The following is a 72089-nucleotide window of genomic DNA, read 5'->3' as shown; positions in this document are numbered from 1 at the left end:
ACTAATCATTTTTTTTCTTTTAATTCCTGTAGGAAAAAAATCATACTGTGGAACTGAGTTCCGGTTAATTGGGTACCAGAATTGAGTGAATTTCACCATCATGAATTATCAGAAACCTCAATTCTAAAGATTCAATCAGTCTAAGGTATAGTTTATATAGGTTATCGGTAGTACTGTACTGTAATTTCTGCACCCCTAACAACAAAGAATGAAGATATGGCTATGAAAATTACAATTTTATTTATCCTAAGTTACCTAACCTACCCTCACCTTACATACTCTTACCTTAACCACTCTCACCCTACCCTTACCTTAACCACTCTTACCCTACCCTTACCTTAACCACTCTTACCCTACCCTTACCTTAACCACTCTTACCCTACCCTTACCTTACCTATCCTCACCTGACCAACTCTTTATCTTACCTATCCTCAGCTGACCAACTCTTATCTTACCTATCCTCACCTAAACAACTCTTATCTTACCTATCCCCACCTGACCAACTCATACCTCACCTACGCTTACTTAACCTACCCTTACCTAACCTACCCTTACCTGAAGCAAACTCTCACCTAACCTACTCTCACGTAAACTGCTCTCACCGATACTACCTTTAACTAGCATAACCTAACCTAACCTTACCTACTCTTACCTTGTCTACTCTTAACTTACCAGCCATAACCTTACCTGCTCTTACCTTGCCTACCCTTACCTCCCTTACCTTGCCTACCCATATCATACCTACACTTACCCTACCTGCTTTTATATTACTCTTGCACTAACTACCTTTACCTTATCTGCCTTTATCTTACCTACCCTTTCCTTGTATACTTTACCTTACATACCCTTACCTTAGCAAGGATAACGATGCCGTTGTACCACCCGTGTGTCACACGATCGTACATAGTAACGATATTTCTCTTTTTTTGTATATATTATCCTTTGTATCTTCACTCTCCCCTCGCACTGACGGCAACTTGCATGAACCTGCCTGCCTATTTCTCATTGTTAAGTGTTAACAGAACCGGTTGCTGGGTGCACAAGAAATAGTATGTTGTATTTTGCGACCTTCTTGGCGGGAGCTAGTGTGTATATATACTCGATGTGTGTATAACAAAGTACTCGGATGCTTTCATCTCGCTTTTGTGTCACAACCTACTCTTGGCCCGTCACACCATATTTGGCTTTTAACTGAGTGCAGTGACTATAAAATGAATGTCAGGGAGCCACCCTATTTCTCTTCTCCTGAACCTGACCTACAAGCTCCACTAATTCATACCTGGCTAAGGGTTAACATCTGGAAAAGATTTAAAGGGCTTGCTTTGAAAAGGAAGGCCAACTGTTGCTCTCGAGGAAACAGTATAGACTTCAACCTTCTTTACTTGTACCAAAGTTTGATTAAGACCATAGCTCTTCCTCACACCTCCCACTGATGAGTCCAAATAGGAAAGGTACGAGGACAAGATACCAGAAGTAGGAGGGAGAGGTTGGGATAACTAATTATACTATGAGGAAGACCATAAAGAAGACTAGTCGTGTTTAGACTTACCTTAGTTCTCCTGCCCCTGAGAGGACAATCAATCCCTATATTCCTCGCAGGGAGAAGCTTGTGAGCAATTATGCACTTTGTATGTTAGACACATTGGAGTGCACTGCTGGTCAGGTTTAAAGGGCACTGCACTCATTTCCTCTCTCTCTCTCTCTCTCTCTCTCTCTCTCTCTCTCTCTCTCTCAATAATCACCTAAGATGCATCCCAGACCATCCAAGACTGGCAGATGCAAAATACAATGGAAGATGCATAAGCAACTCTCTGGTGGATATACGAGGTGCCACACACACTGAGGGACCTGGGGGAACCCAAACATAGAATAAGGCAATAGGGTAAGGCTCTTTCTCTCTCTCAGAAAAGACTATGCGGTGTGTGCCAAGAGTTGACCCTTGAGAAGAAACATCGGTACATGCTGCTCCTTTTGCTTTGTTCCAAATGCAGCGAGGGAAAACCAGAAGTCCTCATCTCATTAGGTCCTCTGGCTTATGGGACACTGAACCTTCAGGCTCTTGGTTACAGTGAACCTTTGGCTTCTCGCAACCTGGCACCTCCCAGTGATCGTCACATTGAGCCTTTGTGCTTTCGAAACACAGAACCTTATGTTTCAGGTTACGTGGAGCCTTCCAGCTCTCCTAACCCAGGACCTTTGGGTTCCAGTTGCTTGAGCTCTTGGGTTCTCGCAACTCCGGTTACGTTGAATGGGCTCTCATGACCCCCGTTATGCAGAATTTGTCGACTTCCATAACAGAGAATCTTCGGATTCTCGCCTCATGAACCCTCTGGGTTGACACGACACCTTGCCTGAGGGAATCCATCTCTCCCTTCAGGTAACGATGAAGTAGTTCCTTTGGGTTCTTGTCATCCTTCGTTGAGAGAACCCTGTAGGTTCACACTACATGTTGCCTTAGGAATTTTATCGCCCTCCAGGTAACGATGACATAGTTTCTTCGGGTTCTCCTCATCCTTCTCGTCACGTGAACCCTGTGGGTTCACACGACACGTTGCCTGAGGAATTCCATCTTCCTCCAGGCAGCGATGACGTAGTTCCTTCGGGTTCTCATCATGTTTCTCGTTGCGTGAACCTTGTGAGTTCACACGATACGATGCCTGATGGATTCCATCTCCCATCAGGTGTCGATGACCTAGTTCCTCCGGGTTCTTGTGCCACCCATTACGCTGAACCTTCATGGTCTCGTAACCTGGAGAGACTGGTATCCTGTTGCATGGAGCCTTTGGGCTCTCGCAACCCCGGTTTGGCTCTCGTGACTGGGTTAACGCTGAACCTTCTGACTCTCGTCAGTTACGCTGAGCCCCAAGACTCTCGTAACCCTCATGGACCTTCAGGTCCTCCTCGCGTAGACCCTATGGGCTCAGGCGACAAGGCCCTCGGCCAATTTTCGAGTTCCAATTTCATAGAGCCCATAGATCCTCGTCACATCGAATCTCACAGTTGGTACGACCCAGAGTTTACTCTGAAAGCTCTATGGATGACCCCCACCTGGGTTTGGTCATCCAATCTATGCTCGTTCTTAAGCTGCATCATGAGGCAGAACACAGCCATGTGATGAGCTAGCATCGCGTGACTGAGCAGCGTCACGTGACGGAGCTGCGTCGCGTGACGGAGTAGCCTAGCGTGACGGAGTAGCCTAGCGTGACGGAGTAGCCTAGCGTGACGGAGTAGCCTCACGTGACGGAGTAGCCTCACGTGACGAAGTAGCCTCACGTGACGTAGCAGCCTCACGTGACGTAGCAGCCTCACGTGACGTAGCAGCCTCACGTGACAGAGCATCCTCGCATGACGGAGCAGCCTCGCGTGACGGAGCAGCTTCGCGTGATGGAGCAGCCTCACGTGACGAAGTAGCATCGAGTGACTTATAACGCCACTCTACACTCCCAGCTGATCGCTATAGGTCAGCTAGGCTGGTCTCGCCAGCTCCATTCCTTTGGTTTTCGGGCTAACCACCGCCGATCTCACTACCGCCTGGACGGAAGCACAGCTGAAATAATTATTACATCCCAGTTCAATTCCTTCTGGCAGGTTTTGCCTGAATTAGACAGTAGTTTTCTGTCGCTCACTGGAAAGCGGTTGATGGCAACCCCATACGAGAAAGCGGTCAATGGAAATCCCATACGAACTTGCCGAGTTGAGCAAACCCTCACATAAGAGGCTAAACCCATTTTGGTAAATTCGTTCTTGAGAAGTTGACATAACTTCGACAGGCGTTAGTTAAAACTCCATATAAGGCCGTAAGATCTCCTGGGGCGCATGCGTTCTCTCCAAGACAAAACCTCAAGGTTATTGCCACAAACATGATTTCTACCAAGTGTTCGGGTCAGTGTCATGCCACAATTGTGCTCCAGGGCATAACAAATTCTCGTTTTACACAATAGGCTTCTGAGACATTTTAGTTATTTTACCCTTACAGGGTTATTGTCTCAAAGCTTTTAGTCCCAAGGGAGCAGTGTTAGCTTACATTTACGAACAATAGCAACAAACGTTGTCATCTTTTTAATACATTTACCAACATTAGAAACCCCACCCACAAAGGGGCCAGACAACTTTTTTTAGTGTATGAACGTTGCCTAGCCCCTCCCACAGGGAAGGGTTGGCAAATCAACGGAGGAATGATCGCTACAATAACCGTACTTTTTTTTTTGTGTGCATATGTGCTCACATCTTAAAAAATTACTACAACTAGTCAACGATGAAAAATTTCTTGGGCAATAATGTTGTGATTCGTCGTACATACATTATTCCCTCAACTGGGCTCAGTCGTTTTTAAATGTTTACCCAGAGACAAAGATTAGGAATGCGCTACCGCAGATGGGCAGGTACATATGCGTGTAAGCAATCTTTTTGTGTACAAGGGCTATAGACTATCTTACAATATAACTCTGTTCTAATAAGTTGTAATGGCTACACCTCTTATGGAAAACCAGGTTATACGTTACTAGTCTACCGTCCTGTAACCCGACATACTGCATATGTGATTTGCCTTCATAGGCACTTCCTTCCTTTCTTTCCAATTGAAGGTCTTTGTTTTTTTCAGAAATACCTGGACTGGAAACTTCTCATAAATGCATTCATTCCCTAGAAGAGAACATTCAATGCTTATGCTCATTTGTACCAATCGGAGATGGAGAAATACAGACGTTTTTTGTCTTATAAGAAAGAGGAAATTTCAAGTACGATTGTTTTCAACATTCTCCAACTTGGTTCCAGACACGACTATAATTCAGGCTACGTCTGTATGTTCGTCCTGCTCTACGGTCTGTGTTACTGGTCCATAGATAGACTCATGCACATATTACCCGTCCAACAATAGATTGAAGATACGTCTCAGTCTTATCCTTTGGGAGTAGTTGGGTGCATTCAGTAGTTACCGACCGGCATCTTGTCTGAAAAGCAATCCCTAAGGAGATTCGTTATTGTGACATAAGCAGTACTGGCTACCTGGTTTACCAATTTGTATCATTCTTACTCGGCCAACCCCACAAGATTAGTGGCAGTTGCAGGGAGGATGGGATCCCTCACCCCCTTCATAGCAGAAGCATGCAATCAGTTACACATCTTGACACCACTTGATGTTTTCTTGCTGCGCTATTGCTTGACTTCTCGGGACGAACCAAGGGGCATTGACTTTCACTTGAGAGCCAAGGCTGCTTGTTCCACTCAAGGAAACTTGCTAGCACTTAGGGGAGGTGAACAGTCATAATCCCAGGGTGTTGTTGACCACCCTGCGGGGTAATTGGTTTACCAGGTAGTCCAGTGACCTTCCCATTTTCCGATGATCAGAAGGGGCAAATCTTTCCTTATGGGTCCAAGATTGCCTGAAATCCAAGTGGAATCGAGCAAGCGATTCCTTGGACACCCTGGTTCAACTAAGGTCAGAAAAACTGACAGACCTCAGTTGGGGGGTCAATCTTCTCATCCCCCCCACCCCCACTGGAACTGATGTTCTTTTCGGATGCATCAAAAGAAGGTGGGGGCCCCATATACCGCACCAATCCATCTATGCCCTTTGGTCCAAATCAGAAAGGTACCAGTATATAGATCCATTAGAGAACCATCTAGCTGTAGAAATACTCAGATGGACAGAAGACAGTTAGGTGTCCCTATCCACTCACATCATTCATGCTTGCAAGCAATCTACCGCAGAGCGACTCAGATAGCGGGCTCTGGGTGTCTTTGAATCCTCTAGTAGCCAACAAAGTCTTAACTTTGTGTGGCATCCACGACCGTGAACCTGTTCGCAACGGCCCTGAACTTCAGGCTCCCACTCTACTGTTCCCCAGTCCTGGACCCCCAGGCTCTCAGGCAAGATGTATCCCAACAACGGTGGGACAGCATAGATGTGTTCGCATTTCCCCCATTCTTTCTGATAAAAAAGTTCTCAGCCAAGTCAGGTTAAGCAAAAACTTATCAATGACTGCAATAGCTCTGCTATGACATCCCGCAGAATGGTTCCCGGACCTTTTGCAGCTCCCGACGGAGCTTCCGAGGGAACTTTCTCCACAAAATGATCTACTCAGACAGCCACATGCCAACATCTTCCACAAAGCTGTAGCCTTGGTTCGACTTCATGCCTAGAAACTGTCCAGCACCTCCTCTCTCAGAGGGACTTTTCACAACGAGATGCGGAAAGGATGCCTAGACTCCTTAGATGCTTTTTGGCAGCAGTCATCCAGGTGAAGTGGTCCTTTTTTTGTGACTAGTGTCGTGGAAGTGGTATCATTCCCCTCGATGCTTCTATTCTAACAATAGCAGAGTTCCTCGTATACCTTCGGGAAGAAATGCTTCTCTCGGTTTTGGCAGTCAAAGGCTAACTCCTTGTCGGAACTTTGTCTATTCATACGAAGTTATGAGATGACTTTTCCCCAGTCGGAACTTAGACCTCCTCCTTGGAACGTGGTTCAGGTCCTTTAGTCTCTGAAGGGTCCTCCTTACAAACTGTTGCACCAGGTAACAGATCTGATCTTCACCTTACATGGAAGACGGTGTTCCTACTCGCTTTGGCTTCTGTCAAAAGAGTTAGTGAGCTGCATGGTCTATCTTCTACGTTTCCCACTCAAGTAGATGGGGAGCAGTAGTACTCGGCTTCGTCCCTGCGCTTACTGCTAAGACTCAAAATCCAGGTGTGGTGGACCCATTCCGTATAGAGAATCTTCGTTCTTTAACCAAAGATCCAGACCAACTGTTACTTTGCCCAGTCAGGAGTCTGAGGTGTTACCTTAAAAGAACAGCAGTAACTCTCCTGTATCCTAAGTATAGAATTAATACTTTGTGCGTCCCCAATACTTCTACGATGAAGGGTATTGGGTAAAGTCAAACGAATATTGTGTCTTTATGACTCGAGTTCCTATGTTAAAGACCAGCCGCATTGCTAGTATCACAAACACACAGATTCTGCAAGCCGCTAATAGTGCATACACTAATTGCAGTACTTTATTTTAGCGAAGGTAGGGTTCCTACTACACTCGACCATACATCAAGGAAGAGAGAACCCTTGATCAAATGAAGGCCAGTTGGTGAGGACTTCCTCCTTTCTAAGAGTGAGTCATCCCTATAGAAATAATTAGTATTTTTCTTAGCATACAAACCTGGAGCTATTTATACAAATTGTCCTGCCACCCTGTCCCTAAAGAAGTCCTGCCAGGAAGCAAAAGTGGTTGCTCAGCCTAGGTGTGTGAGTGAGCTTTTTTTATTCATTAATATTATTAGAAATTTAATTGGCTTTACATTGATGTCTTTTCCTAATCTTCCTGTGTTACGTCGTATGAAAAACGTCAACACAAGTACATAGGAAAATCGGAAATTTTTGCTACGAAGTAAAGCTATTTTTTATTCATCTGCAACTCACTTACTAATACATTTATTGGAAAGAGGTTGCATCCACGTGAAAGATCTACAATTTTACATAATTTTTGTAATAGAAAAATATCCTCAAACATAATTATTGTATTTTTCATGAATTTCCCTCCAAAAAATATTTACAATTTTCTTCAAAAATTTCACGTTCAACACGCATTTGTTCCGTAACCGAAATACAAACCACGCTATTTACATAGGGTTTACCTTTTAGCGCAGCTGAAATGACGAGACAATAGTTTTAACGAGGGTTAATTACCCCTGCGCTAGTTAGCGGGGGATGGGGAAGGGTAGCTTGCTACCCCTCCCCCCTCCACACACCGGTGACTTGCTTCACTTCACTTTTGGCTCGGCGGTGATCAGACGTGTCTGCTCATCGTCCTCGTGACAGCCTTTAATTGTCTGCTTTTTCTTTACAGCGTGTGTGTTGGTTGGAAGTTGACCTTCATTATTATTTCTTTACAATGCGTACATGCCCTGGAGTTGCCGGTCGTCCTTGTGGGACTTTCATGTCGGACGTAACTACGGATCCGCACACCCTTTGCCCTCAATGTCGGGGCCGACGGTGTGACCAGGAGAACATGTGCCGTGAGTGCAGGGAGTGGTCTGCCTCCCAGTGGGAGAGGTTTGGCCGTTGGCTTAAGAAGAAGTCCAAGAGAGACCGTTCTCCTTCGGGGTTAGCCTTGAAGGAGGAAGGTTCTCGGGACTCTTCTTCCGCCGCCCAAACCTCCTCCGAAGCTCCCTCTCGTCTGCCTCCTAAGGAGAGTCGGCCGAGTGGTATCGCAGGCCCTAGTTCTGTTTCCCGACCTTGGGTGGGGGGGAGAGGGCGTCGCCTCCCATAGCGAGGCGGTTCCCCCTCCTCGTCTGGGGGAGGTTATTGATAATGCCTTAACCAATGATGATCTTTTACAGATTTGGTCGTCCCTGGGGCTTAAGGGCTTGCCCTCCAGGGTCGCTTTTATTGACCTTGTCTCGTTGGGGGCCGCTGTTAAGCAGTCGCCGGCGGTAGCAGAGGTAGACCCTCTGTCTATTGTCGACGTCGTGGTGACAGAGACCTCCGACGTGGCTGGGCAATCCGCCGCAGGTGCTGTTGCGGTTGATGGTGCTAAAGGCTCTCCTCCCCCTTCCGTACATCCTTCGAAGGGGGAAGTGAGTCCTTTGGTCTCTGCTGCTGCTCAGCTTCCTTCTGAGGGAAGTGCTTTGACGGAGACTCCCCTTCGGAGGACTGATGGTCCCGACGATCTCCCCCGAGGTCGCCTCCGCCGTAGGGCTCACTGTCCGCTACGCTGCAAGGGCCTCCCTTCCCCTTACAAGGGGGTTAAGAGGCGCCTTTTTGGGTCTTCTTCCTCCGAGGGGGACTCTCCTTGTCAGCCTCAACCTACAGCTCCGTCTTCCTTGGACCTCTCTGCAGACCGTTCACCAACTCCTGCCAGATCTTCGCCTTCTGGAGAACTCGTCACCCGACGGGCAACGGTCCCTTCGGGGCTAAGGGATCCTTCCCTTCCACGAGCAGTGCTAGCGCACAGGCGCTCTCCTGCTCGCCAGCGCTCTCCTGCTCACCAGCGCTCTCCTGATCGTCAGCGCTCTCCTGCTCGTCGGCGATCTCCTGCTCGTCAAGACTCTCCTGCTCGCCGACTCTCACCTGCTCGTCGGCGCTCTCCTGATGTTCGCCCTCCTCGCCAGCGCTCTCCTGCTCGTCAGCTCTCTTCTGAGCGTCAGCGCTCATTTGAGGACCATCGCCCTGCGGTCTCTGACCATCCTACAGTTCCTGCTGAGCTCCCTGCTCACCATCTGCCTGATCCTGTGGCTACGCAACATCGTGCTGCGCGTGTCTCAAAAGCACATGTTCGCCAACGCGCCAGCGATCTTCCAGTTCCTGCTCGTGAAAGCGCCGCGCCGCGCCACCTGCCCTCGCCGCACCACCTGTCCTTTCACAGGACACGCGTTGACCTTCTGCTCGCCAGCGATCCCCGGCTCGCCAGCGATCACCTGCTCGCCAGCGTTCACCTGCTCGCCAGCGCGCACAGGCGATTTTAGTATCGCCTATTCAACAGCGTTCTACGCGTCAGCGATCACCTGTCTCTCGGCGATCTCCGGATCGTCCGCGTGTGTTACAACTGGCGCGCCAACGTTCTCCAACGCTTCTGAAGGAACATGGTTCGCCAGCTACTAGCTCGCCATCGTGCGATCGCCCACCTGCGCATGCTGCTCGCCATCGCTCGCCACCGCGCGATCGCCCACCTGCGCATGCTGCTCGCCATCGCTCACCATCACGCGATCGCTCACCTGCGCATGCTGCTCGCCATCGCGCGATCGCTCACCTGCGCATGCTGCTCGCCATCGCGCGATCGCTCACCTGCGCATGCTGCTCGCCATCGCTCACCAATGCGTCGACATGCCACAACGTGCCATCGCCAACCTGCGCGTCAGCGCTCACTAGCTCATCATCGATCGCCTGTGGATCTACATCGTCATCGGTCTTCTTCACTCACGCGGCAGCGCATTTCCTCGCCGTCGCGCCAACGCTTGCGTTCGCCGCCTTGGACACGCGTTCATTCACCTGCCCACCCTCGCGCCCACTCGCCTGCGCGCCCACGCGATCATTCGCCTGCGCGCCCGCGCGATCATTCGCCTGCGCGCCCGCGCGATCATTCGCCTGCGCGCCCGCGCGATCATTCGCCTGCGCGCCCGCGCGATCATTCGCCTGCGCGCCCGCGCGATCATTCGCCTGCGCGATCATCCACCTGCGCGCCTGCGCAATCGCTCGCCCGCACTCCCGCGCGACCATTCGGGATCACCTCCACCCAAACACAGGTTGGTAGTGCAGGACGAGAGGAGAGGTTAGTACATCATTCTTCCCCACCTTCTTTTCAGGCAGGTACCGTGGTGTCCACTCCAAAGGATCGCCCGATCCCTTTCCCTTTAGCGAGGATTTCGGACTCTGTGTCCTTGGAGCAACAGACTTGGTTTGGTCCTCTGGCACGGGCGTTAGTGAGGGTTATGAAACCAGCACTCGCCGACCAGGGTAACAAACCAACGGCTGTCTCTCCTACGCTGAAGAGAAAGAGAGGAGTGGACTTCGTGGTGACTTCCCCCAGGGCGAAGTTGGTTCCCAAGAGGTCGGTCGCGAAGGTCCCTTCTCCTGCACGAGTGCTTTCTCCTTCTCCCGTGGACGAGGCCTTTCCGTCCTCAGGTGAGTCCAGTGGGGCGGTAGTCTTCCCCTCGTCACCAGGGGAGGAGACTTCGCTTCATGCAGGAGAATCATCTCGTGAGGAAGGGGCCCCTCGAACCTCGTTGTTGGGATCCTGTATCCCTCCCAGGAGGGAATCCAAGGACTCCAAGACCGTCCCTAAATCCTCTGCAAGGATTCGCCAGAAACCCACGACTACCCGGGGGAATGCCCACGTGTCACCCCAGGAAGAGATCCGATCCCTGGGACAGGAGACTTAGCTGCCAGCCCGCAGGGAGGAGAACCTTCTGGCAGGTCCTAAGCCTGATAAGGCAACTTAACGGGCTTATGGATCCAGTCATCGCCCCCCGTAAAGGCAAAGACACGATTTTGGATGAAGTGTTTGACGTTCGGAAGGCCCCTAAGACCAGTGCGGCTCTACCCTGGTCTCGGGGGCTAAAGAGTGCCAGGGCTAGGGCCAACGCTCAGCTCGCACTTCTTGCCTCCTCCAGTTGTTCCACTGCCGGGAACAAGCTCATCCCTCCTCCTCGTCTTCAGCAGAGGAGGTATTTCGAGATCCTGGGTGAGCACAACCTCGCTCTTCCTCTCCATCACTCTGTGGAGGAGCTGGCGAAGGGAGTTCCCCTTGAGAAGCTCTCTGCCCGGCAGGTGTCGTTCTCGGCGGCAGAGATCCTTAGCCACGAGAAGGTCGCTAAGTGTGCCATGCAGGCCACTTCGTGGCTGGACTTTTGGCTAGGATCTCTGGGCATCCTATTGCGATCGGAGTACTTGTCCAAGGAGACCAATAGGAAGGCCCTAGAGACCTTCTTGCTCTTGGGCACCCGCTCCATCGAGTTTTTGGCGCTCCAGGTTACCACCCTGTGGGCCAACTCGGTGTAGAAGCGTCGCGATGCTGTGTCCGAGAGATTCCATCCGAAGGTCCCCGCCGTGGATGTGTGTAGGCTCCGACATGCTTCCCTTCTGGGGGAGAACCTGTTTGAGCCTCAAGACATGGAGCAAACGGCTGAGAGGTGGAGGAAATCCAGCACGGACTCCCTCCTCCATAGGGCCCTTACAACTCGGCCCTATAAGCCTCCAGCTCCGCCACAACAGCAGCAACAGCCTCGTAAGGCTCCCAAACAGGCACCGGCAGTTAAGAAGGTGGTGTCTAAGCCCCATTCCTTTCCAGCCAAGGTCAAGAGGGGCGGTAAGTCCTCCAGGGGAGGCAAGACTCCTAGGGGTGGCGGCCGCGGCCGCAAGCCCTAGGGGTGGCAGTCCCCCTGCGTGTCCACCTGTGGGGGGATGCCTTCAGCGTTGCGTCCGCAGGTGGCAGCAACACGAGGCCGATGCTTGGACGGTCTCAGCGATCGGCCAAGGCTATCGCGTCCCGTTCACAACATCTCAACCTCCCCTGACAGCGAATCCAGTGTCGTTGAGCTCCTATGCCACGGGATCGGCAAAGTCGAGACCATGCTCGAGAAGGGTGCTCTCCAGGAGGTCGTGGACGGCTCCCCAGGCTTCTTCAGTCGACTCTTTCTTGTAGAGAAGGCTACTGGAGGCTGGAGACCCGTCATCGATCTCTCAGCTCTGAACAGGTTTGTCAAGCAAACCCGGTTCAGCATGGAGACAGCAGACACGATCAGACTTGCGGTGAGACCCCAAGACTTCATGTGCACACTGGATCTAAAGGACGCGTACTTCCAGATCCCAATCCATCCGTCTTCCAGGAAGTACCTGAGATTTTGCCTAGACAACAAGATCTACCAGTTCAAGGTGCTGTGTTTCGGTCTCTCCACAGCTCCTCAGGTGTTCACCAGAGTGTTCACCCTGATTTCATCTTGGGCGCACAGGAACGGCATTCGTCTCCTTCGTTATCTGGACGATTGGCTGATCCTAGCAGACTCGGAGTCGACCCTTCTTCGGCACCGAGACAGGCTTCTGGATCTTTGCCAGGATCTGGGGATCGTGGTAAACCTCGAGAAGTCCTCTCTGCAGCCGTCCCAACGACTGGTTTATCTAGGCATGCTAATAGACACCAATCTCTACAAAGCCTTTCCATCAGACGACCGGATAGCAAGACTGAGGAGGGTGGCGGAACCTTTCCTCAGGCGAAAAGAACTCCCCGCCCAATCATGGTTGCGTCTCTTAGGTCACCTATCCTCCCTGGCCCGTCTGGTTCCAAACAGCCGCCTCAGGATGAGATCCCTTCAATGGCGGCTCAAGTCCCGTTGGAATCAAGGATCCGATTCCCCGGACATTCTGATCCCGATGGGGTCTCTGGAACAGACGGACTTGCGGTGGTGGCTGGTCGACGAGAACCTGCGGAAGGGAGTGAGTCTTCTCGTCCTCCCCCCGGAATTGACTCTGTTTTTGGACGCGTCAAAAGAAGGGTGGGGGGCGCACGTTCTGAACCAGAGGGCCTCAGGCCTTTGGTCAGAATCAGAAAAGTGCCTACACATCAACCTGCTAGAATTGAAGGCCGTCTTTCTGGCTCTTCAGCAGTTCCAGCGGTCCCTGGCGGGTCACTCCGTGGTGGTGATGAGCGACAACACCACGGTAGTGGCTTATATCAACAAGCAGGGAGGCACTTTTTCGCAACAGCTATCCCATCTTGCAGTAGAGAGACAGAGGTGGACCGAAACCCACTCGATAACACTATCAGCTCGCTTCATTCCTATCTGAAGGTCTCAAGGTCAACTTCATAGGACGAGTCACATTCTCCTCCTCACACTGCTTATGTAGGCCACTCGTTCCTAGCGATGCTAGGAACTTGTGAGGTACGGGGGCTCCCTCTCTCTAGTGCTGCTCACTGAGGGATCGAGCCCCCGGGCAAGCCGAAGTCAGTAAGGCTAGGTACTTTCCACCCTTCCTAAGGGTTAAGTCCCCCTATGTAAATAGCGTGGTTTGTATTTCGGTTACGGAACAAATGACAAATTCGAAGATAATTTGTATTTTTCCTTAGCCATACAAACCTTAGCTATTTACACACATGTGCCCACCATCCCTGACCCCCAAGTCAAGTCCTACCTCTAAGTGAAGTGAAGCAAGTCACCGGTGTGTGGAGGGGGGAGGGGTAGCAAGCTACCCTTCCCCACCCCCCCGCTAACTAGCGCGGGAGTAATTAACCCTCGTTAAAACTATTGGCTCGTCATTTCAGCTGCGCTAAAAGGTAAACCCTATGTAAATAGCTAAGGTTTGTATGGTTAGGAAAAATGCAAATTATCTTCGAATTTGTCATTTATTATTATTTTTTAGCATTCCAGTAATTTTTTGGCATTAGCACAAGTTCAATCTTTTGCCAATATAATGCGACAAATCAGAAGCCTTAATCTGTTATAGTTTGGACATACCGATTTTTAAAGACAATTTTGTTCGCGAACGTAATGTTTCGGCAAACACCATTTGCGCTGTACCTTACCCAAACTTTTGTAAGGGCATAAGCGCTAATGGGTTAAAGAAAGGCGAGAGAATCACAAGTATGCACTAAAAGCTTATCTAAATAGAAAGTCTATCATAGTATATTCTTGCCTTGTACGCTGGGCTCGAGGTTTCAGGTTGGGAATAATTCCTTCACGAAGAATATGTTTCGGTAACTGGTTCTGGTGTTCACTTCCCTGCTGGCTCTGCACGGTCAAATTAATTGACACTGCCCTCATCTCCTTCCATTTTTGGAGAGTTCCAGAGATGACAACCCAATAGAAGGAGCACAGTAGAGAGTACAATCAATTAGCAGCATGAATGTAATGACATTAGCAGATGGTCTCGTCCAAGCTGACCACTTGCATGACAGAATCCCCTAGTGCACGATTACCATGTAGCTTACATGATCATCATGCTCCAGGTGTTCATGTGCTGTCACTGCTTAAGCAGTTTTGATATGACTAGTCACTATAGGATCAGTCTTCTATGCACTTGTCAGACACCACAAATTGACCTCTTGTGCCTGTTATTCGGTACTTTTCTTGCTACCGAACTTCTGGCAGTCCGCTTCCTTCCAGTTTTTGCAGTCTACAGTAGCCGAGGAAAAGAAACCTAAGATCGTTCTCATCACTTATATGAGCTGTGAGATCCTTTCATGAGTGCCGAGGTTTCCTTGTCTTTCCTTTGAGTTTCATCTTTACTGGGAAATTCTTATTGCGTTTTCTTCTCTCCTAACTGGTCTCTTCGTGATTATTCTCCATCCGCTAAACACAGCAACTGGAAAACACATGATCAGGGACCTTATGATCAGCAACTCTGTGATCAGAAACCATATCATTGAAAACTATGCTATCAAAAAATCATACACTTGGGAACCATGCAGTCGAGGACCTTGTGATTGGGAAATATGCAATCCAGAACCACATGATTGGGCGCCTTGCAATAGGGAACCATGTTGTTGGTAACCACATAATCGGAAATGATGGTCGTTCTTCAAGCGATTATTACTTTCAAATCGCCTTGGAACTAGTGCACCTTTCGCCTGTTATCTGTTCCTTACTAGCACTTGCTGCCCAGAGAGCTACAAACACGTTAGATTTTTTCAATGCTTGAGATGATCTAACGTGCTGAGACCATTCCACAACCTAAATCTTCCCTCGCTGAGAGACCAGTCCAAGACATGTGATCTGACAAATTTTAAAAGTACAATAATTCGTAATTTTTCTGAATATGCAAATCTAAATCATTCAAGTTACATTTGCCACCTCGACCACCAAGAAAGTCCTAGGGTTAAGGTTAATGGGGAAGTTCAGTGCCCGTCGGGTGGGTGATGCTTACCTGCCACCTTCTTACTAACTACCACCACCTCGTTAAGTTTTAACAACCGTTTCCAGATTTGTTAAAAGCATACCCCTATTAAAGGACTCGGGTTTGTATAGTCAAGAAAATTACGAATTCAAAAGTTTCTCAATCTTTATTTGGCAAACCTATAAATCTTCATATATATCCTATTTTTTTTTTTTTCAAGTTGAATAAAAGCTGTTAAATACTTTTTAGAAGTTCTTTAGAAAAATCTTGAGACTGTAACAGAAAAATATAGTCATACTTAATTATCTTCATTTATATCTAATTCATATTAATATGAAATTTATCTTATTCACTTCTTGATATTTCAAATCGGGTATTACCAATGCAATAGCATCACTGTTAACGTTATCAAGAATCATAGCAATAAAACTATTGATTAAAGACTATTGTTGATGTGAAAGAACGAATATCATCTTATGAATGGCTGCTGATATAGTTTGGAATAATCATACAAGCTAAACTCTATTTTTCTGTTTCTTTTTTGTTGAATAACATCACAGCATGTTAAATTTTAAGGTTCAAAATTGTCTGTTATATTCATTTCTTAAATTATGAAGTTGAATATGCTTGTTATTCTAATAGATAATCCTAAAAAGTGACTCTATGTATCAAATTGATTATCATGAGTGCCAAGTAAAGATGTAAAGGTAAAGAACCTTGTGAGTGAAGATATTTTATTTTTCTTTCAGGTGTGTTTATTCACCTGCATATTTGAAATCCCAGAGGAAGCCAGTAAACAAAATTACTTCCATTTGGCCTATTAGATTCCTTAATAATATCACAAGAAGATAGAAGCTACAGGCACGTTGATGGGACAAGATTAGATTAATCACATCGCTAATAAAGCTGAAAACAAGGATGAAAGCCGTAAGATTCAACTGGCAGTTTAAAGATGAGTATATATTCTCTTGAAATTTTTTTTTCAGAAATTCACATTTAAATTACAGAGTAAGTAATGAATATTTATGCAAGGTAGCTTATGTACAATATATACTATCTAAAAAAGTTCATTATTTTAGAAATTCTCTTGAAAATGTGTTGTTCCTACATGAATACAAACCTATCGCTCTTTACTATGGATATGTGTTTTCAGAGTAGCTGGAATCTAGCCATAAACTTTTATGTGAGGTGTCAAGAATCCTCCGCAAGTTAGCAGGGGTAGCGGCGAGTAGACTGGCCACTAAGTGAGATCCCTAACTCTCATCAACCCTACCAATTCCTAGCCATAAAACTAGAGATTTATCTTTCTCTTTTGAGATTTCTATTTCTCTCTTAAGGATTTGCGACTACGCGGGATGCCCTAACATAGCGGGTCGCTCTTGAGGAACTTTTATATCAAGTTTGGAGACAGATCCGCACCACCTTTGTTCTGCATCCAGACGAGACACTTACACACAGGCTTCTCCATGCAACTATTGTCAGGAATGACCATCCTCCCAGTGACATCAGTACAGTAGCTAAAGGAAAAAGTCTAAAAGAGATTCTTCTTCCTCGAGCTCAAAGAAGCCCAGACTTCTTTCTCCAGTGCCTTATACCCTCCCCGCTGACTATTCCCGTTCGGCCTTCTCCGAAGGGCGATCAGGTAGGAGTGATAATTATTTGACACCCGGACAACCTTTGAGCCAGGAAAACCCTGTTGCTTCCCCTAGTGAAGCAGCAGCGCCCGCCACCCTTGGGGAGTCTACTTCTTTTGATGCCTTACATCACGTGTGGCATTCCTTGGGGATCCCACATTCTGCCACAAAGGAATGGCTCTTTGAGGTGCTGAAGCTTGAGGCACAGCGAGACCACACACATGCCTCTTTGGGGGTTGGTCCTGACCTTGAAATTAGTCTCATGTCCCCGGGTGATGCGTCTTCTGCAGCTCCTCGCCTACCTGACGAGTTGCAGGCTGGTACTTCTCGGAGTACTAAGCTTGCTCAGCAGAAGCCTTGTGCTCCTTCACTGTACGAGGTGTGCTTGCCCTTCTCACCTTCGTGAGAGGGCTTCCTCACATGAGTGGTCCCCCCTCTTGCACTTCATAAGCAAAAGCGTGACTCTTCACTTTCTCTCACTAGCTCTCCTGAGCTAGACTCCTTGGAGCAGTCCGGTGACCTTAGTTGCTGACTTCCTTGAGTCTCGGCCCCATGCCATGGTGCCTTACAACGTGTCTCCATGAGTCTTTTGAGTGATTTACCACCGAGGTGTGGACTTGGGCATCTTCCCCTTTGAAGAAAGTGGAAACTTGGCCTGATGTTCGTGCATGATGGAAGCTTTCGTTCTCAGCCAAGCCAACCTTACCTTGCTTGCCTCCATTAGAGCATGCACGTCCTGTTTTTGGTGCTCACAAGGCAACTTATGAACTATCTGCAGGTTCACTTGCCTGTTTACAATGCTTCACCTCGCAAACAAACAGTCCCTGGTCTCGTAGCAGAAGGTCGCGCTGCTGCACACACGAGATGGGTGTGTGTGGTTCTGTCCTAGACGAGGGTTTGTTAACTTCGTTGTTGCACTCTACTGCGGTGATGTGCACAAATTTTTCGGTTCACTGCTCTCCAGGATAAGTGTTTCGTGATTGTCATGCATACGAACATTTCTCCCCAAGAATGCTTTCAGCTGCTCCCATGTTTGCAAGGGAGGCTCTGTGGTATATGGAGCTCATTAAAGCTGACAAACAGGCTGCCATCAACCCTACTCCAGTCCGGTCATCGGACAGTAGGCACCCCTTGACCATTACCCTTTGGGTGTCAGAATCTCCTAGGAGTTACCGTCCACCCTTAGATTCTAGGCATAAGAGTACTGCTGCTCGGCATGGTCCTCCTTATCCTCTGGTCGCGAATTGCCTTTCTACCCAAGATCACTCTTTCCCTTTCTTTACTTTGACGGCTGCTTTTCCGATCCCATACAGCAGGGAAACCCCAATCTCTACAGGACCTCCACTGTCGTTTTACCTTGTTCGTTCAGAGCATTTAACGGTTCATATCACATATTGTTCATTTACTGTTAAATCGTCACTGTTATACGACTCATGAAATAAGAAAGTCTTCAGTTTTCTCTTGAAAGCCTTGATGTCTTCAATCATTCGGATATCTCACCGGAGCTTATTATATAGTCTCGAGGGTGCATATTTAAAGGCTCTGGAGCCTACAGTAGACATATATCTAGGTTCCAATAGTTTGAAACCATCTGTAACTATTCTCGTGTCGACATAATTTGTTGTCTGTGTAATATGTAGCAATTCTCTTGAGTATTTTGGATGACCGGTTCTGATAACTTGGCGGGTTATTGTACATATTTTAAATTAAATTATTGCTTTAATCGGAAGCGAGTGTAAATCAATTAGTATATGGGTGATCCTTTCTCTAGGTGGGACACCTTTTATCAGTCGTGCTCCCCTGTTTATTATGTTTTGTAATTTCCTAAGTTGCACTTTTTGTAAATTGTAATAGATGGAGTTGCAGCAGTCAATCCTAATAATAACACAGTTTATCACAAGTTTCTTTACAGAATTTTCATCCAGATATATTTTATAAATGCAATATTTCTCAGATGATAACCAGCACATTTTACTACATTATTTATTTGGGCATCGAGAGACAGGTTACAGTCAATAAATATACCTAGATCACGAACTTTACTAGATATCGGCACTTAGTTATTATTTATGTTAATTTGAATATCACCCAAGCTTCTCACGCTGTTTCTCTTACCCACCACCATGAACTCAGTTTTGTTCTCATTTAATTTTAGTTGTTTAAATGTCATCCATTCTCTAACACTATCAAGGATTTGGTTTATGCCATTTATGGAGAAGGGAAATTGTGTGTCATCTGCAAATAGTTTGAACTTCACAACATACCTTTGTAGTATTTTCGATAGACCAATAGTATAGATGCAGAATAAGATTGGACAAAGTACACTCCCTTCGGGTACCCCTCAGTATAAAATCGTTCATATGATGAATAAGATTTTTCAATTTGTACACAGTAATTTCTACCAACTAAGTAGTCTTTTAGGTATTCGAAAGCTTGATCTTCAACACCGAAGGACCGTAGATCATTTAGTAGTAGTTCATAGAGAAATATTAAAATACCACATTCTAAAATACCACATTCATTTTCATCCATCATTTCCAGCATATCATTTACAACAGAGCAGATGGCTGTCTGCGTAGAGTATAGTTTTCTGTAAGCAGATTGGTTGTCAAGCAAAGCTTATATTACTTCTAAGTGACTGACTAGTTGTTCAAGAATTACGTATTCTAGCACTTTTGAAACAAAAGATAGATTCGAAATAGGTCTATATGAGCTTAATTCCTGGTAGTCCAGAGCATTTTTTAGAACTGGTGTATCTATAGCCATTTTCTCAGATTTGGGAAACTTACATTCATCAATGCTTGCATTTGCTATTCTCATTATTATTTCGGCTAGACTGGAAAAGTTTCCCTCTCCAATTACTTCAGATATTGGCATAGGAGCGATCGCACAGGTGGTTTTCTTTGCTCTCTTGATAATCCTGGTGATGTCATCTTGTGTTATGTTATTAAATCTTATTAATTTTGTCTGTGTGCCTGGTGCATCATTAGTCTGATATCGAGTACTTACAAATGGCCTGGTTATATATTCAATTTTGTTGTTAAAGAATACTAGAAAACCATTTGCTAGTTCCTGGTCACTGTATCCATCAGGTAGCTTCTTTTCTTTTACATTTCCCATTATACCATTTAGGAGACGATACAACTGATCTATGTCCGTTGCTGCTTCGATGATCTTTCTCTTATAGTATTCACTATTTTTCCCTCTTAGTAGGTAGTTATATTGACACGTAGCAGTTTTGTATTCTACCCATGTACTTTCAGTTCTTAACCTATTCCACTTTCTTTCTTTTTGTCTTTTTTACCTCTTTTTCACTAGTCTCTCCATCAAACCAAGGAGATTGGTCTTTTACAGTTATAGTCTTTTCCATCGGTGGGCACATGGTATCATATTCACTTTTACTCACTTCATTATAAGTGGTCATAAGACAGTTAGCACACTTAGCTCTTAACAGACATTGGTCATCATGATCACAGGGAATGTTAATAGCATCATTCATTTTCTTTGCAATTTCATTAATAACTACGGTAGAAGAAAAGTTTGATTTTTGTCTAAAGTTTATTTCTTTTACTATTGCATGTTTATGTAGGGGTAGACTAAACGTAATAAGTTTGTGCACTGGGGAGATAGTACATTTCTCTTCAACATTTCTATCAGATACAATATTATTCAGGTTATCACTCAAAACTAGGTCCAACGTATGCCCAATTAAAGTAATTGTACAGTCGACATTATTCACTAGTCGATATGATTCTAATAACTCACTAAATGCCAAAGCATCGAGATTTGATGCATCATCCATCCAAAAACTGAAGTCTCCACAGATAACCAATTCGTTTTTCTCCATGATAAACATCTCAATTATTATTGTTTAGACACCTAAGACATCTGGATCTAAGACTGCCCATGACATGTCTAATCCCCTGTGGGAGAAGCTGGGTATCATCCCAGTCAAAGTGACCAAGAAGCAGAGGAAGCTGCAACAGGAAACCCCACACTCTGGAGACACCTTTCATCCAAATTCTCCTTGGGAGGTCTCATTCATGGACAATTACCGACTCTTACCTGTCAAGATTATCCATACTGCACCTGCTGTTCTGCCGCTGGAGTCTGTTACTGTTCCTGTTGAGCCGCCTCAGGTTTCACAACCAGCTTTAGCTCATGGCAAGGAGACTGCCAGTCTTCTAGCCTCTTTTTCAGCTAATTCTTGCGAGTGGAAGGATACGAAAACTCTCCCGAAGAAGTGGGCTTTGAAAGTTCTCGAGGACCCATCACATCGGAATGGCGCTTGTGATGAAGTACCTTCCTTATCTGTGTCCATGATGGGAAACTTCCCCTCTGTGACTCATTTCCCTTTTGGGATACCTGTTGACGACCCAATCCAAACCCAGGTTCATATAAGTGTGAGTTTGGGGTTGGAGGAATCTAACAAAGATTAGGACCATTGTGGTGGTGTGCTGCCTTGGCCGGCTAGCCTGAAAGCTCCTGCCACCGACCAAGAGAGACAGATAATTCCTTTATTCAAGTTTTAGCCTGCATAAGGAAGATTAGTGGACTGGGAGATCCATCGTACTCCCCTCCTGATGAGAGAGACAGTCCTAAACTAATTTTGTCAAGCCCCGTGACCTGGAAAGATCAGGATGGAGTTGGCCTGGGCCAAGATGTTGTCGGGGTTGATAAACGAGGTCGTTTCCCAAATTGCTGGAAAAACAGACTGCAGGTCAGCGATTCATCTTGTTTACTTGCTGTGCCTTTTGTCAGGCAAAGTAAGCAATTCAACTATTATTATTATTATTATTATTATCATTATTATTATTATTATTATCATCATTATTATTATTACTATCATAATAATAATAATAATTATTATCATTATTATCATTATTATTAGCTAAGCTACAACCCTAATTGGAAAAGCAAGATGCTATAAGCCCAAGGACTCCAACAGGGAAAAAGAGCCCAGAGAGGAAAGGAAATAAGGAAGTAAACAATATGAGAAATAATGAACAATTGAAATAAAATATTTTAAAAACAGTAACACCATCAAAACAGATATTTCATGTATAAACTATAAAAGGACTTATGTCAGCCTGTTCAACATTATAACATTTTCTACAACTTGGAACTCTTGAGATTCTAACATTTCAACTACCCTATTATGAAGATCATAACCCAACTAGGTCACAGCTGGAATAAAACTTTTAGAATACTATGTAGTATTGAGCTTCATGATGGGGAAGGCATGTCTATTAGAATTAACTGCATGCCTAGTATTACAAACAGTATGGAACTGTCCGGGAAAATCTGAATGTAAAGAATGATCAGAATTAGGAAAACTGTTGTGTAATAGGCATAATGAACTAATTGAACGACGGTGCTAGAGATTACTACCTAGATCAGCCATAGGAAATCTGATAGACTGTAAGTTCCTTTCCAGCAAATTAAAATGAGAATCAGCAGCCGAAGACCAGACAGGAGAACAATACTCGAAGCAAGTTAGAATGAAAGAGTTAAGACACTTTTTTTCAGAATAGATTGATCATTGAAAATCTTAAAAGACTTTCTCAATAAGCCAATTTTCTGTGCAACTGAAGAAAACACAGATCTAATGTGTTTCTCAAAAATGAATTTGCTGTAGAAAATCACACCTAAAATTTTAAAAGTTATAGAGTTAAAGAAACATTATCAATGCTGAGATCCAGGTGTTAAGGAACCACTTACAATCATACTGTGAGTTTTGTTAGGATGACCATTGTACTTGCCATTAGACCCCACAGTGTGGTCTTTAGTTTAAGGCATCCCGATGGATAAATTAGCAGCACAGCAGGTGACATTCTCGGCGGCAAAAACTGTGAACATGGAGCAGATTATCAAGGCTACTTTGCCAGTTGCTTCGTGAATCGAATATTGGTCTGACTCAGTTGGTTATCTGACCACCAATGAAGATTTAGAAAACCCAGATAAGAAGGCAATAAATGCCTTTTTGTTTTCAGGGGTAAGGGCTTTAAAGTTCCTAGCTCACAATGCTATCAACCAGTGGACGAACTAGATCTTGAAGTTCCAGACGCAGGTACCAGAAAGGGAAGCCCTTAGGCTTTGTAACTCATCATTGGAGGCTTATACCTTGTTCTGCCCAGAAGACAGTTATGCAGTTGCAGAGTGCTGGAGGAAGGCAAGTTAAGACTTCCTTGTCCATAGTACAGTGACATCTCGCCGCCACTCTTTGGCCCCATCTGCAACCAGGGCGTCTCTCATGCATAGGCAGGCACACAGAATGACAGCAGGAACTTCAAAGCAGGCTAATGTTAAGAAGTCAAAGCCCAGCCAGTCATTTCTTAGCAAGGGTGCAAGAGGAAAACTAGGTAGAGGTGGGAAAGTTCCTTTGCGAAGGGATCAGCGAAGGATCTCAACCTTCTGGTTGAAGTCCAGACCATGTTGGAGAAGAGTGTTCTTTAAGAGGTCCTCAATCGGTTCCCAAGCGTTTACAGTCGACTCTTTCTTGTATAAAAGGCATCTGGAAGCTAGAGATCAGTCATAGATTTCTTGGCTCTGAACAAGTTTGTTCAACAGACTCCATTCAATATGGAGACCGCAGTTACGGTCAGGCATGCTGTCAGACCATGGGACTTCAATATCACACTAAATTTAAGAGAAGTGTTCTTCTAGATCCTGATCCATCCAGCATCAAGAAAAGATATACCAGTTTCAGGTCCTATGTTTCGGCTTGTCCACAGTCCCTCAAGTGTACAAAAGTATGTTCACTATAGTCACAACCTTAGCCCATGTCAGCGGCTACTGTCTCCTTCATTATCTAGACAATTGGTTGATTCTTGCAGACTCAGTGGAGACCCTTTTCCTACTCTGAGACAAGCTTCGAGCTCTGTGCCTTTTTTCTCAATCTTGGTTTCATGATAAACTTTGAGAAGTCTCTCCTCCAGCCCTGTCAAACACTGGTATATCTCGGGAAGCAAATAGACATCCTACAAGGCAAAGTGTTTCCATTTCAGAGCAGGATTGAGAGACTCTGGGAAGTAGCTCGTCCCTTCCTATTGTAAAGCTTGCTACAAGTTTATAAGTTTATCTGTGGTTTGCTTGCTGGGGTGCTTGACCTCCCTGAAGTGTCTGGTCCCCAACAGCTGCCCTTGCATTTGGCCTGTTCAGTATCAACTGAAGATCTTTTGGTATCAGTGCAGGGACCCTCTGGAATTCTGGGTACTAGTAGGGCCAGAGCAAAATAGAACCATTAGCTAGTAGGTACTCGATACAAACCTTATCTCTCTTTCCCCGAATTTGATGCACTTCACATATGTATCAAAAGAAGGCTGGGGGACTTACCTGTTGCAGTACATGGCCTACAGGCTATGGTCCGATTCCGATCGGCAGTGCCACATAAACCTCCTAGAGATGAGAGAGAGCAGCTTTTCTAGCTCTCAAACTCTTCCCTCAGCTCCTTTCAGGTCACTCCGTAATGCTGATGAGTGACAACATGAGGGTATTAGTGTACATAAACGAACAGGGAGGTACTTCATGGCAGCTTTGCCATCTAGTCGCAGAGGTTCTGCGATGGACTGAAGCAAATTAGATCTCTCTGTCAGCCTGGTTCATACCTGGCAAGAACATTCTGGCAAACAATATGAGCAGGAAAACTCAGATAGTGAGTTCTGAATGGTCTTTGAATCCCTGTGATCTTTGAGGGGTTCACAATGATAGACCTTTTCACGATGACCCTTAATTGAAAGCCTCTGGTGTACTGTTCACTAGTACCAGACCCACAAGCAACCCTTCAGGATGCCTTTCAATATTAACAGGACAACCTGGATGTTTACTCATTCACCCCCCTCCTTTCTGCCTAATGAGGAGGCCCATCAACAAGGTAAGGGCATCTCAAGACCTGTTGATGAGCCTGATACCACCACTGTGGCAGCAAGTACAATAGTATTTATACGTTCTACTTTTGCTAAAAGATATACCAAGGACCTGCCAACCCTCCGCATTCTCCTTCAGCAACCGCAAGCTGAGATTTTCCACAAAGCTGCCGTTTCCCTCCGATTTCACGCCTAGAGGTAATCTGGCATCTAACATCTTTCTGGGTACCTCAGGAAGTTGTGCAGTCGTCTACCAGGCAAAAAGGGCTATCTTCTGTGGTTGGTGTCAAGGAAAGTTTCTCCTCTCCATGCCACTTTCCCCTTGGTTGCAGAATTTTTTTTTGTACCTCAAAGAGGAAAAACTTTGTTCAGTCTTGAACCTTGTCTATAGACTGAATGGAGTTGACATGCCCCCAGCCAGAAGTTATACCACCTTCCTTGTACGTAGTGAAAAAGAAATGCTCCCTGAAAGGTGGCCCTAATGAACTGTTGTGTCAAGCCTCAGATCCAGACTTTACTCTTAAGACGGTTTTCTTTCTCACCCTTGCTTCGGCCAGGAGAGTCAGTGAGTGCTATGGTTTATCATACGGCAATACCTATTCAAGGGAACATAAGTAACTTCATTCCTGACTTTGTGACTAAGACTCAGAATCCGACTGTAGCAAAGTCTAGGTTCGGGACCTTACAGATTTTGAGACTTGGAAATGTAACTGGTGATCCTGATAAGTTGTTACTGCCCTGTGAGAGCGCTGAGGCACTATGAAAATTGCACATCCAGAGCTCGCTTGTAGATCAAGTGCTTGTTTGTAAGTACAGTTTTTGGAAAGAGGAGGATTACAAAGAACATTGTCTTCTCATCAGGCAGGTCATTGACCATGCCTTGAATCCCCTTTCCTCAACAAAGGAGGAAACCCAGAGCTTAAGACATTAGAGGTGTTAACACGTCTCTCTGTGATGCAGGTATTTAAAATGGGCATATGGGGAAGAGAGACTACCTTCCCCGACTATTACCTACTGGATGCAACCAACAGGAACCTGGATATGTTAACTCTGAGACCTGCAGTGGCCGATCAAAAAGGGATTTAGCTACCTCAACTCCCTTAGAGAACTAGCAGCAGTTGGTCGAGAGCAGATGTCACTCTTTATTAGTCTAGGATGAATGAATAAAATGACTGGCCTTTTCTTCCTTTGTCTTCCCTTCTCTTGGGACACAGAGTCTGGAGGACTCTGCCAGCTGCCCTACCTCCGACTGCAAAAAAAATTTTTTTTTCTTGTGGTCTGAAATATTGCATATATTCTATGTCCTCAATTTCCCTGCAGGGGGAAGTTGGGCAATATCTTCAAGTTTAAAGTTTATCATTATCATTTTTCTTACTCTTATCTGGTCAAGTCACAGTGCTTGTTTCCACTCATTCACCATAATAGGCCAGACGAAGAAACGGTTCAGTTTCTCTAACACAGAGAGTTTATAAAGTGTTGGGGTACCTTTCTCACACACTCTTGAGCTCAGAGCTGTACTTCAGGTCAAGTTTTCCAGCCACTTGGAATTTTGACTCCCACGACACTAAGGGTGACTCTCCATGATAAAGAGTGAAGGGTTGGTTTTCGTGTAGGAACAAATGACAAATTCGAATATAATTTGTATTTCTCCTAACTATACAAACCATATTCCACAAAGTAGTGCTGCTGGTAATCAAAAGTGGGAGATATCACTGTGTGTGTGAGCTTGGTGGCCAGTCTAGCCACACCCCCCCCCCCGGCCCCCCTCGCATAAAAGCTTATGGCTATATTCCAGCTATGCTGAAAACATATATCCATAGTAAAGAGCTCAGGTTTGTATAGTTAGAAAAATACAAATGACCTCCAAATTTCTCATATTGTTCTTAGATTTTCTATGATATGGTTATAGAGTTTGTCATTACTTTACGTCATTAGTTTTATGTATATAGACTATCAGGTCATTCTAGATATACAAATATTTATCAAAAGGTAAATTTGCAGTTCTAATGTAAGATTACATAATATACTTTCATTGATAATAGATTTTAAACACTCGGTGTTAGGGCCATTGATTGCCATATTTCTTAAATCTGTAGTATGGTACCTGTTGAATAATTATAATGTCTTTAAAGTCATAAGATTTTTAGCCAAACAGATTAGTGTATATCATTTGTAAGTCCAAAGTTCAATTCCAATAAGCCCAAACCTAAAGTTATTCATAAACTGATTTGACCTGACAACAGTTGTTTGATGTTTAAGGCGAATCCAGCTGCTTGATATATTTGTTTAATTTTACAGATCTCTTTTCAAATCTGAAGTATAACCATTTCTGTCAATAGACTTATAGTTTCAATGGGAAATAACACAAGCCAGTCAATTTATCAAATAATTTTCCAGTGCCTTTTTCCTAAATGTTATTACTTTACCCAACACCGAATGTTGACAAGTTGTATTACATAGAAAAAGTTTAAACAGAAATAATTTAATCTCCAGTGAAATCATATATATATATATATATATATATATATATATATATATATATATATATATATATATATATATATATATATATATATATATATATATATATATACATATATATGTGTGCATATATATATATATATATATATATATATATATATATATATATATATATATGTATATATATATATATATATATATATATATATATATATATTTATATATATATATATATATATATATATATATATATATATATATATATATATATATATATATAATGACACATTTGTGTATATATATATATATATACATATGTGTATGTATATATATATATATATATATGTATATATATATATATATATATATATATATATATATATATATATATATATATATATATATATATATATATATAAATTATATATGTGTGTGCGTGTGCGTATGTGTGTGTATGGATATGGGTGATCATTGAAAATCTCTATTAAAGGTTATTTGATAAAGGTGCCGTATTTCATATTTTAGTCATTTTAATATCAACTGTATATACGAAAAAGGGACTGTATACGGGTTGTAGACGAGTTCTTTTTATATTTTGATGATATAAGGTCTGCTTAGAAATTGAAATGGGCATAAATGGAATCTACCTTAACGAAGACCTTTCAAGTAACTATGAATTTCGAAAGTTTTTATTAGGCACATAAACAGATAATTTGAAACTTGAAATTTAACATTTGGACAGTATTACTTAGATATTTTTTTTTTTAAAATGAAACATTTTACTAGTTCATGTTAATCTATTCTAAGAAATAGTGATTATAATTCTTTATTGAGACTAATAACTCAATTATTTCCATGGTGAGAAGTTTTGAATTTTCTAATATTCTAAATAGTACTCCTCCTTCAGCTACTTGAAGCGTTCCTTATAGTTTCTACAGATGACAATGATGATGATGATGATGATGATGATACCAACAGATGCCATACATTCTATTTGTTAAAGTTAGATTCCATTTAAGACCGCTCTCTAGCAAACTCTGGAATCAAATCTGTTTTGATTATAAAATTCTAAATTTCTATTCACATTAAAAAAATTTTTAAACTGAATCTAGAAAATGCATGTGTGCTTGTTTCTGTTAGTCTCATAAAAGAATTGCTATGAAAAATAAATTATTTTTTTTTTTTTTTTTTTTTTTTTTTTTTTTTTTTTTTTTTTTTTTTTTTTTTTGCTGTAATCTCATCTAGTGGCAGTTTTTTATTTGATAATTTGCTAAATGCTGAAGTTCTCTCATCAAAGCATCTATTTTTCATAATAATGAGAGGAGTATGTAATTCGTAAAATATTTTTTTTCAGGAAAAAGTTGGTCTCTGCTTTGAATTTGAAAAATGGCTGATATCCAATAATCACAAGAAAACTTCTGTCCTGTATAGAAATGGAATTTAAGATCTAAGACTTCAGGGAATAAAAAATAAACCACATGGTGTTGGGACAATTAATGATTTTCGGAATTTTTATGTAGAACTGTTTAAAGTGATGTTTCAAACACTTTGGCATTGCCTATTTGGTATTTTAGAGTTAGCAGTTAGAATCCCAGTGCAAAACTAATATTCCTTTTTGGAAATATTAAAATCTGTTGCTTTCTGTGCCATATAGTTTTGTTTTTACTTTATATTGAAACTGTCATTTTTTTTTTTAATTTCAATAATGAGCAAAGCGTAGAATCAAGTTATAGGCCTACTTTATTTGCAACTTTGAGTGTTACAGAATCACCACTTCAAAAATTTATTTCACCATCTCGAGCCTTTGCTAAATATACTAGAAGCCTCAATATTCTCCCTGGCAATTGCAAATTTTATATATCTTATTTTTTTATTTTTACACTGGGAATAAGAATAGTAATGCCTTGTTTTCTCAGGATTATAGAAAAGGTTATATAATTTTTAATGGTAACATTCTTCTAAGCAAATGTCGGGTAACGTTAAAGTTTAGATAGTTTATAGCTATAATTTATATGTAGAATTTGAAGTGACAAAAACATATGATCATAATACAATTAGGAATCTGACAAATTAGCTACTAATGTTTGCAGTGGAATTCTTTGTCAGAATAATTATTGAAGAATAGGGACAATAGACTTGGAAAATATTCAGTCTTCTGTCTGATTATATTGTATAGTGTATTCTTTTGAATTGATATAACTTATCATGATATATGCTGTTGACTTTACTTATATTATTTTGATCAATTATCAACTGGTCAATTTGTCAATTAGGTGAAGGTGAGGTTCTAATGTGTGGTGATTTATGTTGTACACTGACTTTTGTTCTTCGTTTTATTTCTGTGATTGTGTATTCTTGGTGGCACCTATGAATATTGGACTAAGGCCGGTGGATGGGAAAGCTACTCAGCATTTTCTGATTTTTGCTCCTTTGTTTTAACTAGCGGCATAAGTGTTTGCTCCTGGTCCTACTTTCCATTAGATCTCATTCTGTAATAAGTTGTCGGTCATTAGGCTTTGCTTTGGTCTCAAATGCAACTAAATGACTTAATGGCGATTGTCATTATTTTTCAGATTTTTTTCTTAGATGTTGCAGTTTTTTGAATGACCAAGTTTTAGCAACAGTAATTTAGTCCCAGTTTTCCTGATCTATTTGATGTGAAGCTTGCTAATGTGGTTGAATAATCTGGAGGATTGGATATGATATACATTCTTTTAGTTAGACCAGAATTCCAACCTTGTATCAATCAACTCATTTGGATGTATTAAGGAGAATTTTGTTGAGGTATCAAGTTGAATGCTCTAACAACTATTCCGAAGACACTTTTCATGGATCTTTTGCTGAATACTCTTTATCTTATTATCAGTTAATTGTTGTGATGGTTTTGAGGGTTGGAAATACCACTGTTCTAAGGACATAATTTTTTCTTCAAAATTCAAAGGATTTATACTGTAGCTTCACAAATTTATTCCTAATCGATTCTTAAAACATAATACTAATTTTACTTAAAATTTATTTCTCGTTTCGTGGATAGTTTACTGTGATTTTATATATTCATAGCCCAGTCTCTTTTTCATTCCTGTTTCTCTATTTTCTAAAGAATAGTTAAAACTACCTTGTTCCAATGGTTACTGTTGGGAATTATCTAAAGTGAGTTTGGATTTAGATTAGTTCTGAATATCTGGAGATTTAGATGTTTCGAAAAAATCAATAGGAACTAGTAACTAATTCTTAGACCCCAATAAAAACGATCTCATATCAGTTTCCAGGGATCTCTATCTTGGCAAATATAAGGTTTTTTGTGGCATATAATATTAGCTCTGAACGTTTTAAGAAACTGCTGAAAACGGTTATAATCTTTATGTTTTAATTCAAAATATTTTCTTCCCTACTTAGGTTTGCAAAGTTTTACCAAACTTTTCTCAGTTTCAAGATCAGGCCTGGATTAAGGAATTCTTCAGGCCACTGTAATATGGACATTTTTTAAAGGGCTAGTTTGGTTTTCAAGAAGCGCTTAGGCTTTCAATGGCATTTTTTTAGATTTCCTAAGTAGTTTTTCATAGACCTATTGAGTTCTAGGGGCATTCTCTGTTTTATATGGTTGTTAGTAAGCATTCCTTTTTTACAGATTTTTCTAATTCTTCTGATTCAAATGTGCATAAAGTATTTAGGGATTGTTTTCAGACACTTTCTGATTATAAATCTATCATGGTACCCATTGTTTTGAGGAATTTTCTTGAGCAAAGATTGCTTTTTAGAGTTCATCATGATTTGCCAATCTTTTGTGCTTATACTCCTTAGTTCCAATTTATTTAAACCTTCTTTGGTTTATTGGAGCAATCATTGCATAACTTTATGGAGTTATTCTAGGTATTCCTTGGTCTATGTTGTTATTTTTAACGATCCATATAATGTAGAGATATTCCGGTTATACAGAAATTTATAGGTTATTTGAGATACTTATTGCCATAGTTTACATAGTAAATTGGGACACTCCTTCATTGATGGAGTTATTTGAGATGTTCCTTAATTCCATAAACTATTTTGGACAGTTAATGATTTACCGGTTTTTAGTATTCCTTGGTTTGTAGAATTCTTTAAAGCACAGTTTGATTTATTCAGGACATCCCTTAGACTATGGAGTTATTTGGGGCTATCCATTGGTCCATCAAGTTATTCAGGGCACTTCTTGGGTCTATGATGTTATTCTTGACACTTTCATCTATAGTGTTTTTATAACACCTTCTTCTGTGGAATTATTTTGGGAATTCATTGGTTAATGAAGTTATCTGGGACATTCCTTGTTCCATAAACTATTTGGATCACTACTTTACCTATGGAATCATTTAGAGCCATCCATTGTGTATGGAGTTATCCATTGTACCGCTTGGTCTCTAAATCTATTTTGTGTATTCATTGCATTGACTCTTTCATGTCACTCATTATTTCTTTTTTTAATTACTCATTTTTTCAAATATGTTTTTTGTCTTTCCTTTCTTTAAAAGCTTTCTTATCAGTATTTTATTTAGATCCCCGAGTTTTCTTGACAATCTTTAGTTCCTAGAGTTTTCTCTCTTTATGTTCCAGAGTTTTCTTGACAATCTTTAGGTCCTAGAGTTTTCTCTCTTTATGTTCCAGAGTTTTTTTGACAATCTTTAGTTCCTAGAGTTTTCTCTCTTTATGGTTCAGAGTTTTCTTGACAATCTTTAGTTCCTAGAGTTTTCTCTCTTTATGTTCCAGAGTTTTCTTGACAATCTTTAGGTCCTAGAGTTTTCTCTCTTTATGTTCCAGAGTTTTCTTGACAATCTTTAGGTCCTAGAGTTTTCTCTCTTTATGTTCCAGAGTTTTCTTGACAATCGTTAGGTCCTAGAGTTTTCTCTCTTTATGTTCCAGAGTTTTCTTGACAATCTTTAGTTCCTAGAGTTTTCTCTCTTTATGTTCCAGAGTTTTCTTGACAATCTTTAGGTCCTAGAGTTTTTTCTCTTTATGTTCCAGAGTTTTCTTGACAATCTTTAGGTCCTAGAGTTTTCTCTCTTTATGGTTCAGAGTTTTCTTGACAATCTTTAGTTCCTAGAGTTTTCTCTCTCTATGTTCCAGAGTTTTCTTGACAATCTTTAGTTCCTAGAGTTTTCTCTCTTTATGTTCCAGAGTTTTCTTGACAATCTTTAGTTCCTAGAGTTTTCTCTCTTTATGGTTCAGAGTTTTCTTGACAATCTTTAGTTCCTAGAGTTTTCTCTCTTTATGTTCCAGAGTTTTCTTGACAATCTTTAGTTCCTAGAGTTTTCTCTCTTAATGTTCCAGAGTTTTCTTGACAATCTTTAGTTCCTAGAGTTTTCTCTCTTTATGGTTCAGAGTTTTCTTGACAATCTTTAGTTCCTAGAGTTTTCTCTCTTTATGTTCCAGAGTTTTCTTGACAATCTTTAGTTCCTAGAGTTTTCTCTCTTTATGTTCCAGAGTTTTCTTGACAATCTTTAGGTCCTAGAGTTTTCTCTCTTTATGTTAAAGAGTTTTCTTGACAATCTTTAGGTCCTAGAGTTTTCTCTCTTTATGTTCCAGAGTTTTCTTGACAATCTTTAGTTCCTAGAGTTTTCTCTCTTTATGTTCCAGAGTTTTCTTGACAATCTTTAGTTCCTAGAGTTTTCTCTTTATGTTCCAGAGTTTTCTTGACAATCTTTAGGTCCTAGAGTTTTCTCTCTTTATGTTCCAGAGTTTTCTTGACAATCTTTAGGTCTTCCAGAGTTTTCTGGACAATCTTTAGGTCCTAGAGTTTTCTCTCTCTATGTTCCAGAGTTTTCTTGACAATCTTTAGTTCCTAGAGTTTTCTCTCTCTATGTTCCAGAGTTTTCTTGACAATCTTTAGTTCCTAGAGTTTTCTCTTTTTATGTTCCAGAGTTTTCTTGACAATCTTTAGTTCCTAGAGTTTTCTCTCTTTATGTTCCAGAGTTTTCTTGACAATCTTTAGGTCCTAGAGTTTTCTCTCTTTATGTTCCAGAGTTTTCTTGACAATCTTTAGGTCCTATAGTTTTCTCTCTTTATGTTCCAGAGTTTTCTTGACAATCTTTAGGTCCTAGAGTTTTCTCTCTTTATGTTCCAGAGTTTTCTTGACTATCTTTAGGTCCTCCAGAGTTTTCTTGACAATCTTTAGTTCCTAGAGTTTTATCTCTTTATGTTCCAGAGTTTTCTTGACAATCGTTAGGTCCTAGAGTTTTCTCTCTTTATGTTCCAGAGTTTTCTTGACAATCTTTAGGTCCTAGAGTTTTCTCTCTTTATGTTCCAGAGTTTTCTTGACAATCGTTAGGTCCTAGACCTAGAGTTTTCTCTCTTTATGTTCCAGAGTTTTCTTGACAATCTTTAGTTCCTAGAGTTTTCTCTCTTTATGTTCCAGAGTTTTCTTGACAATCTTTAGTTCCTAGAGTTTTCTCTCTTTATGTTCCAGAGTTTTCTTGACAATCTTTAGGTCCTAGAGTTTTCTCTCTTTATGTTCCAGAGTTTTCTTGACAATCTTTAGGTCCTCCAGAGTTTTCTGGACAATCTTTAGGTCCTAGAGTTTTCTCTCTCTATGTTCCAGAGTTTTCTTGACAATCTTTAGGTCCTAGAGTTTTCTCTCTTTATGTTCCAGAGTTTTCTTGACAATCTTTAGGTCCTAGAGTTTTCTCTCTTTATGTTCCAGAGTTTTCTTGACAATCTTTAGTTCCTAGAGTTTTCTCTCTTTATGTTCCAGAGTTTTCTTGACAATCTTTAGGTCCTAGAGTTTTCTCTCTTTATGTTCCAGAGTTTTCTTAACAATCTTTAGGTCCTAGAGTTTTCTCTCTTTATGTTCCAAAGTTTTCTTGACAATCTTTAGTTCCTAGAGTTTTCTCTCTTTATGTTCCAAAGTTTTCTTGACAATCTTTAGGTCCTAGAGTTTTCTCTCTTTATGTTCCAGAGTTTTCTTGACAATCTTTAGGTCCTCCAGAGTTTCTGGACAATCTTTAGGTCCTAGAGTTTTCTCTCTTTATGTTCCAGAGTTTTCTTGACAATCTTTAGTTCCTAGAGTTTTCTCTCTTTATGTTCCAGAGTTTTCTTCACAATCTTTAGTTCCTAGAGTTTTCTCTCTTTATGTTCCAGAGTTTTCTTGACAATCTTTAGTTCCTAGAGTTTTCTCTCTTTATGTTTCAGAGTTTTCTTGTCAATCTGTATGTTACAGTTTTCTTTCGTTCTTGAAGCTCCATAGTTATCTGGTATTACTCTATGAATTAAGAGTTAATTGACAAAATCAGTACAGGATATAACAGTAATATTTTAGACGAATCGAGCAAAATTTGATACACTTGTTCTCCAAGTGATAATAATAAAGTATGGCGTATTAGCCAATTAAAAATCAAAGATGGGAGCCATTCTTCGAGATGGCTGCCAAATTAGTTGCCCAAAGTTGATGCATTGTTTAAAATTATTTTCAATTGTCCAATTTGCATAATCTACTTATGGACTCCATGTTTTCAAGCCTACTGAAGTAGATTTTAGTGTTTATATAGCAAAATGACATATATTTTTCAAGATTTTACTGTTTATAAAGAAGTGTCATTTTTTTCAAAATTTTACTGTTTATAAAGCAAAGTGACATATATTTTTCAAGATTTTACTGTTTATTCAATATGACCACCTGATTGTCTATTTTTCATTTCGTAAGCTTTACACCACACTTTTCAAATCATGTCATTGATCTACCAACTTCTACTGCTCACATACGCAGCTGCAGAGTAATGTGCAGGGGAGCTCTGACTGTAAGCACTTGCATCTCCCTTGCAGCCTTACTTACAGGAACACTTTGTCAGTTTCTGACATCTTGCTGCAATAAAGGGTAGTGATGTTCGACATATGTTATAGCTCCTTTTTCTATATCCAACCCCATTCAGCCGGACTGTTCGTGTCTAGATTGGAGATGGTTTCCTGGCCTCGGATGATCCTAGCCTGATAAACTGCACGCTTTGCGTGTTCTCTGAGTGTTGCCTGTGTTGGTGGAATTGAATTTTATGGCCTATGCTTGTGAGCAAGGATATTTAGTTTTGTCTTCATCCACACTAGCAGCTGCGCTTTATCTGTCCTAATTGAGGACAATGAATTTCTCTAACCTCTGCAGGTGAAGATCGCGAATCAATGTTAAATGCTGGCTGGGATTAGTGCAGGTTTTTGAAATATCAATAAATACGTTCTAAGTCTTTCATGCAGATTTTTTCCCTTTCTCACAGAAGGCACATGGATCACATCTAGGGAACGCATGAAAGTATAGGAGCTCTTTAACTTTCTCAAGCCCTATAGCAGAAACTACCTCATGAACTAGAATCCATCAAACCTTGACTCCTTGGCCAAAGGCAAACACCATTCTCTTAACAACTATTTCTTGTAAGGATGGCAGTGCAAATATTGCTATGACTAGCACGTCCATGTTATTGGCTTTATTGATAATAGAGTTTCTCCCACCAGTCGTTGCATACATGTGTGCAAATATTCGACTGCATGCAGAGACTTCATTGTATTGCTGATAATAACTGTGCTTGTTGCCTCTGTTTTACACATCTCTGTAAGGAAGTGAAACAGCTTAATCTTGTTGCTTGCATCATGAGGTAATCTTTGCCCATTATATGGTGTCTTATTTGTTCCTTTCACTCTTTTGCTGCTTCCTTGTCCCCTTTTTGACATCGTCTCAGATTTTAGACTTGTTCTTGCATACATCAAAGACTATGTCTACTCGCTCGTACCTGGCGCTATAGTATTCGACTTTTGGGATGATGTCTTTTATAGCATAGTCATAAATGTCTTTGAAGTACTGGAGATAAGTCATTAGTAAGTGCAGATCCATCAATGATGTTTGCTTCTGCCTTTTGTTCTCTGTCTGGGATGTTTACTTTCACTGCAATAATTTCAACCAATTATTATTTCTACATTTATGAAGCTTGCCACTGTCACTGAGAGTGGCAGGGTGTGACTGATTCTCATACTTGAAAAATTCTTGCACGTCACACTGCCGGTTCTGGCTAGTGAAAAACAGTCGAGAGAATAACTGACAGTCATATTTGAGGAATTTCTCCTTTGAAATTGCCTCAGTCTGTTAGATGAATGATTTGAACTGATCTTTGCCCTACCGGTGATGTGTAGCTACCATTTTAGCTAGAGTTGGTGTGCAATGTTCTTCATGTCTAGCACCAACAGGTTGGTTGATTCCTTTTAGAATTGGGTACCCTCCTCCTGCATCATTGCAAAGTGATTTCACTTTGTCAAAGAAGGTTTCTGGGTACTCATTTTCTGTTCGTGGTGTATGCTGCTATAGGTTACATGTAACATACCAGACATAGCTTCATATTTAGCTACTACACCACTATTTTTGTGCCCAGTAACCATCCACATACAAAGCACTGACACATCTTCTATCAACCCAATTGCTCCTCCATCACTTTTGATCACAAAGTTATTTCCCTTGTGTGCTTGATCGATTGCCAGAGCAGAGAATTCTTCTTTATACTTGTAGATGACAAAGTTCCCTTTGTTAAACTCCCAGGCCACATCTGGATGATGTTGATCAATTGACATAATATCTCTGAAAGGAATTGGGATCCATCATACAAAACTGAAACTGTTGTTTGCAAAGAAGCCTGTTCTTAAAGTGTTACACAGTACAAGTTAAAGTCACCTTCTCTTTAGGAGTTGGTTGGATTGAATATTGTGAGCTCTATATCCAGGACCAGATTCCAGAATTCCTATTGCAGGCTCTCTTTCCTCCATTGTTCATACCAATCTTCAAAGGTTTTATCTGATATGCCAAACTCTTCAGAGCAATGATCATGGTATACCTTTTTCATAAGCTTGAACAAGCAGCATGCAGTGATTTGGTCTGCTTGTCATATGTTGGTAAGACTGTACCAAGAGAGTCCATTTCTGCTTCTACAGTAGCACTGGTTCAGCCACTACCTCTTAGTAATGTTCCAATTAATCTCAGTGCAGCCATTTCTATGTGGTATTCACCGAACATGATCACGAATTTGCTACGTCACACTTCATTGTTGCAACAGAGAGAGCTTGGTCTTGCCATATAAGCATCCTTGCTGAAATGTTTACTCTAAATGGTTGGGCCCACTTCTGCATTTCATGTTGGGCTGACCATGTGATTCTGACACCGAATCATAGGCTAATTTCACAGCAGAGATGTTACCAATGTGCCTTCCTAGTGCCTGACAATCACTCCTTTAAGAACTTCATCAACTTCATTCACTTTAATTTTGGGGAACTAGACACACACTATCTCGCACAAATCCTCTGCGTGCTACCCTCATCCAGTTTACCACGGATCTGGAATGAGAAAATCAGTGAGATGAATATGTAGATCGGATTTAAAAAGTAGTAAAATCTTGAAATATATATACGTTTACTTTATAAAAATTAAATATTGGAAAAAATGTGTCAGTGTGCTTTATAAACATTAAGATCTACTTCAGCTGGCTTGAAAACATAGGAGGCCCTATCTAGATCCTAAAACTCGGACAACTACAAATATTTCTTAAGCAAAGCGCTAACTAGGGCAATCTAAATTGGCGGCCATCTTGAATTTCTATTGGGTAATTGTCCAGATTTCATTATTATGACTTAGATAATAAGTGTGCCAGATTTATGCTTTTGTCATTTGCACGATGTTTCTGTTATCTTTTACATTATTTGAAGGAGATAAGATTTAAGAGTTATAAATATTTTCTAACAATTTTACATTAAATTTTTTTTGATGTCTAAAAGATAACTTCTGTAACAATTGAATTCAAGGTATGTTGGTTATATGTAGCACCTTATGCTTTTTCTAATATACTCTGTAAAAATAAGATTTGCTTTACCCCCTTTCGTTTTTAATATAAGATAAAAATCTGTAAATTTCCTGTATATTGCTATGGGATAACTGCATACAGTAATTAACTTTTGCTTCCCTTTTATCAAAAATAATATGTTCCCCTTTTACAATTCTATTGTTTTTTAAGCTTAAAACCAGTTAAAGTCCTTGTTTTGATTTACATTTTAAGGATAAAGAATTGTAAGGAATTTTGTTTCAAATTCTTTAACGCTTGAATAATTCTTATATATTAGTCAAAGTTCCTCCAATACCAATTATCCCTTTTAACATTTAGCATTACTTTGCAACAGTTGCCCCCCCCCCCTCTCTCTCTCTCTCTCTCTCTCTCTCTCTCTCTCTCTCTCTCTCTCTCTCTCTCTCTCTCTCTCTCTCTCTCTCTCTCTCTCTCTCTTCTAAACTTCTTTTGCTAGTAATTGAGAAATTTGGTGAATAAGTAGTGGAAAGCTGTCTAAGTAAAGTTGATAGATTGTATGTGAAAGAAGATAGTAGAATATAGGTCAATGGACGTACTGGTTATGGAATATGATCCATTGAACAAAAAGATTATGAAACATAAATTGGGGAGACTAAAGGTCATAGGATTTAACTTATTGAAAGGATAGATGGGAAATTAAATATATTACCCACTCAGAGTTTAGTGCTTTCGGTGTACCTCCCGTCATGCATAGTAGGCATTGCAGGGGTTTTCCCTAGTTGCAGTTGGGGGCGAAATGGCCTCCATAGTTCCCAGCTTTAAAAGCAAAAATCATAAATTCAATCCAATCTAAAATATAAAAAGTTAGTAAATGAAAGTATAAGCTATGGTATATCAGTTGATAGATCCATAGGAATATAAAGTATTGGCAAATATAAGTATAATAGATAGAAAGAACATATTATTGAATATTGTCCAGCTCATTAGATATTTCTTGAGATATATGTTGTTATGAAATTAACGGAAATAGTAATAAATTATGGTAGGTATCGAAGTTATCTGCTAGAATTTAGAGTCTTTATAAAGCGTGAACAAAGACATTTTGCACAAAATAATAGTATTGAAAATTTGGATCTGTTGACTGGCATTAGAAAGGATTTTTCGTTAAATGCAAATTCTACAGGATTAACTTAGCAAGCAGCCTATTACTAGTAAAATAGTGAGGTAATTTGCCAAGTTTGATGAAAGTTTTAATTATTTTGGTTAAATATAACCTTAGTGAAAAGCTTTGGTTAAACTATTTGAAGGTCGAAGATTATGTAGATTGATATATCATTTTCATTATTTAGGTATAAACCATATGAATCTTAGGAAATCCCTTTTAGTTTTTAGGTGGTTTCAAATATCAAAACAACTCACTCTCTCTCTCTCTCTCTCTCTCTCTCTCTCTCTCTCTCTCTCTCTCTCTCTCTCTCTCTCTCTCTCTCTCTCTCTCTCTCTCTCGGCTACATGAATATACCTTGAAAAATAATATAATTATTAAAAGTAATGAAAGATTTTGTACACATTTTTCAAAAAGGTTAAATTCTGCAGAAGTTCTCTTTTATTTCAAATTGATGCTCTTCCCCAATTTCAGATCTCCTACTCCCCATCCTTGATCCTTCCCTATCCCAATTTGGAAATGTTTTAAAAATAATAACTCTCGCCTCATATGGCAGATGAGTCTCCTTCTGGCCCCCTCCTCTTTGAGCATCAGCTTTTGCAATTTAATTCCTCACCATGAAAATGGGCCAAAGGGTTCATGAGGTAGATCCTGATCTTAACTAGAGTAACCACTTGTTCTTTTAGACTGTTATTTTATTCTCCATGTACATAACTTGTTCATTTTTTTACTGGGGTCATGAGAGTTGTAGCTCAATGTGTTGACTTGAATATATTGTACATGTCAAATGCCGACAGCCCGTCTTGGTGAATATTTTGGATTTCAGTCTGCTTATTTATCTAGATGTCTTGTCAGTGCAGTTTTTATCCTGACAGCTAAATTCATGAAAAAACAATTGCTTTGTTATTCCATTATTAACTTGCTCAAAAGCCTCGTATTCTTTAATTTTGTAATGATTTATAAGATTTTATAATTCTTTTTAAATTATCTTATCAAAATCAAGTATTTCAGAATGTTTTAAGATGCTTACATTGTAGGAGGTTATAATGTCAAATGTACAGGTTTTGGTGCTATCATTTTCATTACTAATTTAAAGTTGTATGCACTTGCGTCAATGACAAAAACATCAAATTTGTTATGAACTGTGTAATGTAAGTAGTGGAAAATCTATTTAATGCAAAAAGATTGTGATTTAATATACTCCAGATATGTTTAGGATCTGTTTGAAGTTAATGTGTAATCAGTGGTTAGTGTTATTTCCAGGATTTTCATAAAAATGTAACTGCAAGTATAATTAAAATGTTATATTGATAAATGTATCTAACGTAAGTGTTTCAAAGAATTTGGTAAGAGAGTCATTTTGAAGTCTTGCATTTCTGAGCTTTCTATTATGGCGAGATATCTGGGCTCTCTGAAAAGGTGCACAGCTCGGTTCATAAATTCCATTTTGTTTCTTGTCTCGTGTCATTTGTGCCCATGACATAAAGGAGGGATAAATAACACTAGAATCATTTTTGCATGGACTGTGTAATAGGTTTTCGAGTATGTTGTCGCTGAGGTGAAAGTTGTTCAGGTGTGTGTATGTGTTTATTTTTGCTTTAAAGGGTGTGAGAACAGTTTTTTTCCTGAAACTGTTCATGATCATGTGTTTTAGTCGTGAAATGTGTTTATATCTTTGCATTGGTTAATGTAGGAAAGTTCCATTTGCATAATATGGCTATCTACATAACCCAAAGCCTTTTTTTTTAAATGCATTGATATCTATGGAGCTTTTATTATGAATGCAATACTGGTGTGCAAAATTATACCCGGCTTGAAGCAGTATCCGTATTCATGGAAATTTATCAAATTATAAAAAAACAGAGACCTACTTTAGTCAATTTCTTTTAATGATGTGCATTTGCACCGACTTGCAGCGGTGCCCTTTTAGCTCGGAAAAGTTTGCTTATCGCTGATTGGTTAGAATTATCTTGTCCAACCAATCAGCGATCAGGAAACTTTTCCGAGCTAAAAGGGCACCGCTGCGAGTCGGTGCAAATCTGCCTTGCTAAAAGAAATTGACTATAGGTAGTTTGAACCTGCAAAGTTCACCAAAAATAATTGAATGTCAAATTCAAAAGATCGCCAATGCCTAAACATAGAAACTTCAAAATTCCCTTTAATCTTTTTTTAACCCTTTAACTATTTGTTAGATGAAAGTTCTGGATTATGTATAGAACTTGTTAGATCATTATTTTTTAAACAGAATTGTTCGTAGAGTTCTCTATTCATTTACATTTAGCGATAGTTGAGATATGATAAAAAATAACATTAAAGTAATGCGTTTGAGAAATATAAAGCGTATTTGATCACGTAGTTGCCTAAAGGCCTCAGGGATTTCTTATGATAATTTTGAAGCCTATTTAGATTCATACTAAAAATTTTGTTTGTGGTTGTTGTAGCACTTTAAGAGTTTTTTCTATTTATTCATCATATCGAATAAATGGTTTATTTCACTTGAAACTAGTATTTGAACTTCAACCCAAAATTTGTATGAGTAAAATACCTCCTACGCAGATCATGGATGATTATAAAAGTAAGACCAACAGTAATAGAAAACTTAACTTATTAATTGCAATGAATATCTTATAAAAAAAAAAAAAAAAAAACATATAAATTTATGGTTTTCTGTAAAGAAACTAATGAAAGGAAAAGTTTATATCATATTGAAAGAAGTTAAATTTCAAAATATTAAATGGTATGTCTTTCTGACTCATAGGCTTAGTAAATACCACTGGTTTGTTTATTTATTCTTAAGGAATCACTAGAGCTTACTGTGACTAGAGTAACTTGAGTATAAAACGGAGAATTACAGGATTAGCCTAGAAAATATCAATGGAACTGTGTGAAATGGGGTCTCTCTCTCTCTCTCTCTCTCTCTCTCTCTCTCTCTCTCTCTCTCTCTCTCTCTCTCTCTCTCTCCTTCAATTTGACCTCCAATTTGCCTTCACTCTTCCATCTTGCCATCCAAGGTCTTCTAAATTTTACTTTAAATGTACCTGCATATCCCCCACCCCCACCCCCCAGTTGCGCCTGGGTGCCAAATGGCCTCACTGGCCCTTGCGATGAGCTATATTAATAAATATAACCCAATCCATTTCTAAATAAAACCCTAATCGCATGATTCTCAGTAATTGTTTTCTTGTTAGTAAAGAATTAAATTGTTTTCAAGCCACTTTTATTTTCAGAGATGGTTATTCCCTGCACATCAGTATAGCAAAAGGATTAAAAATCGGTATATTTTTATCCTTACTAGCAGCGTCTGATGCAATTGCGATGAAAATCTCCAAGTATTGAATGTTGTGATTTTGTGCTAGGAAACTGTGATGAATTCCTCTGGAGGGAATAAGTGATTGTGGTGCATGTATTGAATGATTGGTGTGAGGTAATTCTGGAGAATTAGTTAGTATTTTGTCTGTTCTTTTTGAATAGCTCAAGTTCTAAGGTGGACAAGGAAATCAGTTTTATTTTTTTTGGGGGGTTGGGGTGGGTGGGGGGGGGGGGGGGCAATGTTCCTTGAAGAAATCAGACGTGAGGGATTGAGTTGGGATCGTAGGTTTTTCATGTAGAATCAGGATGGGGTTTAAATTGTAATTTACTTAGCGTAGCTTCTGAAGATATTTAGTTTAACTATATGAATAGGTGAAAAGTTTCTTTAATCATGTAAAAAGTATAAGATCCAGTCAATCAGCTTATTAGGAGGCTTCAAACTCGATGTTCTTAAAAAAAGACTGAAGGGTTTTCAACTTCAGCAAGCCGGGCATATAAAATATTTAAATATTGGCATACTAAAGTTTTTTTTTATTATTAGTAAATACCTTGTGTTAGAATCTTGAAAATGTATTAAAGTAAACTTCAAGTTGTAGTATATGCCTAAATATTATTTATTTTCTAAGATAACCATGTTTCCAACTTGAAAGCTTAGTTTTTTAATATAAAATCATATCAAGAAAATTATTTAAAAGATCAAATGTTTTTCTCGAGTTTTGAGGTATGTGATTTACTGAACTAGATTTATCTAAGGGGAAAATTTCAGTCTTCATAAAGTCACCGAGAAATAAATGATACAAGAGTATAGTTATTCATTTTGTTCATAGAGATTTGAGTTTGATGCTTCGCTCTTTGTCAATATATATATATATATATATATATATATATATATATATATATATATATATATACATATATATATATATATATATATATATATATATATATATATATATATATATATATATATATATATATATATATATATATATATATATATACGCAAAAGCCAGTAGGAAATAATAAAAAGCTTTAGTACCAAGCGCTTTCGTGCATTTTAATACACTTCTTCATTGTACCCTGAAGAAGTGTATTAAAATGCACGAAAGCGCTTGGTACTAAAGCTTTTTATTATTTCCTACTGGCTTTTGCGTATACCAAGTCACGTGATCCTTGTGGCAGTAAAGCATATATATATATATATATATATATATATATATATATATATATATATATATATATATATATATATATATATATATATATATATATATATTTCTAATAAGGATTAGCTTGTATAGAAGTTATAATTTCTGGTCCTGTGTTTATCTATTACGAAAACCATTCTAATTTTTTTTTTTAACTTGAGTTAAAATGTGCAATGAATTTATCACGTATATGTCATTATGTTGGTGGACAGTGTATTGAAGATGATCAGATATTTAATAATATAAAGATATATTTTTTTTCGTTAGTAATTTTTAACATTCGTACATTGGAAGTTATTCATGATCCTTGAAACAGTCGATTTTCGAACAATACTGAAATCATATATGTTTAATATCTGATTAATTTAATTGGGTTTTTAGTGGAGAATAATGTACCCAGCGAATAAAATCCCCATCGGTCTGTCTCTGTGTCTGAGCATAATCTCGTAGCTTTAAAAAGGGGTTTTAAACTTCCATTTAAGTTGAGTCAATTTCAAGCCTGTTAAGGATTGATTGCCAAAGAGTATCATATTATTATAATTACTAAAATATCTTGACTAACTATTTAGACCGTAAATTGTAGTTACGTAATAAGTTACACAGGACCTGAATAAAAAAAAAAAAATAAATAAAAAAAAAATAAGGAATCATCATCTTGGTTTATAGGCTGAGAATGTAGACTTAGGATATTATAGTTAAAGATAGTGATTAAGGGATAGTATAACAGATTATAAGATGCAAATAGTATTATAGATCGTTATAAACTAGTGATAGTATATTAAGGATATAGTCCTGAAGATAGTATACCGTAGTAAGGGAGTATAAGCTAAGGATTGTATCATAAATAGGTATAAGCTAATAATGGTATATTGGGGATTATAAGCTGTGGATAGAATCAAGTAGGGTTGACTATTTCTTTCTCATTTGTAGGCCTATAAGACATAATCATATATATAGGAATATTTTATATTTTGGGTATCGGTTGCAGGCATGTTTGTTATTAGAAATTATGTACGGCTAACTTCGAAATTAGAACTTATATCTTAAACTCTAGGTAAACATACAATTAAATCCATATTTTTCAACTTGAACGCCCTTTTGATATGGTTAATCTTTTTCAGTCTTGGTTATATAAAGTCTATAGGCTATTGTTTTAATAGGTGTTGATAGCTTCATAAAGTGATTCAGGTTAACTTGCTTTCCAACGTTGCTTTACCTAGGGTTTGCACTTGAGAACATTATTACACAGTTAGTGATTTAGGTGTCCACGTGTATGATGAATGCGTACTTCGGTCCGATCTGACTGTCTGCTGGGAGAAGTAGCAAGGATGGTCAGGGCAGTAGTCTTGCACGGCTCTTCTCTTTTACCCGACTCAATCATGTACATTAAATGGGACGAGACAGGGAGGCAACATGGCATTTGTGAATCTTGTCTGCTTTTGAGAAAGCTTCAGGAGTCTGTAGTAATGGATCGGTCTGAAATTGCACAAAAGGCTTCAAAATGACACTCTTACTGCTTTTATAGTTTTTGCTTGTTTTCATTGCATAAATATTATTTTTCTTTATTTTTCTTACCTTATAATTTTATTTTTTCATCGTCAATTAATTAATGTAACGTCATAATCACTGAAATCTGCTTTACAATAACCTAAATTGATATAAATGTTTTACCCTTTAACTTCTGCAGAGCTCTAAACTATTCTTGAAGTCTGTAAATCACAATCCTGATATCAATGTTTGTAAAATTATCAATAAAAAGAAAAAAAGAAAAAAAAAGGAAAAGGAAAGCATTCAAGGGCCTAGTAACATTGTTTCTTCAAAGAAAACTTTGCATTAAGTGTCTGGTTACTAGGTGGGACAGGGGATGGCCTTGGTGGGCTTTCCTTTTCCTACTTTTTTTTATTAATAATTTTATATCTAATAGAGAAATCACTACTTACACAATCATACCTGAAAGGCTGAGCTTCCAAAGCCCCTAAAGAGAAAACGGACACTATTTGGAGAAACAAAGAAAACGGAACATTTTGTTATTCAGTTAACTACATCGATAAAGGGTGACTCCCCTAAGAGCCTTCCTTTGTCAAATCGTGAGGTTAATGAATGACAAAAGTTAAGTTTTCTTTTAATCTAAGGCGTTCAAAGCTTTCAGAAAATGGGATTTTATGAATTTGATATGTCATTGACTTCATAGGGTTTGTGTGTCAATTTTAAATCAAAATCAATTACACTGAAACCTGTCATGTTTGGCATTCCTTCTACAATAAAAGACTTAAACGAATTTCTAAGTTTATTTTGCCCTGTGTTAATTATAAAATTCAGTAAAAAATTAGGCATACATTTGTACCTGGAATTTTCTATAATTTTGTTTGATTAAGAGGCTTTTGAGAAATATTAACTAGTGGAAATAACAAGGCCATTATTATCATGACTTTAGTAAGGAAAAATCCTACTTGACAGACAGCTGGATTAAGAAGTGGACTTTGGTCCAAAATGTATTACCAAGATACAGTAAGGCCATCTTGACTTGATACTTATTCATAAAACACTGGTACTGCTCTCTCATCCACCAGTGAGAGGTGAACAAACTCTGTACTTGGGCTTCTATGAAAGTCTAAATGAACAAGTGGCTAGTTAGGAGAAAGGACTGTCATGAGACTTTTGACCCACTTTTTCGTGGGGAATAAGGCATTTGCAGGTGCTTGAAGAGGCAGGGGGACGTTTAGGGAGAACACTGTCATATGAGGTTTAAGTAAGGAGAATACTCCAGGGAGTCCCATTTTCTTTTTATTTTATTTCAGGTTTTCTTTTCCTATGCCGGGTGGACTAAATAAAATTTGTAATACCTTTCATAAGCATTTTATTTCTGAATTCGTAGAACGTTACAATGTTTGAATAAGTTACAAATCTTTACATTTTTACGAAGTTAAATATTTTTTTTCATGGTATACTAAAAAAATATTACTTATAAGATTTGTTTTATATAACAAATTTATTATATAGAAAACGAAGCAGTGAAGATATTTCCGTTTGGAAAGCATCGTGGACACGCTGCTAACAGGTTCTGGAACAATAAAGGATTTATAACAATCAAGACAGATGCCATATTGAACAGCTTAAATGCCTACAAAACAGTTTTTCCAATATCATTGAGATAGAATGATGATATCAAATATCTTGTAAATAACAGGCGCTACATAACGACTATTGCCTAAGCAAAATTAATATGGACGAAAATACTGTATTTGAATAAACAAGAGCAAAGGTCCTGAAAGATAATTTATGACAAAAATTCTTACCAGTGCTAATGATACGAGTACATTTATTAAATAAGTAAAGGTAGCTGGCCAAGCATTTAAACGTCACTGATTACTAGTATGGACATTACTGCCAACTTTACTTAATCCTAGGTTCATTATAGAGCTGGAAAGGTTAATTCATAATATTGAGTACAAGCTATCTGAATAGCTCATTAGAATAATTTTCATCTATAATGGAAGTGGAATTTCTTAAGGTCTGCAATCCTGGAATATAGCAATGGAAGATTGTTTAATAAACCCCCATAAAAGATGTTAACAGCCTAATAGTTTAATTTTTTAATTCAAGATTGAGATAGAAAAGTAAGACTGGCATTATATGGGAGAGTTTAACTCTCTCAACAACCTTTGTCACACCTATCCATTTCCATTTTGAACTTAACAAAATCTTAGGCTTAAACATTTATTATAGAGAATATTAAAAAAATAACCAGCCCTTGCTGAACTCCTGGATTTCGCAACTTGAGATATCTCATTTCCATTATGGATGAGGTTGATTCTGATGAGCTATTCAAGTATCTTATACTCAATATCATGAATAAATCCTTTCCAGCTCTCTATAATGAACCTAGGACATGACTAGGCTGGAAAGCTCAATAGATTACATCCTGGTTCGAGAAGTTGATAAAAACGATCTGATGAACTGCAATGTGACTTTTGGGGGAAAATGTTAAAACAACATTGACTAGTAGTGAGGAATTTTAAAATGAGTGATAGAAAACCAACAAGAATAAGAAAAGATCTAGAATCAAGGTTCAGGACCTTACAGGAGAAAGGGTGGGAAAGTTGAGAGGATTGTGATAGACACACAACTGGAAAGGCTGAAAAAGGTTAGTAATTCAAGAGGATAGCGATACCCACACGACTGGAAAAGTTGAAAAGGGTGAGTAATTTAAGAGGATTATGACAGACATGACTGGAAAGGTAGAAAAGGGTGAGCAATTAAGGAGGATTGTGACAGACACGGCAGGAAAGGTTGAAAAGGGTAAAAAAATTAAGTTGATTGTTATAGACACACGACTGGAAAGATTGAAAAGGATGAGCAATTCAAGAGGATTGTGATAAGAGACATGACTGAAATGGTGGAAAAGGGCGAGTAATTTAAGAAGATCGTGATACCCACACGACTGGAAAGGTTGAAAAGGGTGAGCAATTTAAGAGGATTGTGACAGGCACGACAGGAAAGGTGGAAAAGGGTGAACAATTTATGAGGATTGTGATACACACACGGCTGGAAAGGTTGAAAAGGGGTTAATAATTTAAGAGGATTGTGATACACGTGACTGGATAGGTTGAAAAGGGTAAACAATGTAAGAGGATTGTGATAAGACACCCGACTGGAAAGGTTGAAAAGGGTGATCAATTTTAGAGGATTGTGATACATATGATTGGAAAGGTTGAAAAAAGGTAAAAATTTAAGAGGATTACGATAAAAAAACGACTGGAAAGGTTGAAAAGGATGAGTACTCTAAGAGGATTGTAATAGACACGATTGGAAAGTTCGAAAACGGTGAGCAATTTAAAAGGATTGTGATATACACGACTGGAAAGATTGAATAGGATAGACAATTCAAGAAGATTGTGAGAGACACACGACTAGAAAGCTTAAAAATGGTGAGCAATTCAAGAGGAATGTGATAGAAGAGAAAGCAATTTAAGATGATTGTAAGACACAAGCGACTGGAAGGGTTGAAAAGGATTAATAACTTAAGAAGATTGTGATAGACACATGACTGGAAAGGTTGAAATGGGGAGTAATTTAAGAGAATTGTGACAGACACACTACTAGAAAGGTTGAAAAGGGTGAGTAATCTATGATGATTATAGACACATGACTGGAATGCTTGAAAAGGGTGAGCAATCTCAAAAGATTGCGATACACACACTACTTGAAAGGTTAAAAAAGTTGAGCAATTTAAGAAGATTGAGAGAGACACGACTGGAAAGATTGAAAAGGGTGAGCAATTTAAAAGGGTAGAGATTCAAAAACAGCTGGAAAGATTGAAAAGGGTGAGCAATTTAGGAGGATTGCAAGAGACATAAATGGAGAGGTTGAAAAGGGTGAGTGACACAAAAAAAAATGGTGATTGACACATGATTAGAAAGGTTGAAATGGGTGAGCAATCTAAGAGGATTGTGATAAGACACCACTGGAAAGATTGAAAAAGGTGAGTAATCTAAGAGGACTGTGATAGGTACATGACTGGTAAGGTTGAAAACAGTGAACAATTTAAGAGAATTGTGATAGACACGCGACTGGAAAGATTGAAAAAGGTGAGTAATCTAAGAAGACTGTGATAGGTACACGACTGGTAAGGTTGAAAACAGTGAACAATTTAAGAGAATTGTGATAGACACACGACTGGAGAGATTGAAAAAGGTGAGTAATCTAAGAAGACTGTGATAGGTACACGACTGGTAAGGTTGAAAACAGTGAACAATTTAAGAGAATTCTGATAGAGACACGACTGGAGAGATTGAAAAAGGTGAGTAATCTAAGAGGACTGTGATAGGTACACGACTGGTAAGGTTGAAAACAGTGAACAATTTAAGAGAATTGTGATAGAGACACGACTGGAAAGATTGAAAAAGGTGAGTAATCTAAGAAGACTGTGATAGGTACACGACTGGTAAGGTTGAAAACAGTGAACAATTTAAGAGAATTGTGATAGACACGCGACTGGAAAGATTGAAAAAGGTGAGTAATCTAAGAAGACTGTGATAGGTACACGACTGGTAAGGTTGAAAACAGTGAACAATTTAAGAGAATTGTGATAGACACACGACTGGAGAGATTGAAAAAGGTGAGTAATCTAAGAAGACTGTGATAGGTACACGACTGGTAAGGTTGAAAACAGTGAACAATTTAAGAGAATTCTGATAGAGACACGACTGGAGAGATTGAAAAAGGTGAGTAATCTAAGAGGACTGTGATAGGTACACGACTGGTAAGGTTGAAAACAGAGAACAATTTAAAAGAATTGTGATAGACACGACTGGTGAGATTGAAAAAAATGAGTAATCTAAGAGGACTGTGATAGGTACACGACTGGTAAGGTTGAAAACAGTGAACAATTTAAAAGAATTGTGATAGAGACACGACTGGAGAGATTGAAAAAGGTGAGTAATCTAAGAGGACTGTGATAGGTACACGACTGGTAAGGTTGAAAACAGAGAACAATTTAAAAGAATTGTGATAGACACGACTGGAGATATTGAAAAAGATGAGTAATCTAAGAGGACTGTGATAGGTACACGACTGGTAAGGTTGAAAACAGTGAACAATTTAAAAGAATTGTGATAGAGACACTACTGGAGAGATTGAAAAAGGTGAGTAATCTAATAGGACTGTGATAGGTACACGACTGGTAAGGTTGAAAACAGTGAACAATTTAAGAGAATTGTGATAGACACACGACTGGAGAGATTGAAAAAGGTGAGTAATCTAAGAGGACTGTGATAGGTACACGACTGATAAGGTTGAAAACTGTGAACAATTTAAAAGAATTGTGATAGACACGACTGGAGAGATTGAAAATGATGAGTAATCTAAGAGGACTGTGATAGGTACACGACTGGTAAGGTTGAAAACTGAACAATTTAAGAGAATTGTGATAGACACACGACTGGAGAGATTGAAAAAGGTGAGTAATCTAAGAGGACTGTGATAGGTACACGACTGGTAAGGTTGAAAACAGAACAATTTAAAAGAATTGTGATAGACACGACTGGAGAGATTGAAAAAGATGAGTAATCTAAGAGGACTGTGATAAGTACACGACTGGTAAGGTTGAAAACTGAACAATTTCAGAGAATTGTGATAGAGACACGACTGGAGAGATTGAAAAAGGTGAGTAATCTAAGAGGACTGTGATAGGTACACGACTGGTAAGGTTGAAAACAGAGAACAATTTAAAAGAATTGTGATAGACACGACTGGAGAGATTGAAAAAGGTGAGTAATCTAAGAGGACTGTGATAGGTACACGACTGGTAAGGTTTAAAACTGAATAATTTAAGAGAATTGTGATAGACACACGACTGGGGAGATTGAAAAAGGTGAGTAATCTAAGAGGACTGTGATAGGTACATGACTCTTAAGGTTGAAAACAGTGAACAATTTAAGAGAATTGTGATAGACACACGACTGGAAAGATTGAAAAAGGTGAGTAATCTAAGAGGACTGTGATAGGTACACGACTGGTAAGGTTGAAAACTTAATAATTTAAGAGAATTGTGATAGCCACACGACTGGAGAGATTGAAAAAGGTGAGTAACCTAAGAGGACTGTGATAGGTACACGACTGGTAAGGTTGAAAACAGTGAACAATTTAAGAGAATTGTGATAGACACACGACTGGAAAGATTGAAAAAGGTGAGTAATCTAAGAGGACTGTGATAGGTGCACGACTGGTAAGGTTGAAAACAGTGAACAATTTAAGTGAATTGTGATAGAGACACGACTGGAAAGATTGAAAAAGGTGAGTAATCTAAGAGGACTGTGATAGGTACACGACTGGTAAGGTTGAAAACAGTGAACAACTTAAGTGAATTGTGATAGAGACACGACTGGAAAGATTGAAAAAGGTGAGTAATCTAAGAGGACTGTGATAGGTACACGACTGGTAAGGTTAAAAACAGTGAACAATTTAAGTGAATTGTGATAGAGACACGACTGGAAAGATTGAAAATGGTGAGTAATCTAAGAGGACTGTGATAGGTACACGACTGGTAAGGTTGAAAACAGTGAACAATTTAAGTGAATTGTGATAAGACACGACTGGAAAGATTGAAAAAGGTGAGTAATCTAAGAGGACTGTGATAGGTACACGACTGGTAAGGTTGAAAACTGAACAATTTAAGAGAATTGTGATAGACACACGACTGGAGAGATTGAAAAAGGTAAGTAATCTAAGAGGACTGTGATAGGTACACGACTGGTAAGGTTGAAAACAGTGAACAATTTAAGAGAATTGTAATAGAGACATGACTGGAAAGATTGAAAAAGATGAGTAATCTAAGAGGACTGTGATAGGTACACGACTGGTAAGGTTTAAAACTGAATAATTTAAGAGAATTGTGATAGAGACATGACTGGAAAGATTGAAAAAGGTGAGTAATCTAAGGGGACTGTGATAGGTACACGACTGGTAAGGTTGAAAACAGTGAACAATTTATGTGAATTGTGATAGAGACACGACTGGAAAGATTGAAAAAGGTGAGTAATCTAAGAGGACTGTGATAGGTACACGACTGGTAAGGTTGAAAACTGAACAATTTAAGAGAATTGTGATAGACACACGACTGGAGAGATTGAAAAGGGTGAGTAATCTAAGAGGACTGTGATAGGTACACGACTGGTAAGGTTGAAAACAGTGAACAATTTAAAAGAATTGTGATAGACACGACTGGAAACATTGAAAAAGTTGAGTAATCTAAAAGGACTGTGATAGGTACACGACTGGTAAGGTTCAAAACTGAATAATTTATGAGAATTGTGATAGAGACACGACTGGAGAGATTGAAAAAGGTGAGTAATCTAAGAGGACTGTGATAGGTACACGACTGGTAAGGTTGAAAACAGTGAACAATTTAAGAGAATTGTGATAGAGACACGACTGGAAAGATTGAAAAAGGTTAGTAATCTAAGAGGACTGTGATAGGTACACGACTGGTAAGGTTGAAAACAGTGAACAATTTAAGTGAATTGTGATAGACACACGACTGAAAAGATTGAAAAAGGTGAGTAATCTAAGAGGACTGTGATAGGTACACGACTGGTAAGGTTGAAAACAGTGAACAATTTAAGAGAACTGTGATAGACACACGACTGAAAAGATTGAAAAAGGTGAGTAATCTAAGAGGACTGTGATAGGTACACGACTGGTAAGGTTGAAAACAGAGAACAATTTAAAAGAATTGTGATAGACACGACTGGAGAGATTGAAAAAGATGAGTAATCTAAGAGGACTGTGATAGGTACACGACTGGTAAGGTTTAAAACTGAATAATTTAAGAGAATTGTGATAGAGACACGACTGGGGAGATTGAAAAAGGTGAGTAATCTAAGAGGACTGTGATAGGTACATGACTCTTAAGGTTGAAAACAGTGAACAATTTAAGAGAATTGTGATAGACACACGACTGGAAAGATTGAAAAAGGTGAGTAATCTAAGAGGACTGTGATAGGTACACGACTGGTAAGGTTGAAAACTGAATAATTTAAGAGAATTGTGATAGCCACACGACTGGAGAGATTGAAAAAGGTGAGTAACCTAAGAGGACTGTGATAGGTACACGACTGGTAAGGTTGAAAACAGTGAACAATTTAAGAGAATTGTGATAAAGACACGACTGGAAAGATTGAAAAAGGTGAGTAATCTAAGAGGACTGTGATAGGTGCACGACTGGTAAGGTTGAAAACAGTGAACAATTTAAGTGAATTGTGATAGAGACACGACTGGAAAGATTGAAAAAGGTGAGTAATCTAAGAGGACTGTGATAGGTACACGACTGGTAAGGTTGAAAACAGTGAACAACTTAAGTGAATTGTGATAGAGACACGACTGGAAAGATTGAAAAAGGTGAGTAATCTAAGAGGACTGTGATAGGTACACGACTGGTAAGGTTGAAAACAGTGAACAATTTAAGTGAATTGTGATAGACACACGACTGGAAAGATTGAAAAAGGTGAGTAATATAAGAGGACTGTGATAGGTACACGACTGGTAAGGTTGAAAACAGTGAACAATTTAAGTGAATTGTGATAAGACACGACTGGAAAGATTGAAAAAGGTGAGTAATCTAAGAGGACTGTGATAGGTACACGACTGGTAAGGTTAAAAACTGAACAATTTAAGAGAATTGTGATAGACACACGACTGGAGAGATTGAAAAAGGTAAGTAATCTAAGAGGACTGTGATAGGTACACGACTGGTAAGGTTGAAAACAGTGAACAATTTAAGAGAATTGTAATAGAGACATGACTGGAAAGATTGAAAAAGGTGAGTAATCTAAGGGGACTGTGATAGGTACACGACTGGTAAGGTTGAAAACAGTGAACAATTTAAGTGAATTGTGATAGAGACACGACTGGAAAGATTGAAAAAGGTGAGTAATATAAGAGGACTGTGATAGGTACACGACTGGTAAGGTTGAAAACTGAACAATTTAAGAGAATTGTGATAGACACACGACTGGAGAGATTGAAAAGGGTGAGTAATCTAAGAGGACTGTGATAGGTACACGACTGGTAAGGTTGAAGACAGTGAACAATTTAAAAGAATTGTGATAGACACGACTGGAAACATTGAAAAAGTTGAGTAATCTAAAAGGACTGTGATAGGTACACGACTGGTAAGGTTGAAAACTGAATAATTTAAGAGAATTGTGATAGAGACACGACTGGAGAGATTGAAAAAGGTGAGTAATCTAAGAGGACTGTGATAGGTACACGACTGGTAAGGTTGAAAACAGTGAACAATTTAAGAGAATTGTGATAGAGACACGACTGGAAAGATTGAAAAAGGTTAGTAATCTAAGAGGACTGTGATAGGTACACGACTGGTAAGGTTCAAAACAGTGAACAATTTAAGTGAATTGTGATAGACACACGACTGAAAAGATTGAAAAAGGTGAGTAATCTAAGAGGACTGTGATAGGTACACGACTGGTAAGGTTGAAAACAGTGAACAATTTAAGAGAACTGTGATAGAGACACGACTGGAGAGATTGAAAAAGGTGAGTAATCTAAGAGGACTGTGATAGGTACACGACTGGTAAGGTTGAAAACAGTGAACAATTTAAGTGAATTGTGATAGAGACACGACTGGAAAGATTGAAAAAGGTGAGTAATCTAAGAGGACTGTGATAGGTACACGACTGGTAAGGTTGAAAACAGTGAACAAATCAAGTGAATTGTGATAAGACACGACTGGAAAGATTGAAAAAGGTGAGTAATCTAAGAGGACTGTGATAGGTACACGACTGGTAAGGTTGAAAACAGTGAACAATTTAAGTGAATTGTGATAGACACACGACTGGAAAGATTGAAAAAGGTGAGTAATCTAAGAGGACTGTGATAGGTACACGACTGGTAAGGTTGAAAACAGTGAACAATTTAAGTGAATTGTGATAAGACACGACTGGAAAGATTGAAAAAGGTGAGTAATCTAAGAGGACTGTGATAGGTACACCACTGGTAAGGTTGAAAACTGAATAATTTAAGAGAATTGTGATAGACACACGACTGGAGAGATTGAAAAAAGTGAGTAATCTAAGAGGACTGTGATAGGTACACGACTGGTAAGGTTGAAAACAGTGAACAATTAAAAAGAATTGTGATAGACACGACTGGAGAGATTGAAAAAGATGAGTAATCTAAGAGGACTGTGATAGGTAAACGACTGGTAAGGTTTAAAACTAAATAATTTGAGAGAATTGTGATAGAGACACGACTGGAGAGATTGAAAAAGGTGAGTAATCTAAGAGGACTGTGATAGGTACACGACTGGTAAGGTTGAAAACAGTGAACAATTTAAGAGAATTGTGATAGACACACGACTAGAAAGATTGAAAAAGGTGATTAATCTAAGAGGACTGTGATAGGTACACGACTGGTAAGGTTGAAAACAGTGAACAATTTAAGTGAATTGTGATAGACACACGACTGGAAATATTGAAAAAAGTGAGTAATCTAAGAGGACTGTGATAGGTACACGACTGGTAAAGTTGAAAACAGTGAACAATTTAAGAGAACTGTGATAGAGACACGACTGGAAAGATTGAAAAAGGTGAGTAATCTAAGAGGACTGTGATAGATACACGACTGGTAAGGTTGAAAACAGTGAATAATTTAAAAGAATTGTGATAGACACGACTAGAGAGATTGAAAAAGGCGAGTAATCTAAGAGGACTGTGATAGGTACACGACTGGTAAGGTTGAAAACTGAATAATTTAAGAGAATTGTGATAGAGACACGACTGGAGAGATTGAAAAAGGTGAGTAATCTAAGAGGACTGTGATAGGTACACGACTGGTAAGGTTGAAAACAGTGAACAATTTAAGAGAATTGTGATAGAGACACGACTGGAGAGATTGAAAAAGGTGAGTAATCTAAGAGGACTGTGATAGGTACACTACTGGTAAGGTTGAAAACAGTGAACAATTTAAGTGAATTGTGATAGACACACGACTGGAAAGATTGAAAAAGGTGAGTAATCTAAGAGGACTGTGATAGGTACACGACTGGTAAGGTTGAAAACAGTGAACAATTTAGGAGAATTGTGATAGAGACACGACTGGAGAGATTGAAAAAGGTGAGTAATCTAAGAGGACTGTGATAGGTACACGACTGGTAAGGTTGAAAACAGTGAACAATTTAAGAGAATTGTGATAGAGACACGACTGGAGAGATTGAAAAAGGTGAGTAATCTAAGAGGACTGTGATAGGTACACGACTGGTAAGGTTGAAAACAGTGAACAATTTAAGAGAATTGTGATAGAGACACGACTGGAAAGATTGAAAAAGGTGAGTAATCTAAGAGGACTGTGATAGGTACACGACTGGTAAGGTTGAAAACAGTGAACAATATAGGAGAATTGTGATAGAGACACGACTGGAGAGATTGAAAAAGGTGAGTAATCTAAGAGGACTGTGATAGGTACACGACTGTTAAGTTTGAAAACAGTGAGCAATTTAAAAGAATTGTGATAGACACGACTGGAGAGATTGAAAAAGGTGAGTAATCTAAGAGGACTGTGATAGGTACATGACTAGTAAGGTTGAAAACTGAATAATTTAAGAAAATTGTGATAGACACACGACTGGAGAGATTGAAAAAGGTGAGTAATCTAAGAGGACTGTGATAGGTACACGACTGGTAAGGTTGAAAACAGTGAACAATTTAAGAGAATTGTGATAGAGACACGACTGGAGAGATTGAAAAAGGTGAGTAATCTAAGAGGACTGTGATAGGTACACGACTGGTAAGGTTGAAAACAGTGAACAATTTAAGAGAATTGTGATAGACACACGACTGGAAAGATTGAAAAAGGTGAGTAATCTAAGAGGACTGTGATAGGTACACGACTGGTAAGGTTGAAAACAGTGAACAATTTAGGAGAATTGTGATAGAGACACGACTGGAGAGATTGAAAAAGGTGAGTAATCTAAGAGGACTGTGATAGGTACACGACTGGTAAGGTTGAAAACAGTGAACAATTTAAAAGAATTGTGATAGACACGACTGGAGAGATTGAAAAAGGTGAGTAATCTAAGAGGACTGTGATAGGTACACGACTAGTAAGGTTGAAAACTGAATAATTTAAGAAAATTGTGATAGAGACACGACTGGAGAGATTGAAAAGGGTGAGTAATCTAAGAGGACTGTGATAGGTACACGACTGGTAAGGTTGAAAACAGTGAACAATTTAAGAGAATTGTGATAGAGACACGACTGGAGAGATTGAAAAAGGTGAGTAATCTAAGAGGACTGTGATAGGTACACGACTGGTAAGGTTGAAAACAGTGAACAATTTAAGAGAATTGTGATAGACACACGACTGGAAGATTGAAAAAGGTGAGTAATCTAAGAGGACTGTGATAGGTACACGACTGGTAAGGTTGAAAACAGTGAACAATTTAAGAGAATTATGATAAGACACACGACTGGAAAGGTTGAAAATGGTGGGCAATCCAAGAGGATTTTGATAGACACGACTGGGAAGCTTGAAAAGGATGAGAAATTTAAGTGGATTGTGATAGTCAAGAGTGAAAAGGTTGAAAATTGTGTGCAATTTAGGAGGACTATGATAGAGACATGATTGGAAAGGTGGAAAAGGGTGAGCAATCTAAGAAAATTGTGATAGAGGCATGACTGGAAATGATGAAAAGGGTGAGCAATTTTTAGAGGATTGTGATAGACACCATTGGAAAGATTGAAAAAGGGTGAGCAATTTTAGGAGGATTGTGATAGGCATACAACTGGAAAGGTTGAAAAGGATGAGCAATTTAAAAGGATTGTGATAGACATACGACTGGAAAGGTTAAAAAGTGTGAGCAATTGAAGAGGATTGTGACAGACACCACTGGAAAGGTTGAACTTAGAGATTGTACAAGGTAACGAGTGGAAAATATCTGTGTGGATATGAAAAAAAAAAATGTGTAGGGGAAACAGAGGAATTAGTGTGAAGCAACAGGAATTAGTGGGAAGAAACAGAGGACTTAGTAGGAAGAACCAGCAGATAGGTGTGTCAAAAGGAGGAAAGGTGGTGGTGGATAAAGTAGTGCAAGTGTCAATTAAAAGGAAACCAAAGGCATTTAAGGACTGGAAAGTAAGGCATGTACAGGTTGCAAAGGAATGGTACAGGAAAGAGCAATGCGATTCAAGAAGGAAAATAAGTATGACGATTGGAAAACCGGTAGGGCAATTGAATGAAAGGCTAGGAACAAGGGAAGGAGAAAAGGATGTCTATAAAAATTTAAACTTGGGGTGTTTCAAATTGAAATGGTCAAGATACTAGCTACAGCAGGGGAAGAATAGATGGTGGATATCTTAGGAGCAATAAGGGGAGAGAAAATAATGCCTAAAGACTAGGAAGACAGCATAATGGTATCTATATTCAAGCTAAAAGCCTATGACAGGTAATGTGATAACTACAGGGGAATTAACCTAACACAGCATGGCCTGAAAGTTTTTGAGAGGGTACTAGATGAGAGATTGTAAGGATTGAGAAACAGCAACATGTATTCATGGGGGAAAAGGAACTGTAGATGCCATATTCATGTAAGTCACTTAAAAGAAAAGAGGCTAGAAGGAAACCAGAATTTCTTCTGTGCTTTTGTAGATCTTGAGAAGGCTTATGATGGAATCCCAAGAGAAATGGTTTTTTGGTGGCTGAGGAAGAGAAAAGTCCCATAAAAGTTGGTTAGAATCATTATGATGATTAACAAAAGAACAATAACAAAAATAACAGAAGTTGGGGAAACAGAAACCTTTGAAGTTAGTGCTGGTCATAGATGTGTTAAGTGAAGAGATCAGAAATGAAGAGTTGTGGGAGTTGCTATATGCAGATGCTTTGGAGATTACTGCTGAAAATGAGGAAGACTCACAGAGAGGGATTGTCGAGTGGCAAGAGTCTTCGGAGAGGGGTGGCTTGAGAGTAAATGTGGATAAGAATGAGTTTATGGTGAGCAGTAAGTTAGATACGGCCAGGATAGACATACATAAAAGTAGAGACTCGGTTATAGAACAATCTAAATACTTGGGATCTAACATAAGTCAGGATGGAGGATGTGAGGCTGAAGTTGAGAATAGGAAAAAGCAACCTGGGGGGAAGCGAAGGGAGGCAGCAAAGTAGTATGTAATAAGAAAATGCCAAACAAGCTAAAAGTCAAGATCTATAGCACAGTAATAAGACCAGTGTTAATGTGTGAATTGGAAATGTTTGCTCTAATAGGAAAAGAGGAAACAAAGCTTGGGAGAACAGAGGTGAGAATACTGACGTGGATTATGAGAATATCACTGCTTGAAAGTCTGGACTATTATGAAATAATAAGAATGGCATGTATATTAAAGATTATAGAAGTGAGCAAAGCTTTACACCTAAGATCGTGTGGGAATGTGTTGAGGAAGGATGAATGGGGTGATGAGTGAGCTTGGGGCGAACCTGTTAGAGGAAGATCAAGAGGTGGGCAGAGTATTAGATGGCAAGATAATGTGAAAGATGATTTTGAGAACTGAAGTTTGATAAAGGGCACTGGAGAGGGCGCATCAGGAAACCAACCCCTTAATGTAGGGATAAAGGTAGGAAAGAGGAGTCACTAATGCCCACATTACTAACCATTGACATTCAAATGCTAAACCATATATGTATCTTTACTAATTTAACATATGTAGTTATACCATTAGCATTAATATATCCTTTTTTCAATAATTATCATTCAGGACAATTTAACTTGTATCTTCAAGTATTTTCATCCATACCAATTTTTCTTATTAAGTAGCGCCTATTATTTGCATAAAAAATCTACCTTTTATTATCTTGAGATATAGTGCTATAGACATTTATGCTGTATATGGCACCTCATTTGATTTTTATACATCCTTTATCATTACAGCACCTGTCAGAAGCATGCACAAGAGGGTTTCCAAAGGAAAATCTCTTCACTGTTTCGTTTCCTATATCAATTTGCTATACAAAACAGACCTTTTAAGTATTAATGAATAACAACAGTGACAAAACAAAGTATTCTATTAATTATCAAGAGCTTCTGGTTTTAAGCATTTGATACTTGCTTTGCTTCCTATAGGTGAAAGAAATTCAGAATTACCAATATTTGAAATGTGTATCTATATATTTTTATCAAATTTTCAAAGTGATTTTACCTACTGTAAAAATAGACTTTTCAATAAGTTTAAAATATGCTATCTACATATCTATTACAATTGAAAATTTTGTCCAAGAAGCTACGCTAATCTCTCCAAATGTAGTCATTTTAAAATACTCCAAAATGTTACGTTGATCTCGCAAGCACTCACCAAATTGCTAAAGAAATCCATATTTTTTCTTTGAACTTCCCTTTATGTAAAACTTATTCTTCCTACGTCCTATATAAGTGATCACGACCCGATTGATTAATTATTTACTCTATTACTAGATCCCTCAATGTCTGGAACATTTTCTTTACAAAACATTTATCTTAACTCTTTCGTCTGGAATAATCTGGAAATCTTACATAAAATCTACTTTTAAAACATCCACGTTGAGAAAATCCGTGAATGTTGATTTAAAACTGCTTCTCTGTTTGTTTCCTTCTCATAAGATAATTATTGAAAACCAATCCTTCCCTTGAACTTTAATCTAATTACTGTGTTACATAATACCTTTTAGTATTAACTTGACTTAAAATCTTCCTGACAACAATTTCTATAAACTAAACAGGCTATATTCAAGAGCACAAATTGGTTATATAATCTTTTGTACACAGAATATGCAAAGCTTAAAACCATAAGTTTCGATATTTTGTTATTTCAAAGGCAATTTTGTCACTTTTTTAAATACAAGAGCACTTTGACATGATTTAGAAAATAAATAAAATTTGTTATTGCATACAAGCATTTAGAATGTTTTAAATGCCTGCATTAATTAACAACTTAATAATTTGAAAAGAAAAGTAATGAAAAATACTAATACATTTAGTTTAACAAAGAAAGCTCCGTGACAATCAGAAATTATATATAAACATTTATTTTTTTCTCTTTGTGGATATAACCTAGATTGCAATTTATAGCTGAGAGAGAGAGAGAGAGAGAGAGAGAGAGAGAGAGAGAGAGAGAGAGAGAGAGAGAGAGAGAGAGAGAGAGATTAATACAGTTACCTAACAACACTATCAAACTTCCAAATTTCGAAATGAAATATTCTCTTCATAAAGTCGATATTCTTCTATATGAAGCTTCCCTTAGACCTTCACAATACCTTAAATTCCTTTAGCTACCACAAATATGGGGAAAATAATTTGCGTTCTTCCAGACTATACAAATCTGAGACCTCTACATAGGATAGATTATCAGCAAAGCTGGAGTATACTGCAATTAGACTAAGTTTGTGTATGTTTAAAGTAGTGGCTTAGCACTCTCATAGGACACTAATTCAACTAATCAGATTCGACAGTTACCAATATAAGGCTCACATTCTGAAGGGAAATAAGCCTGGAATCAAGAACCGTTGGATTCTGGGTTTTAGCTTCACACTCTGGAACAAAGGAGAACGAGACCTATCACCCTCGCTGGGAATGAGCGACGGTAAATGAAGACCATAAAGCTTTCTAACCTTTCTGAATGAGGCTACAGTAACCAAATAAACTGGTTTAATGGTAAGGATTCCGTCCGAGTCAAGCCTCAGTGGTTATAAGGGATCGCAAGACCTTAGTAACATCTCCAGTAGGTGGTCACTCCTCTATTAGAGTAATGTATGAGCCAGCGAGTTCCTACGATGAGGAAATATAGACTCCTTTTCAGCCTAAAGACCTGCCTGAAGGCTGAGCAGTAGCCTTTCATTTGTGATACTAAGCATATCTTTTCGGAGGTCAAGTAAAATTCAGCCATTCCTGGAATAGAGGCTCCAAGAGAAGAAACACCCCTCCTACAACCATAACCACAGAGGATAGCCCAGTTGGTTTGGTTCACAGAAGTTGAAGATTTCTGGAGGTATCCCGCTGTCACCCAACTTCACATGAACATCCTTCCTCGAAGAGACTACAGTAAGTTTGATAACCTTCTCATGTGCCGCAGTAAAGTTTCCACCGAGCTGTGGAATATCCGGATCTGGACATGTGGATGGCACAACAGGTCAGAGAGAAGAGGCAATTCTCTCAGAGTTCTTATCCAGAGAAGTAGAAGGTCTGGATGCCCTTCTCCTTTGGGCCAATTGGGGCTACTAGTCTACTGAGAAGAGGAGTGGATCAAACTGGGTTCAAGACCCTCCTATTGGGTGTTGGAAGACGTCCTCGAACACTGCTTCTGTGTGTGTGGAGTGGTAAGCAGTGCATTAGAATATTCCAATTTAGAGCTGTTATGAACCGGTTGACTGCTAGCGAATCCTACAAAGCTATGATGCTGCTTGCTATTGGAGGATGCAAAGATCATTCTGATTCAATGATCTGCATTTCCCTTCTAAGCTTAACCATTTCAATGCTCCTCTTTGCATGGAATAGAGCAGGCTTTCAGAAAGATGCAGAGAAATTGTACTGCCTTGTTTGTTAATATATGTCACTCTGGTGGAGTTGTCGAAAATATGGGAGAAGAGAAATGGAGAAGAAAAATGGAAAATAGAGGATTGAAGATCAGCAGGAAAAAGACAGAGTATTTGAGATTGAAAAATGGCGAGAATGGGGAAGTTAGTTTACAAGGAGAGAGATTGAAGAGAGTTGAAAATTTCAAGTAATTAGGATCAACAGTGGCAGAGGATGGTGATCTGGGGGCAGAAATAAACCACAGAATACAAGCAGGATGGAAGAATTAGAAAAAAAAGTGCGTGGAGTACTATGTGACAGAAAAATAGGGGTTAAGTTGAAAGGTAAAGTACACAGGACAGTTGTGAGACTGGCAATGATGTATGCAGCAGAGACGTGGGCAATAAAGAAGACAGAAGAGAAGAAACTGGATGTGGCAGAGATGAGAATGTTGAGATGGATGTGTGGGGTGACAAGAAGAGATAACATACTGAATGAGGTAATTAGGGTACCAAAGGAGTTAGAAAACTATCAGATAAGATCCAAGAAAGTAAGCTGAGGTGGTATGGTCATGTCATGAGAAGAGATGAACAGTATAGTTGGAGGAGAGTGATGGAAATGGAGGTACAGGGAACGAGAAGGAGAAGGAGACCAAATCGAAGGTGGATGGACTGTATCAAGAATGACCTTCGATCAAAGGGATTAACCGGTGATGAAGTGTGGAACAGAGGTCGATGGAGAACGCTTGCCAGAAACATCGACCCCAAATAAAGCTGGGAAAAGATGCAGACAAAGAGAAAACCAACAACTCTGGTGGAGTTTTCCCCCATCGGCTCCACCAAGCTCCCAGTCCAAGAGTGGAGTTTGAGGAGAGTCACCCAACACTTCAATGCTAGTGGAGGTGCTCCCCTAGGAGAGCGCTCTAGTAAGCAGGTGAGAGGGTACGCGATATATTGTGAGTGGGCAAGATATGCGATTGATCATAAGCAGGCATCGATCACGAGCTAAGCAGATAAGGTTCTAGTTTGCAATTGCGCGCATGTAAAATGGCACTCTTTTATGAGTATGCCTACATCTAGTAGCATGTCTAATATTGCTCTAATAGAAGAGTGAACTAATTAGGTGGAGCTACCGTAAGCTAAGAACTCCAGCCAGTGACAGGACGTTTGTTCTCACTGATGGCTGAAATCAGAATGAATGCTCAGTGTGCAAGGCAGTAAGCAAGAGGGCGGGGCTTCCCCACTTCTAAATGGCTGGTTTCTACCGGCCACCTGTTTACACCCGATTACAAAAGTTTAATTGCAATATACGCCAGCTTCGCTGATATTTATCCTATGTAAAGGACACAGGTTAATATTTGTGACGGAACAAATATATTTTAGTGATTTGCATAGTAAGTGAAGCTATATAATAAATAAAAAGCAAAAGCTTTACAGTGCATACTTGGTTTTCCCTTTCTCCAACTGAAATATATAAATATTTTAGGGCTTTATATGAAATTTTCTATAAGCAGAACATCCTTCATTATTGCAAGTAAGAACACAAAGGTATATGACTGTAATTATGAAACATGTCAACATTATCAATAATTATTTTTTGACATTAGTATATTCATAATACCAACACGTATACAGTATGTGTGTTGCTTACTAAAATATGGTATTTTTATTATAAAATTAATTTTTTAATATACTTACGTGGTAGTTACGTAAATATAGCTTAAATCCCGCGTTTCGTCACGTGTACGGCAGAAATTCAAATTTCGCAGCAATCGCCGCTATGACAGTAGGTGGTCATACATGAGCGCCATCTCTCATAGGTTACTAGAACCATTCCCAACATAACTCAGAAATTCCATGCCCCTGTTTTCAGAAGGGAGGAAGGAGGGCCCTTTTATATATGTAACTACCAGGTAAGTATATTTAAAAACTAATTTTATAATAAAAATACCATTTTTAAATATGTAACTTCCCTGGTAGTTGCATATATATAGCTGATTGACACCATTGGTGGCGAGTAGAAAACCTCATCCCATCGGGAATTCGTATAATTATTAATAGCTACAATTAGTAGTACCAATAATATGGCTCTTACCTGATAAGGAAGCTGGCTTCATAGTTATTCTGCCTCATTTGTATTCCTAAAGAGACTCAGCGATCCACCCAGGGGGCTGTAAAAATCTCTGTGGGGCTGCCACAAGTTCCTCGACCTTAGCGTGGCTAGACCTCCACCCTTGCTACCCTGGCATAACCATGGATAATGATTCTAACCACCTACTCCAAAGTTAAAAACACATATCATAAAAACTAACTTGACTTGCATCCCAGACTGTGGAAGGCTGCAAAAACCTTCACAGACAGCCTGTGAACACAAGTACAAGAAAAAAGGCAAGGGTATATGATAAAAAAGGTTATAGGGAAGAGGCAGTAGACCCTTCTCCAACTACGACGCTGGAGGTAACATAAGGACCCAGGGAACAACAATCTTCATATTGTGTCTGGACATCCTTGAGATAACAGTCTGTGAAGATTGATTTACTTCGCCAGAAAGTAGCCTCCAGAATTGACTTCATTGACCTATTGTGCTTGCAAGCCATAGAAGTTGCTACAGCTCTAACCTCTTGTGGTTTTACCTCAAGGATAGGGAAAACTTCTTACATCACAATTCTGGTGAGCTTCCCTTATCAAATCCTTAATGAAACAAAAAACAGGGTATTCTTTGATAAAGGTAAAGAAGGCTTTTTAACTGAGCACCAGAGGTTGTCTGCTTGTCCTCTCAGGTGTTTGGGCGCGTGCAGATAAAAACTTTAGAGCTCTCACTGGATAAATGCCTCTCTCCTTTTCCCGTCCAATTAAGTGAGATAGCTTTTGGATGGTAAAAAATCTTGGCCAAGGTCGATAAGGATTCTAGTTTTTGGCGAGAAAGCCTAGCTGAAGGGAGCAAACTGCATTGTCTCCATTAAAGACCACCTTCTTGCTGATGGCTTGTAACTTTCCTATTCTTTTGGCTGTAGCCAATGCAATTAGGAATAGTTTCTTTTTGGTAAAATCCTTCCAAGAAGCCTTGTCAAGGGGTTCGAACCTACTTGAGGTCAAAAAGGCCAGGACTACATCCAGATTCCAAGAGGGTTTGGATTGTCCTTTCTCTTAGCGATCTCAAAAGTTCTAATGAGATCCGAGAGATCCTTGTTACCTGACCCGCCAATGTGCCTGTGACGAAAGACGGAGGCTAACATGCTGCGGTAACCCTAGATGGTAGGTACAGCCAGCTTCTCTCTTGCTCGCAGATGCAACAGAAAGTCTGTTATTTGGGCTATAGAGGTACTTGTAGAGGAAAGTTTGTTAGTCCTGCACCATTCTCTAAACACGTCCCACTTAGATTGATAAACTCTAAGAGTGGATGTCCTTCTAGCTCTCGCGATAGCGAGTGCAGCTTCCCTTGAAAAGCCCTTCGCTCTTGCCAGCTTTTTAGTAGTAGAAAAGCAGTCAGATTGAGAGCGGGGAGATTCTGATGGTACCTCTCTATGTGTGGCTGTTTGAGTAGATCGCTCCAACTTAGTAACGTTCTGGGGGTATCTACCAGCCACTCCCTCACCTCTAAAACCCAAGGTCTCATAGGCCAAAACGGAGCTATCAGGGTCATGCAGGCGTTGTGCGATTCCTTGAACTTTTTCAGGACTGTCCAGGATCTTGAATGGTGGAAAAACATACACGTTTAGGTCCCCCCAGTCCAAGATGAAAAAACGTCCACTGCAGCTGCTTCCTGGTCTGGCACTGGAGAGCAATACACTGGCAACCTCTTTGTCAACTGTGTAGCGAAGAGGTCTATCAAGGGTTGACCCCACAACATCCAAAGGCTGGTGTACACCTCGTGATGTAGGGTCCACTCTGTAATAAGAACTTGTCTTCCTCTGCTGAGAAGGTCCGCCCTGATGTTCTTTTCCCCTTCTATGAAGCGAGTTATCAGGGCTATGTCCCTTGCTTTAGCCCACAGTAGTAGATCTCTCGCAACTTCGTAAAGTGAGTCTGAACGAGTGCCTCCCTGCTTCTTGATGTAGGCCAACGCTGTGGTGTTGTCTGCGTTAACCTGAACTAAGTTTCCTTGGACTTCCTCCTGAAAGTGTATTAGTGCTAGGTGAATGGCCACTAGCTCCTTGATGTTTATGTGCCATTCCCTCTGAGACTCTCCCCCCAGCCTCGATATTTCGGCCTTCCCCATTGTTGCACCCCACCCCATGTCTGAGCGTCGGAATACAACACTAGGTCGGGGTTCCTCTGATAAAGTTCGAGGTCCAGGAGTTTGTTGGCATTGTGCCACCAACTCAAGTGATTCCTGATCCCCCGAGGAATTGGCAACCACTTTTCTAGACCTTGACCTCTTGTCCAAAATTTGCAAGATGGAATTGAAGAGGCCGTAAATGAAGTCTCTCCAGGGATACAAACTGCTCCATCGATGAGGGAGTACCCAGTGGACTCATCCATTCTCCTACCGAGCAGGACCGTATGTCAGGAAGTGTCGCACCTTTCTAGGCAATCTAGAATGCATTTCGGGGCTGGAAAAGCCCGAGAAACCACTGACTGAATCCTCATCCCCAGGTAGATGATGTTTGCGAGGGAGTCAGTTGAGATTTTGCTAGGTTCACCACTAGACCTAGCCATTTATAGCGTCAAGGACATTGTAATTGAAGACCCTCTAGACACTTTCTTGCGACCTGGCTCTAAGTAGCCAATCGTCCAGGTACATTGATATCCGTACTCCCTTCAAATGTAGCCAGCGAGCTACGTTGACAACCACTCGGGTGAAAACGTAGGGAGCCGTGCTCAGTCCAAAACAGAGTACTTTGAACTGATAAGTAGTTTCTTGGAACACAAATCTCATTAAGTTTCTGTAGTTCGGGTGTATCGGAATGTGGAAATACGGGTCCTGCAAGTCTAACGACACCATCCAGTCTCCCTGTCTGGAGCCTGCTAGGACTGACGCAGAAGCCTCCAAGGAAAACTTGACTTGCTTATGAACTTGTTCAGAGGACTTACGTCCAGAACAGGTCTCCAACGCCCCGAGATCTACGGAACTAGAAAAAGTGTGTTGTAAAATCCCTCTGACGCGAGGACTTCTATCACTTCTATTGCTGCTTTTGACAGCATCTGGTTAACCTACTCTTGCAAGAGCTGTTGCCAGTAGTGGAATACTTGTGTATGGAGATTGAGATCACTTTTGGGTTTTGGTTGCTGTTTGGGGTTAAGAGGTTGACCTCAAGCAGCCATTATCTGGTCTCCTCTAGACAAGCTCTCCCACCAAAGGGCTGACGCGTGGGAGGAGCTTCCTTCTCCTTCCTGGCTAAAAGGTTAGTCGGAAGCACTTCCTCACAGTCCTTTGAAAGCAGATCTGACGTTGCTTGTGCGTAATAGCTGCCGATAAATCCTTCACTAGCTCTGAAGGGAAGAGGAATTTGGTCAAGGGAGCATACAAGAGCTCTGCTCTCTGAGCGAGAGTCAATCCTGATGACAGGAAAGAAAACAGCATAGCTCTTCCTCAATAAAACCTGTTGTGAAAAAGGTTGTGAATTCGACCGACCCGTTAGTCACAGCTTATCTAGACAGGCAAAAATCCTCTGTGACGTCTGAGAGGACTCCTAGAGTTCAGTCCATCAAGCTGAAGACCTCGATTGTTCTGAAGATGTCCTTCAGCAAGTGAACCATTTCCGACGTGAACCGCATCACCTTAGCCTTAGTCATGGCTGAACTATGTGAGGCGTCAACGAAAAGGAGAAGTCTCAGAAGGTAGGAACTTCCAAACCGAGAACCTCCCAAGGCTTGTACCACACACAGGATCTAAAAGCCAATCTCATAGGGGGAAAGCAAAAGGTTTTCCTTCCTTGTTCTTTCTCTTGAGAATCCAATCGTTCAGAGTCGAAAAAAGACCTCTAGACCAATCTGGCTAACACCGTTTCCTTGAAAGAGGAAGATTCCTGGGGTCTACCCTTCTAAAACTGCGAGGGCAGGCTCCAAGGTACAGCCTGCTGAAAAGTCTTCCGGATATAAGTCCGCCAGAACTGCAAGTGATCTTAAGATCTGCTGTATGAAAGGTTTTCTGCGTTTCCTCCTCTGAGATCTATCCTGGCATACCTGATAAGGAAGCTGGCTTCATAGGTTTTAATGCCTTATTTGCTAGCATTCCTTGAGAGACTCAGCGATCCACCCAGGGGGCCGTAAGTCTCTGTGGGGCAGCCACATCCTCTAAAGGGTTAGCGATCTCCGAAGGAGAATGAGTGGGCGAAAATTTGACTTGCATGCTTGTGTCCCGCATGCTGCGAAGAAAGAGTCATGCTGCGTCCAGCATGTCTCAAGGGAGAGTCATGCTCAAGTGCTTCCAGCATAAGTCCATCATGCTGCAAGGAAGCGTCAACATAGCGACCCGCATGCTGCAAAGGTAAGTCCTGCTCGCGGGCGTCCAGCATGCGTCGCGCATGCTGTATGCGCGTCCAGCGTGTCGCGAAGGAGAGACAACTGCTTGTCTATCATGTTGCGGGAACAAGTCCTGACTGCATGCATCCAGGTTGTTGTAAGCTTCCAGCGTGCTGCATGCGTCTAGTATGCCGCGAGGGAGAACCTTGCCGCCTCCCGTAACGCGTCCAGATCGCTGCAAGGGAGCGTCCATGAGCGCTGCAGCTCGCGTGTGTTCTTGCCGCGAGAGCTTGCTCGGAACTATGACGTACGCAAATCTGACACGGAGGAGCGTCCTGCTCGCGTGTGTACAGCATGCGTTCAGCTCGCATGCATCCAGCATGCTGCATGCATTAAGCATGCTGTAAGGGATTGTCAAAACCCTAGCCGCCTTCCATAACGCGTCCAGATCGCTGCGAGGGAGCGTTCATGAGCGCTGCAGCCCGTGTGTGTTCTTGCCGCGAGAGCGCGCTTAGAACTATGACGTTCGCGATCCTGACGCGGGGAAGCGGCCCGCTCGCATGCGTCCAGCAAGCTGCATGCGTCCAGAATGCTGCGAGGATGCATCCTGCTTGCGTGGGTCTAGCATGCATCCACATGCTGCGTGGGTCCAGCATGCATCGCGCATTCTGCATGCGTCCAGCCTGCTGTGAGGGATCATCAAGATCTATACCACCTCTCGAACCGCGTCTAGATCGCTGTGAGGGAAAGATCTCTATGCTTGGTTCCATGACGAACAACTCTATTGTTTAGCGGGAAGGGAAAACATAAAACACCAGCCTCGCGTCAACCGACGGCGAGGATAACACCTTTACCTCGCCTTTCCAATGGCGAGGGTGAGCGTACTGGGATACGTAAACAGGATTGCTCGAGGGGACGTTTGTTCACTGATGAAGGTCTAACATCTCCCTTCGCCTTTCAACTTCCTTCTCCCAGGGGTTGGGGAACATGGAAGAGGTCCCGGGCTAGGAGTATGACGGACATGAACGAATGCACCCCCCTATGCACTGCGTCATTTTACGTGCCACTGCACACTAGCACTTTTTAACTATTTCACATTAGATCATAATAGACCTGCCCGTTACGAGAGATTATACTCTTTCTCCAAAGGCTAGAAAGAAAATACAATAGGTTATATGATTAATATTAGTATTCTCAAAATCGAAATATCAAATAACGATACAAGTATTCTGAAACAATAACGATCATCAAGAGTACTACGTAGCGTAAATTGACTGTACGCTCATGAAATCTCTATATAAATCGAAAATTAACTAAAGGAAATATACTAATAGGACATGTATATACTTAAAAATAATATATTTCCCTACATTATAAAAATTAAAATACTTTTCTTGTAAGAAAAAGAAAATAATTCACATATTTGCAAGTCATACTAAGTAGATTACGTCGCAGGATTGTGACGTCATCGCGATGGCGGACTGATTTCCTTCAAGGCATTCAGATCTCGCCCTGCTAAGAGTTTACGTCACATAATTGTGACGTCATAATTTTTTAATGTTTTTCCTTCCATTATATCTTTAAGCGTTGTTCGTTAGTTAATAAAGTAGGGGGAAAAAGTTCCTTGATCCTATCCATTTCAATCTTACGAACATAGAAAAGAAAAGAAATACACACATGGCCTCTGCTACATACTGTGGGAATCAAGAGCAGCTTGAAAGCCTGTCTAGCCCTACACACAAAGTTTAACAACAGAGGAGCCATCTTGAAAATCAAGTTAAATTAAACTGTCCAAGTTGCACCAACAAAAAACTATCTTATTTCGTGTGAAAAGTAAAATCCAATATCTTCCATAGTTGAAAGGCAGCAAAAGCCATTAACAATAATTAGACAAATTGTAGAATAAAGTAATATATCAGCGAAACTTATTTCCTAAGTGTTGACTCAATCAACGGCAGGGAATTTCTGAGGAATGTTGGGAATGCTTCTAGTAACCTATGAGAGATGGCGTTCATGTATGACCACCTACTGTCATGGCGACGATTGCCACGAAATTTGAATTTCTGCCGTGCGCGCGACGAAATGCAGGATGTAAGCTATATATATGTGACTACCAGGGAAGTTACATATTTAAAAATGATAAGCTATTCACCACACACCATCCCAAAAGAAAGAAAATGGATAGCAATGTGATAAGTGGCAAATTAGAGACCTAAACATTTTTTGTCCAATAACTAAAATCTGAAACTAACCTGCTTATAATTCTTAAGAGAAGATTGCGTAAATTCAATGATGCGCAAAAGATATCTTAAAAGAGTTGCTGGTAATTAGATAATAGTTCAGAGAGAGAGAATCATAAAATGGTATAAATAGACAAGGATGAAATGGTATACGGTGTTGCAATAATTATCTATAGGTTATATTCACAAGTAATTAATAGACTATAAAAAATTCTAATCAATTGCCAAGAAGATTAGTATTAATTTCCCTTCAGTCAAGAAATTTACATATGATAAATTTAAAAGTAATTTGTGTTTTCCTAAAGTATACAAACACCTGAGTTCTTTACTATGGGATATATTGTTCTGTCGTAGTTGGACGCTAGCCATGAACTTTTTACGTGAGGTGTAACAACCCGCAGCTAGTTAGCAGGGATAGCAAGTGGTAGACCAGCTACACCGCTTATGCACTCACCCAGTACACTTTTGATTGCAGGCAGGACTTACCAGGGGACAGGTGATGGCAGGCCAAGTATGAGTAAAGAGCTTGTTTGTATGCAGAAACTTTGGAGACTCACCCTTAGGTGGGGGGAAGTACAGGACCAACTGGCTGGGAACTTGACTTGGGGTAAAACTCTGAGCTTGTACAAGCGTGAGAG

The 72089-nt window shown here is 39.9% G+C and overlaps 1 protein-coding gene across 1 annotated transcript; it reads left to right on the top strand.

Annotated features, from left to right (window-relative positions):
* Window positions 1–51162: 51162 nt before the first annotated feature.
* Window positions 51163–59434, top strand: LOC137639371 (uncharacterized). The gene is made up of 2 exons (XM_068371649.1): window positions 51163–51237; window positions 59051–59434. Exons 1-2 carry the CDS (start codon window positions 51163–51165, stop codon window positions 59432–59434), a joined length of 459 nt encoding a protein of 152 aa, XP_068227750.1.
* Window positions 59435–72089: the final 12655 nt, after the last annotated feature.

The sequence above is a fragment of the Palaemon carinicauda genome, chromosome 1, assembly GCF_036898095.1.
Source record: "Palaemon carinicauda isolate YSFRI2023 chromosome 1, ASM3689809v2, whole genome shotgun sequence".
In the NCBI taxonomy this organism is placed as follows: domain Eukaryota; kingdom Metazoa; phylum Arthropoda; class Malacostraca; order Decapoda; family Palaemonidae; genus Palaemon; species Palaemon carinicauda.
The sequence above is the reverse complement of the archived record's forward strand: the minus strand, read 5'-3'. Positions and strand labels throughout refer to the sequence as shown.

What these genes read in the sequence shown, in the direction of transcription:
- LOC137639371 (XM_068371649.1), top strand. Translation starts at nt 51,163, where the DNA reads ATGACTCTTAAGGTTGAAAACAGTGAACAATTTAAGAGAATTGTGATA. An exon ending in GACTGGAAAGATTGAAAAAG is followed by an intron (nt 51,238 to 59,050) that starts GTGAGTAATCTA and finishes CAAAAATAACAG; the next exon opens with AAGTTGGGGAAACAGAAACC.